Genomic DNA, 67905 nt, shown 5'->3' with positions numbered 1-67905 from the left:
AGGTCAAGGAGAAAGTGTTGCAAGCAGCCAGAAAGAAACAATTTAAATTTTGTGGAGTCATAAGCAGAATAACACAAGATTTATCTGCTTAAAGTATCAAAGGGCTTGGAATATGATATTCCAGAGGGCAAAAGAGTTAGTATTATAAGCAAGAATAATCTATCAGCAAAACTTAAGTATAATCATTCATGGGGGGAAAAGGAGATTTTCAGTGAAATAGAGGACTTTCAAGCATTTTTGATGAAAAGACCAGAGCTGAATAGGGAATTTCATTTTCAAATACAAGACTCAAGAGAAGCATAAAAAGGTAGTCAGGAAAGAGCATAAGGAACTCAATAAGGTTAAGCCATTTACATTCTTACCTGGGAAGATGATAATTGTAACTCCTAAGAGCTTTCTCATTAGAGCAGTTAGAAGTAGTATATTAAGCGGGCACAGGTGTGAGTTGAATATGATGAGATGATTATCTTTAGAAAAAAAAAGCATAAAATTAAGGGGTGAGAAACAGGAATGCACTCAGAGAAGGGGAAAGGGAGAGAGGTAGAATTGGCTAAATTATCTCACCAAAAAGAGGTGTGAAAAAGTTTTTATAGGGTAAGGGGGAACATTGTGATGTGGGAGGAATGAATGAACCTTGGTCTCATCAGAATTGGCTAAAAGAAGGAGCAGCATACACATTCAGTTTGGTATATAAATCTTTGTTATCCTACAGGAGAGTAAGAGGGGAAGGAGATAGTATGTGAGGGGGAGCTGACAGAAGGGTGGGGAGTCAGTCAGAAGCAGTCAGGAGGAACAGTTTGAAAGGAAAGAGAGTAGGATAAATGGGGGAAATATTATGGAGGGAAACAGCAATCATCAGTGAAATAATAAGTTTCTCTGCTAATGGCCTCGTTTTTCAGTTATATGGAGAACTGAATCAAATTTATCAAAATAAGAGCCATTCCCCAATTGATCAATGTTCAAAGCATATGAACAGGCAGTTTTCAGACAAAAAAATAAAAGCTATTTATAGTTATATCAAAAATTCTCTAAATGACTATTGATCCAGAAAATGCAAATTATAATGACTCTGAGGAACCACTCTACACCTATCAGATTGCCTAATCTAACAGAAAAGGAAAATGACAAATGTTGAAGGGAATGTGGGGAAATTGAACCACTGGAGTTGTGAACTAATTCAACCATTCTGTAAAGCCATTTGGAACAATGTCCAAAGGGCAATGAAACTGAATAAGTTTTGACCCAGCAATAGCACTACTAGGTCTGTATCCCAAAGACACAAAGAACAAAAAGGAAAAGGGCCTATATTTACAAAAATGTTTACAGCAGTTCCTTTAGTGGTGGCAAAGAATTTGAAATTGAGGGGCTACCAATCTACTGGGGAATGGCTGACCAAGTTATGGTATATGATTTGATGTAATATTATTGTGTTATAAGAAATAATGAGCAGGCAGTTTTCAGAAAAGCCTGGAAAGATTCATATGAATTGATGCAAAGTGAAATGAGCAGAACTAGGAGAACAGTATACATAGTAACAGTAATATTGTATAGTGATCAGCTGCAAATGACTTAGCTATTCTCAATAATACCATTATCCAAGACAACTCTGAAAGACTTATGATGAAAAAAATGCTATCCATCTCCAGAGAAAGAACTGAGAACTGTTGAAATCTGGATACAGGTTGAAACATTTTTTTAAATTTTTCTTGGGGGTTTTTTTGGTCTGTGTTTTCTTTCACAACATGACTAATCAGAAGTAGGTTTTGCATGTCTGGACATGTATAACCCATGTAAAGTTGCTTGTCTTCTCAAGGAGGGCGGGGGGTGGAAGGGAGAGAATTTGGAACTCAAAGTTTTAAGAAATGTATATTAAAATTATTTTTACAAGCAATTGGGGAAAAACGTTAAATTTAAAACAAAACAAAAACAAATGGAAGGACCAAATCACATGTCCTCCCAAAGTGCATCAGTGCTGTCCAACCATGGCAATTTAATCTCTGTTAACAATTGTCTTTTTTTTTTTGCCATCATTGCCAATTTTTATGGTTATGAGTTGGAGTTTTAACTTTCACTATTCTTATTATAAGAGATTTGGGACTTTTTTATATAGTTTTTGGTATTTTGGAATTCTTTCTTTGAGAAGTGACTCTTCATGTCCTTCAACCTTGTCTGTTGGAGAATATCTCTCATCCTTATTATTTTAATCAGTTTTTATGTATCTTGCTTTTGCAATAATTCGGCTAGCAGCAGTTGTGGGGTGAAGGACCAGCACAAGCCCAACAAGAACACTGCCAGCACAGATTCTTTTGATCTGCTTTACTAAGGAAAGTTAACAATCGTACTTTAATCCAGCATATACCTATATCATTCACTTAGTTCAGGGGAAAAAGTCAACACCCTGAACTTCAGAGCAAATAAGCAAATTACAAAGATACATTATAAACAGACCAAATACAATTCATAGTTACCAAGAAACCAACATCTGAATTCAGAAGCCAGGGAGCTCATAATAACAGCTGGCCCAGAGTCACATGCCACTCCTCCTGTGGCTCAGAGTCCCTGCAAATATCTCTGTTCACTCTTTTGATACACTCATTAGACGTCATCAAATGTCATCTGAGAGACCAGAACTTGGGCTCCTACTATTGGCTCTGGTCTTAGCAACTCCCCTTAGGATGCTGAGGGCTTCACGTCCACAAAGGCTTAGCACCTAGTAGATAGAGGTTTGGGCCTGGAACTTTGCACCTAGTAAGGCTCATTCAAAGACACTTAATTTTAAACAGTAAAAAAAGTCCCAACTTAATTGATATTATACTTGCCTATCAGACCTTTGTCACAGAAATTTACTACAAAGATTTTTTTCTTTTGTCACATCTTCTCTTAGTATTCTTACCCTCATTTGCAAAGAGAATAATATAGTAAAAGGAAGAAAAGTAACTACCATGTTTTTATCACAGTAGCTATCTCTATTCCACTGCCCCCTCATTAATTCAATTGACTCAGACTCTGGCATTCTCAACAGAATGGGAATGGTTCCAATCAGTGATGACACAAACAGTCTGGACAAACCAAAGCCAGAATGACCATTATACTATTTACACTAGTAAAAGCTTTAGGAATTTATATCACTTCAAGGTATCCCAAGTGTGGGTAATTTTGTCACAAACTTCCAAGGCCAAAACCTACTACTGACTATGTAAGAATTTTCTTCAAATGCTTCTCATAGAAAATTTGGAACACACTAATCACTTGTGCTCCACTGTTCAGGCTAGCAATGCAATCCACATTCTCAATTTTTATGGTCACCTTTGTGCAGATTTTTAAGAGAATAGCTGGAAAAGTGCCAGTGGTAATTGTTGATAAGGTCATTATCTGTACTTGATGGGAAGGGGGTAACATCCCCTAGCCCAATTTCCTTTTCTGTAAGAAGACTATTCCTGCAGCCCTCAGCTTCTATAGTACCAATCTCCCATTCTGTCCGCAGGAGTATTAGCTGGTGTGTTAGAATCAATATCCTGGTAAGATTGTCAATTATTACTTTAATAAGCTAAGTTAGAATTTAAGTGAGATAAGTATATCTTGATATAGAAAAATATATTCACAGTATTAAGTTGGATATTTAGAGAATTTATGTTAAGAGCTAAGTTCCTCTATTTTTTAGCAGCAAGGGTAAGTTCATGTTGTTTTGTTTTGTTTTGTTTTGCACAGCTCAGTAGCTGCAAAACTAAGGTTGATATAGAGCCACCCTTGCTTCCCTACACTGAGTTATTCTCTGTGGTCAGCTAAGATAGAACTCCAGACCACATGTACTGCAGCTGTAGAACTTTCCAACTACAGCAATCACCCCCAAATAGCAGGATGATGGATATAGAGTGCTGCTCAATAGAATAATGAATCTAGTAAGTGTCCCACCCTAGATATATCCCATTAAGCCCCTGACATGTCCACACCCCAAATTTTGGCAATAATAAGTTATGCCCAGACTATTCCACAAGGTACTCAGCTTAACCACGGGTCAAGTGATTTGCCTTGTCTAATAGAATTATGTTCACAGTAATTTTTAAGATACCTGTAACTTATAATTCTCTTTTCCTGTGATAAAAATAAGCTTTGTAAATTATTCCTTTGTCTTTGACTGCTGAGGAATCAAATTACCTGATTTGTTGGTAATTGCTACTTTGCAAATGAATCATTGAGCTCAGAACTTTGAGCCTTAGACATTCTATTTCAGATAATAAATGAATAGATGTGTAGTGGTTTTCTTCACCACTATAACACAAATCAAGTCTAACTCCATGATCTTACCCAGATAATTCTGGATGCATGTCAGTTTCTCATGGCATCATTCCATCTGTTCAGGAATTTTCTTTTTTATTTAAATGTATTATTGATGTCTTTGTTATTTACATCACTATAGTTTTCCTCACTATCTTTCCTCCTCCCAGAGAGCCATCCTATGTAACATATAGTCTCTCAAGGACAAAAATGTGAGAGGTAAAAAAAAAAAAAGACAGATAAATACATTGAAAAAATCTGAAAATATCTTTATTGGGCAAGAAGTGTGGACCTCTCACCTCTGCAAAGGGGTAGAGTGGGAGAGTCTTCTCATATCTTTTGATCCATGTATGTTCTGTATAATATGCAACATTCACCTTTTAAAGATTAATTTTATTTTATTTCCATTTTGGAATTCTCTTCTTTTTATGTACCCCTCCCAAACCGATTGAAAGCAAGGGGGAAAAATGGAAAAAACAAAACAAACACCTTCACTGTAACAGTCTTGCTAGCAGCTGCTGTGGGGGTGTAAGATCCGCTAACAACCATCACCCAGAAGCTGCCAGCACAGGTTCTTTGATCTGCTTTACCAAGGAAAGTAACTTTAAGGGGTTAACAATCTCAGTTTAATCAAACATACAAATATCATTCACAGTTCAGGGGCAAAAGATCAGCCCACTGAACTTCAAGGCAAATAAAAACAGAAATTACAAGCATCAACAGACAGACCTTGTCTGATTCAAATCACAATGCATAGTGTGGAACATTTTATACCATTTTATATCATTTTTGTAATTTCAATAAGACTCAGAGTCTGAACTGATTAACCAGAAGAAAAGCCTGATCCTAACAGTCTCTTTGTTCTCTGAGTAAACTCAGAATATCTTTTCTGTGTCAACAAGGTCAGATCTGGCCGACCTAAGAACATTCCCCTGTTAGCCATTAAAGGATGAGACCCTAAACCCAAGAGAGACTACCTTGCTTAATATTAACTGACCTTCAACAACATTCTTTACAATCCTATTCCATTAAGGAAAATCCTCTTCTTGTATCATGGTTAAACATACATGGGGGTCATAAAAATGAGGTAACACAGGCTTGCTGGGTCTGCTAAAAAAATGTATATAAGTTTTCTCATTCCTTCGTTCAGGCAGCCAGAGCTTATGCTCTGACTCCTTGTATGTACAAGTAAACTGGCTTAGCTATTCTTTAAGGGAAAATAATAAACAACATGGATTTTTCTATCACCTAGCTTGTTTGCCTCCTTCAACCAAACTTTCAGGTTTGACAATAGTTACCAGTGCTGACATCTGGGTTGCAAAGGTGGGGGGCAGTTTGCAGCTTGCCCAGAGTCTCAACACTCCTTGCATGAGTGTGCCCCAAAAATCAAATGCCAAGCTCTCTTTAATTATATCCAGTTTGGAGCCCTGAGGGCTCTGACCTCACCCAGGCTGGGTCTGGGAAAGTTCTCCATCCCCAGTCACATCATATACAAATCAATGACTCCCAATTGTCTCAGTGCTGAGAAATACTCCAAGACAAAAAGATCCCACTTTATCTGCCCCATTCAAACAAAGGCCAGAATCACTAAAGTCACTTAAGAGAAGAAAAGCAAAAAGTCCTCCACCCTTACAAATATACATAGTCAAACAAAACAAATTCCTGGATTAGCCATGTCCACAAAAATACAATGTGCTTCACCCCTCACTCTTGAGTATCTGGATTTGGATAGCATGTGACCTCTTCATGAGACTTCTACAATTGTTATTGGTCACTGTGTTGATCAGAATTCTTAAGTCTTCCAAAATTGTCTTTGCAATATCGTTTTTATTATAGAACCTGTGACTTTTCACATGATTGTATTCCTGATGAAGGAGCACTAAGGGCAAGAAATCATGGTTAAAAAAAAAGTTTTCCAAAGAGTCAAAAGGAAATGAATAATGAAAAGAAATGAGGACCTCAATCAAAGGACAGATTGTGGCCTGCGACTGGATCTTATTCTATTTCTGAATCCAACTTGAATATGCCTGAATTGCAAGATGCCAAGGGCTGACTGGAAGCCATGGAAATCACCATGTAAATAGATTGTGTATAAAGGAGGGGAGATTATGTTCCCTTTAAATGTGTTTCAATGCAAGACAAGTATAAAGATCATCTTGCATTTTTGAAGCCATTATTACCTTAGAAGAGGAAGAATGTCAGGTAAAGACAATATTTTGAAAGCCTAATTAATGGTGTTTAGTGACTGATGGGTCTAAAGGTACCAAAAAAAAAAAGGAAGCCCAAGTTCTCAAACTGCTGCATATTCGAAAAGGAAATGTATTTTTGTCTTCCAATCTACATTCGTGACTTAAGTCAAGTAAACTCACAACCTGTGAGTAGCCTCCCCTCCCCTCCCCTCCCCTCTCTTCTTTTCTCCTCTATGGCCAAAGGCTACCTCCTCAACTTTGGGTTTACTGGCTAGATTCCTCTTTCAAAAACCAAGCCTTAAACCCAACTCACTCTGGAGCTTATAGATTGGACAATATATCCCTGCCCTCCCAGCACAGAGTGAATGTAAATAACTGTTGTACCAGAAGCGAGCGAGACACACCACAGAGTATAAGTTTTAAGTGGAGAATTTATTAGCCGGCGGCCATCGGGGTACGGCACCACAAATCAATGGCAAATGTGTTGGGGTGATGGCTTGGTTTATATAGGATATGGGGGTACAGAGTAAGGGGGAAGAGGAACAAAGGTCCTGGCTGATCAAAAGATTCAGTCAGGTTATCGTACTAGTGGGATAATCTCATTTACATTCCTTGGTGGAGTCACAGAGTCCCAGGGATATCTCCCAGGAAGGGTCTGTCAAGTTATCTCTCAGTGGGATGGTCCTATCTATTGACATTCCAGGAAGGAACCAAGGAGTCTCAGGGATATCTGCTAGACAGGATCTGCCAGGTTATCTCTCAGTGGGATGGTCCTATCTATTGACATTCCAGGAAGGAGTCACCGGATCCTAGGGGGCTTGTTAAATGCCAAAGATATCTAAGTCCATTCTTTCTGGGGGGGTACTTGTCAATAGCTAGGGGTTTCTCAGGGGTTCCTAATTTCTCCTGTATTACATTTCCCACCTTTTCTATGGAGGAGCTTTCAAACCTTTGAAAGAGGCCCTAGTCTGAGGCGTCTAAAGTCTGGGCCACCAAGATAGGAACAGTGTTTATATGAGAACGAATAAGTTTTGAGATATAGGAAAGTAAACATGGACCTACGGCTACGGCCAGTATCAATATAACGAGGGGGCCAGCCAAAGCACCAAGCAGGGTGTTGAGCCAGGGAGAGGCACTGAAAAAAGATTGGTACCAATTCTCTCCATTCTCCCTCTCCTGCTGCCTCCTCCGCAGTCCTTCCCTGACCAAAGAGAGACTTTCTCGAATGACTCCCGAATTGTTAGCATAGAAACAACAAGCTTCTCCCAGGGCGGCACATAAGCCTCCCTGCTTCATAAGGAGAAGGTCCAGACCCCTCCTGTTCTGGAGGACCATTTCAGCCAGAGAATCGACCTGCCGTTCCAACTGGGCAATGGATTTTTCGATGTGAGTGATATCCAGATCGACTTGAGCACTCAATTCACGATAACTGCTGTCACTTCGAATGAGGGCTGCAGCGCCTACCGCTGTTGAGCCAGCCAACCCCAATCCCACTAGTAAGGGGATGAGGATGGGCACAGCTCGCCGAGACCTCCCTGTATGTACTAGCTCGGAGTGCGAGGAGAAGAACTCTCTACCTTCCAAGCCGGTCATGAGAGAGAATCTTGGTAGAATTGCAACCAAAACACAGAGGGGGTCCTCCTGTGTTAGCAGTATCGAGGCACGGGCACACCGGGTCAGGCCATCCTTGCAGGCCAACCAGGAACCGGGTGGGGCCATGAACCAGTATGAGTCAGATTCGGGATTAGTCATCTCTATGGTTCTGGAGCAGAATCTACGGAGGGGATTTGAGAGAGATGTGGAAGGAGTGGTTAAGCAGGTGCCTGTCCCCTGCAAATCACCCAGCGTAAGCCTAGGCTGATCCCAGGTGCATTGGTCAGCAGTAGAGGTTTTCCCAATGGCCTCTTGCAGAGCATAACCCATAAAGAATGGGGGTTGGGGGTCTATGCAGACCCAGCAATCTTGAGCAAGGTTATGATTTGTTATGTTCACAAGCCGATGGGTTGATTCTAGGAGACGGAAAAGATGTAAGTTCTGATTGGGGGAATGGATGGGCGGCGGGTACAGGACAGAGACTGGTGCTCCTGAGCCTACTGGCATCTCGGGAGGCTTTGGGACATTTGGGACATCTGGGTCACCTGGGACATCTGGGGGTACCGGGATATTTGGGACACCTGGGAGCTGTGGACTTAGACCTTTGAGGACTGATTCTAGAGGTCCTATAGGGGATGATGGTACAGGAGGGGCCTTATCTCCACTGCTCACAGTGAGAGTCATCCTATCTCCTAGTTCAAATCTCCCATTCTTACCCTTTCCCCAATTGAACTGAAAGAGGGCTAAGGTCCGGGAAACTTGTGTTCCCCAGATAGGGTCTGAGGGATTTTGAATAATGATATTAAGGTCAATTCCATTTGTTTGGATGCGAAACAATGGATCTGGACCCCCCTTACTTCCCGCCCGTTCACATAGGGATCCCTTAGGGTCAGTTGAGACACAGTCACAAGTACAGAGAGCCGGGCACCCTGAATCAGTGCAGAGTAAAAAACCCACCACTGCCGGGGATCCTTTAGATCTGGGAAACAAAGTGTTGAGGGGGAGAAAGATGCGGCTGGAATTGCTAAAAGTCCAAGATTGTCCTTTTTGTATGGTGACCACCCAGTCCAGGTCGATTTTTGGGGCGTGGAGGTTTCAGGGAGAAACATAAGGGTAGAGCAGGAAAATCAGGATGAGGAGCGAGACAGTCTTATCTTTAGTGGATCTCCAAGGGACTCCGCTTTCCATTTCTCAGGCGGGGCTGCTTTGACTCGACTGTGATGAAGCCAGGCAGAGATGTTATCAACCTTGACGGCGGTGGGTGTGGTGAGAATTACAGTATGTGGCCCTTTCCACTTGGGGCAAGATCTGTAGCGGTATGCTTCTTGACAAAAACAGTATCGCCTGGTTGAAATTTATGCACAGGGTTGGAGGTCGGGATGGGCAGCGCGTCTCGCACCTGCTTGTGGAGTGAGTTCTGGGTTTCTTGGAGACCCTGAAGGAACTTAATAATAGAGGAGTTAGTTGCTTCTGCTATCAAGTCTTCTCTTACAGCAGGTAAAATGGGAGGCGGCCTCCCGTAAAGAATTTCAAAGGGGGACAAACCCAGTTTGTTTGGGGTGCATCTCACCCGGAGGAGAGCAAGAGGAAGCAATGTTACCCAATTTTCACCCGTTTCCAAACAAAGTTTTGTAAGGCACTCTTTTAATGTACGATTCATTCTTTCTACCTGGCCTGAACTCTGAGGCCTATATGCACAATGTAGTTTCCAGTCTATTCCCAATGCCTTAGATATACCTTGGGAAATTTTAGCAGTAAATGAGGGGCCATTATCAGAACCAATCCTAAAAGGCAATCCGAATCGGGGTAAGATTTCATTCAGGATCTTCTTCACTACGGTTTGGGCAGTCTCATTTCTAGTGGGGAAGGCTTCCGCCCAACCTGTGAAAGTGTCTATAAAGACTAAGAGGTATTTATATCCTGCTGCAGGTGGCTTAACTTCCGTATAATCTACCTCCCAGGCCTCCCCTGGTGCACAGCCCTTAACTCGTACCCCCAACGGGGCCTTTTTGCCTTGTTTTGCATTTACTTGGACACATACTGTGCACCGATCTACTGCATCTTGTATCAAATTTGTTATATTATGGATGTAATACCTCTCAAGTAGCTGGTGCATTTTCTTAGATCCCAGGTGAGTTGAGTCATGGACTTCTCTAATCAATTCCCTTGCTAAAGCTTTTGGAATAAAAATTTTGTCCTCTATGACCCACCATGATCCTTCCTTCACCCCTCCCTGTTGGATAGCGAAGGAATCATCCGAGGAGGAATAGACAGGACTGGGAGGGAGCGGGGTGGGCATCAAGGGGGCAATGAGGGAAGAAGTGGCCGAGAGCCGAGCAGCAGAATCAGCAGCTCGATTGCCCAGGGCTTCAGGGGAGTCACCAGTCTGGTGACCAGGACAGTGGATAATAGCAAGCCGTGAAGGGAGTTGGAGAGCGTCAAGAAGGTCTAGAATTTCAGATTTGTTGCGGATTTCCCTACCAGCAGAAGTGAGCAAGCCCCGTTCTCGATACAAAGAAGCGTGGACATGGGCTGTAGCAAAAGCGTAGCGACTATCAGTGTAGATGTTAACAGATTTTCCCTCCGAAAGACGGAGGGCTTGGGTAAGAGCAATGAGTTCAGCCCTCTGGGCGGAGGATCCGGAGGGGAGGGGGCTTGACCAAAGAACATTGAGAGATGGAGAGGAAATGACAGCGGCTCCAGCATAGCGGACACCGTCTTTAACAAAACTACTTCCATCGGTAAAGAGTATCAAGTCTGGGTTCGAGAGAGGAACATCTGTCAAATCAGGACGAGCAGATTGGACTTGGTCAAGAAGTTGATGACAATCATGGATAGGGACAGACAGATCAGAGTCAGGTAGCAGGGTAGCCGGGTTAAGGGCTCCTGTATGAATAAAAGTCAAGCGAGGGTGGTCTAATAAGAGTGCTTGGTAGTGAGTGAGGCGAGAGTGGGAGAGCCAGCGATCTGGCGAGGAGCGGAGGAGGGTCTCAACCGAGTGTGGGGCTGAAATAGAGAGGTTTTGACCAAAGGACAACTTATCAGCCTCCTTGACTAAAAGAGCAGTAGCTGCTATAGCCCGGAGGCAGGGCGGCCATCCTGAGGCTACGGGATCAAGGCGTTTAGAAAGATATGCCACAGGCCGCTTCCATGGTCCCAATGGCTGTGTTAAGACACCCTTGGCTATTCCCATTTTTTCCGTCACAAAGAGGTGGAAAGGCTTGTGGATATCAGGGAGTGCCAAGGCTGGTGCAGAGAGAAGGGCATGACGGAGGTTATCAAAAGCAGCTTGTTCAGCTTCCCCCCAAACAAGGGGCCCCTGCCCGGAGGAAGCAGAGTAAAGGGGTTTGGCCAGATCAGCAAACCCAAGAATCCACATCCTGCAGTATCCAACCACACCTAGAAATTCCCTCACCTGTTTCTTAGTAGATGGAATAGGGATAGCCAGTACTGCCCTTACCCGCTCAGGAGAGAGAGATCGCTGCCCCTCCCGTAGAATGTAGCCTAGATAAGAAACAGACTGGAGGCACAATTGTGCTTTCTTTGCAGACACACGATATCCCAAAGACTGCAGAAGGGACAGAAGGGCACGGGTAGAGGTCAGGCACTCATCATAAGAGCTAGAAGCCAACAGTATATCATCTACATATTGCAGGAGGGTACAAGAAGGATGTTCCAGACGGAAGGGTGCCAAATCATTATGAAGGGCTTCACTAAAAAGAGTAGGAGAATTCTTAAACCCTTGAGGCAACCGAGTCCAAGTAAGTTGTCCAGAATACGCCCCATCTGGGTCATGCCATTGAAATGCAAAGAGAGGCTGGCTAACGGGGGCTAAAGGAATAGAGAAAAAAGCGTCCTTCAGATCAAGGACAGTATACCAAACCTTATTTGGAGGAAGAAGGCTAAGTAAGGTGTATGGGTTGGAGACATCAGAGGGTAAGGTTTCTACCCGCTTGTTGACTTCCCTTAGGTCCTGGACAGGGCGGAAATCCTTGGAACGGGGCTTCCGTACAGGCAGCAGAGGAGTATTCCAAGAGGAAGAGCAGGGCACTAGGATCCCGTGGTCTTGGAGACGTCGGATGTGTGTAGAAATGCCTCGGTGTACCTCCTGGGACATAGGGTACTGCCTAACAGCAATGGGAGCAGCTGAGGCAAGGAGCTGAACCACCACTGGGGGATGATGCGCAGCCAGGCCTGGGGGATTGGATTCAGACCAGACCTTGGGAAAGTCCTGTTGTAACAGAGAAAGCACGGGAGAGGGAGAGGAAAGGTGGGGAAGTGCCGCAGGGGTCACAGCAAGAAGGTACTCAGCCGAAAGCGGCAGAGTGATTTCAGTATTTAGAGACCCTTTGGGAACGTTTCCCTCAGGCAGGGCAAAGGTGAAAGTGGGGGATGGCGTGGAAAAAGAGATAGTAGCCCTGAGTTTATGGAGAAGGTCTCGTCCAAGAAGTGGGTATGGGCATTCAGGCATGACAAGGAAAGAATGGGTTACCGTTCCTGTGCCAAGGTCAACCACTCTATCAGTGGTCCAAGGGAAAAAGGCAGCTTGTCCTGTAGCGCCCTGGACAGACGTAGATCGGGTTGACAAGGGGCCTAATGGGGTCTTGAGCACAGAATGTGCGGCCCCTGAATCGACCAAAAAGTTAACTGGATGTCCCCCAACTAAAAGCTGAACCCGGGGTTCCTTAGAACCAGTGGGGGTGGAACCCGGGCACCCCTAGGCTTGACCGGTCGTGACCAGCACTGAGGGTGAGTGAGCCCTCCCTCCTTTTCCTTGGGGACACTCGTTTTTCCAATGACCAAACTCCCTACAGTAAGCACACTGGTTCTTATTAAGGCGGCTGCGAGGAAGGGACTGACGCCCCCTTTTCCCGTTCCCGTTCAGCGACTGGAGGGCTGCTACCACAACTTTAGCACACTGCTTACTAGTCACATCTGTAGGGGTGTCTCTATTGTAAAAAGCCTTCTGAGCTATCTCCACTAACTGAGATATGACCATTCCCTCAAAACCCTCCTGTTTCTGGAGCTTTTTTCGGATGTCCGGGGCCGATTGGGTGGCAAATGCCACGTTAATAGCCCTTCTGTTTTCTGGGGCCTCTGGGTCAATGGGACTGTAGGTCCGGTAGGCCTCATATAACCTCTCCAAGAAGGCTCCAGGAGCCTCGTCGGGTCCTTGCCTGATTTCAGAGATTTTAGTAAGGTTTGTTGGTTTCCTTGCAGCTGATTTCATGCCCTGAAGCAGATACTTGTGGTAATTACTAAGGGAGTTAAGGTCTCGCCGACTGGCCGGGTCCCAGTTAGGGCGGATAGAGGGAAAAGCTTCCTCGACCTCATCCTGGTGGTCCTCAGGGCGACCCCCGGTGGCTCCCAGTACAGCCTTCTTTGCCTCCCTTTTTATCCTATCCCTCTCTTCTGTCGTAAACAAGGCAGTAAGGAGTTGCTGACAATCGTCCCAGGTGGGGCGATGGGTCTGAAAAACAGACTCGAGCAGGCTAATAAGGGCCTGGGGTTTTTCAGAGAAAGGAGGGTTCTGAGTTTTCCAATTGTAAATGTCACTTGATGAAAAAGGGACATATACCAAGGAAGAAGTCCCTTCTGGCCCGAGAGTCTGTCTGAGAGGGAGAATGGGGGTTGGGTCTGGGAGTTTGGTAGAGGGATTAGTAAAAGAGGCAGCCAAGGCATAGGGAACCCCTCCCCGGGTGCAAGATGGAGACAGAGTGGGGACCGGATCCAAGGCTGAGGTGTCGGAGAACTTGGAGGACTCCACATTATCGGGAAGGGGAGGGTAGAGTCCCTTTCTCGGGGACCTGTCAGGAACTGTGGGAGACGAAGGGGAAGGGCGATAGGGTGGCGGTCTGGAGGGGGAATCTTTCGCCAGGATTTGGGAAACTGCAGGGAGCTCAGAGGTACAGGCTAAGGGAGGCTCCATATCTTCCGGCGGCGCCTGGAAAACAGGAGCCTCAGGGCGTTTCTGGACCCCCTTAGGAGTTAGGGGTCGAGCAACCAATACTCTAATACCATTTTGAAAGGTACAGGTTTTCAACCAGGGAGGGGGACACGTGACTAGTTACAACCATATATCAATATAAGGATACTGATCCGGGTGTCCTGGATCCCCAGTTATTACTTGGTATACCGCCCCCACAACCCCTCTATCTAATGTTCCCTCTGGGGGCCATCCTACACCGAAGGTTGGCCACTCAAGCCTACATAAAGTTGACAGTTTTCTCTTGGTGACTTTAACACCATATCCTGAATGTACAAATGCATCAAAATGGGATAGCATGCAATCTAATGGAGTCTGGGGTTTAGAGGCTGATTTTCCCATTCTTATTCACTAACACGAACAACAGGAAGACTGGCAGCAGACAGGACAGGGAGGATAAACGCCAGATTCCGTATTTACAGGTAAACAGAGGTTATCAGCCTGACTGAGAGGAGGTGTTTAGCAAGAGGGAGCTCTTGCAGTGATTCTACAATTTCAGGAGTTCTTTCTCTCACTCTTTCTTCTCTCACCCTCCTTCCCAAAATCAAACTAACCAGTTTCCAAACTTTCAATGATTTAATCCTAGAATTTGCCAGAATTTTAATCCTATTCTCTCTGTAATTTCCACGTTGGCCAGACGGGAATCACGAGGAGGGAGTCTTTGTTTTCCTAGTTGCAGCCTGAAATCCCTAGCTGCCTATGTTTCAGATTTTTTTCTTTTTTTCTTTTTTTTTCAACAAAACATAGACATTTCACAATTAACACAGACACGCGAACAGAGACGAACTCAAAACACAACAAAGTTCACGGTGTGGATCGAATTGAAGGCTAAGCAGGTCCCCTCAGAGGAAAGATTTCCTCCTCAAAGATAAGACCCCCAATCTCTCTCACACCTCCAACGGCAAAACAGAGACCAACAGCATGGGCTAATTGGAGGCTAAACAGGTCCCCTCAGAGGAAAGAAGATAAACCAGGTTTCCTCTTCAAGGAAAACACCCCCAATCTTCCCACACCCAAACAGACCAGGTAGCATGGGTTAACTGAGGCTAAGCAGGTCCCCTCAGAGGGAAGAAAATAAACCAGGTTCCCTCTTCAAGGAAAACACCCCAATCTTCCCACACCCCAACACAAAACAGACAACCAATGGCATGAGTTAATTGGGGCTAAGCAGGTCCCCTCAGAGGAAAGAAAATAAACCAGGTTTCCTCTTCAAGGAAAACACCCCAATCTTCCCACACCCAACACAAAACACATAACCAATGGCATGAGTTAACTGGGGCTAAGCAGGTCCCCTCAGAGGAAAGAAAATAAACCAGGTTTCCTCTTCAAGGAAAACACCCCAATCTTCCCACACCCCAATAGGAAGGGTGGCGTCCCAGCTTCCTAGCTCTGTACCACAGCCTCGTCAGGGTTTAGCATGGTATCAGAGACCCAAATGGCTAGCCCCAAACCAGAAACCAAACCAGAAAAACCTTACCTCTAGAGATCTGAAAACCTGAATTCTCCGTAGGCCGAAAAGGGACAGGTCAGCAGGAAGCCTGTTCTCCGAGACCCACGCTCAACATCAGAGTCCTAGGAAAAGAGACCCCAGGTGCCGGCTCTCCGAAGTGAGAGAAGGTGAAACGGAGCAGAGGCTCCCTGTTGAGGTCCGAAATTCTGTGTGTGTCTCTGGGGCGATAACACGTAATACCGCCTGATCTCGCTGGGGCCTCCAAAATGTTGTACCAGAAGCGAGCGAGACACACCACAGAGTATAAGTTTTAAGTGGAGAATTTATTAGCCGGCGGCCATCGGGGTACGGCACCACAAATCAATGGCAAATGTGTTGGGGTGATGGCTTGGTTTATATAGGATATGGGGGTACAGAGTAAGGGGGAAGAGGAACAAAGGTCCTGGCTGATCAAAAGATTCAGTCAGGTTATCGTACTAGTGGGATAATCTCATTTACATTCCTTGGTGGAGTCACAGAGTCCCAGGGATATCTCCCAGGAAGGGTCTGTCAAGTTATCTCTCAGTGGGATGGTCCTATCTATTGACATTCCAGGAAGGAACCAAGGAGTCTCAGGGATATCTGCTAGACAGGATCTGCCAGGTTATCTCTCAGTGGGATGGTCCTATCTATTGACATTCCAGGAAGGAGTCACCGGATCCTAGGGGGCTTGTTAAATGCCAAAGATATCTAAGTCCATTCTTTCTGGGGGGGTACTTGTCAATAGCTAGGGGTTTCTCAGGGGTTCCTAATTTCTCCTGTATTACATAACCAAACAGTAACTGCTTCTCTTTTGGCCAGGAATCCTGACAATCTTTCCCTCCCAGTTTTTTTTTTTTGAGTTTTTGATTAAAGGGCCATCCCTTGCTTAACTTCTTAAAGAGGCCTATTCACTCCCTCAAAGTAAAAACCTGAAAAAGACCTTAGCCTAAAAGGGCCAAGTCTCCCAATGCATCCTGGGCCATCACCAGTGGCTGTGGTGAATATCAGGCCACTGGACCCCCATGGCTCTGGAGGAGAAAGTGAGGCTGGTGACCTTGCACAGCCCTCCCTCACTCAAATCAAAGTCAACTACAAGTCATGTCATCATTTCCCTGGTGTCATCATTCCCTTCGAGAACGAAGGACAAACACAACCAGGTAAATAAACTTGGTTTATTTCTTTAAAAATTTATGCAGCCTATAATGTACTGTGGTTTCAATGTCCAGTAATTTGTACAATGGTTTATCTCCGAATGTGCCTTAAATAGAACAAATTTTTTTTCTATAGTTCTTTACCAGATAAACATGTAATATAGATTTAAGCATACTTCTATTTTATATATTTGTTACTACAAAGCAAAATGAATCTTTTTGTTGGAGTTTGTATTTACACACACAAGTTGGAGATTTACATTTTAAATAGACCTATAATATTTTAAATAAAGAAAGAAGATCCGACAAGTGGCAGGTGTAGTAGGTTTCTTTGTAGGGCATGTGACATTAATATTGAGAACTGGATCCCAAAGCCACAGGGGAAAGGGAAAGTCCAAGGGTATGTAGAGAGGGAAGAAAGCATTGGTCACTTTTTTCAGAGAGCAAAGTGCGCGGGGGTGGGAGCTCTGACCAAAACGAGAAGGAAAGGGCAAGAGAGCTTTGGGAGGGAAAACCTTCTATTTACTGAGGTTCTTCCACTGCTGCCCACCCCCTACCAACACCATCGTATTTGGAAGGTATAGGTAGGCTTCTGTTGCAACATTGAGCTGGGCCAGGTTGGTTCTAAAGCCCTGAACAACTCAGTCCTAGTATGATTCTGAACATGGTACCAGTGACAGGAATGATGGGTAAAAACCCTCATTTTGAAAGCTATTGGTAGAACTAAGATGACTATGTGACTAAGGCAGGGAACAAGTATCCAAGATATTGAGAGAATTTACATCCATGTGTACCTGGAACCATTGCTAATAGATGAGTGATGAAAGGATAGGAAGTTTTCCAAAGTCCTGACAACAATAAGTGCCACATGAAAACAAGATCTAAAGCATTGAAAATAAAAGAAAGTAGTATGAAAATAATTTTGGCATTTCTTGTCATGCCTTCACAATTTGGTGAAAATGACAAAAAGAAAGCAATCAGTATTTGATTTTTTTAAATTTTGAAATTCACAAGTGTGAATTTTTATATACCATAAAACAGAAAAAGATTATACATGAAACAAGTTCTAATATGCGTAGCTTGACTTTTTTTTAGTAATAAAAATTCAACATGGCCCTTTCAAATTTCTTCTCATTCCTCCTGGCCTTCTTTCTGTTCTATTGCATATTACTATTATTATTACTATATTGTATATTATTACAATCCATCAATTAACTTCTTTATTATTTTGGGATTTGAAGGGAGAAGGGAGGTAGATACTATTCATAGTCCACTTCCCACTGTTGTCCTTTCCTATCCCAAGTTGAAAAAAGTCAACATACAAAATATTTGTAGTGAAAACACATAGTCAAGGAAAAGAAATTGCTACACTGTCCATTTCCCAAAATGTACTTTTTATTCCATATACTGTATCCATCACCTCTCAGTTAGAAGGCAGCTTGCAGAGATCCTGATAAGTTCCTGATATAGTGGTTATTACAATAAGAGGTGTGACACCTTGCCAAGTTACTGGCCTTCACAATGTTGTTACTGTTATTAGTTACTCCCTGTAGTCTGCATTAGTCCTATTATACTATTCCTATATACATACTAGTCCTATATACATATTAGTCCTATATACATACGAATCTTCCTGGTTTTCACTGAAATTGCCTGTTTTATGGAGTGTTATTGCTCTGTAACATTCATAAACCAAAATTTGTTCACCTGTTGCCATGTTGCAGGACATCACATCTTAACTTTCCAGTTCTTTGACATAACAAAAGGAGATGGTATCAATATTTTTGTACACTTGGTTCATTTTACTTTCTTTAAGGGAATATGCCCTCTAGTGTTATCGCTGGGTCAAAGAATATACCTAATTTCTGACTTGGTGGGGATCTCACAGCTTCAGCAACAGTAAATTAATTAATGTCTGTTTTTCCATTGCTCTTCCTACAGATTTTTTTCTTATCTTCGTCAAATGCTTGGGGGTGAAGTAGAGCCTGAGAGTTGATTTAATTTACATTTATCTAATTGTTGATTTGAAGCATTTTTACTTAAACTTTTTTTGATGACATTTTTCTCCCCTGCTTGATCTGCCCTCTCCCAGATGAAAAAGAAAAAAAAAAACTTGTGACAAATACACAATTGAGGAAAACAAATTCTCTACAATATTTGTGATGCCGTTTTCTTATCACCTATACCAATCTGAAAATCTTTCTAATTATTAGTGATTTGGATTAGCAATTACAGATGTAAAGTATATTTCTCCATCATAAAAGTGCTTTGGATTATTACTGTCAACATAAAATTGAATTTCATCTGCCTTCTTACTGAGCCAAGAATCCTGCATCTTTCCAGGCTTTGCTTGTACTTTACTTTTGATGGAATTAAATGCTGCCTTTTTAGAGATGGATGAACTATTTTGCTGGTAAACCCTGTGGAGTTCCCATTTTTCATTTAGCAGCTTCTGAATTTCCCCATCTTCCATCAAACCAGTCTTGGTGTTTGCAAGTGTTCTGACCCAGATGAACAAATGCAGTGCTATACACCATCTCTGAAAGCTGCCCACTCCTTTTCTGCTCCAGTGTTGTGACTGTGTGTTGGCTCAATTTTCCCTCCAAGTTGTATTGGTAATTAAGGTGGGACTTTTTTTTTTCTTACTGTTTTAGAATGCTAAATTAAGTGTCTTTGATTAAGTCTTACTAGGTGCAAAGCTCCAGGCACACACCCTTTTGCTAACTAAGTGTAAAGCCCCAGGCTCACACTCTTTTGCTGATTAGGTGTGAATCCTTTGAGCCCTGAATGGAGTATAAAAGCTCAGAGGTTAGCATTTTGTCTGGGGTTCTCACTCATTGGGGGAATGTTGATGCAGAGACTCTGGGCAGCCATTGTTAAAAGCCCCCTGGCTTTGAAGAAACCCAGGTGTTTTGTTTGGGGGCTGTCAGTCACTGGAAGAGTGGTGTGGGACTCTGGGCAAGCCATTGTAACTGCCCCCTGTCTTTGCTAACCCAGACCCATTGGTTCTCTGGTAACTATGAATTGTGATTTGGTCTGTTTATATTGTTTCTGTTTGTAATTTGTTTGTATTTGCTCTGAAGTTCAGGTTGCTGGCTTTTCCTCCTGAACTAAGTGAGTTATATTTGTGTGTTTGATTAAAGTAAGATTGTTAACCCCTTAACATTGCTTTCCTTAGTAAAGCAGATCAAAAGAACCTGTGCTGGCAGCATTCTTGTTCTTTGGTTTGTGTTGGTCTTTCACCCCCACAACAGCTGCTAGCCAAATTGTTGCTACACAAGTTAGGGACAAACTGTACCTGCTCAGAGAAGACCTTTAATTTGTTGACATTAATTCTTCTAGTAGTAGTTGTGTCTTGGGGTGATGCTTTTGCTCAGTGTGAATATTTAGCTTAGAAATGATGCCTATGATTAGTCTAGGACTCTGCACCACACATTGCCTTCATCATTCTCACATCCTGTCTGTCTCTTCTCCTTACAATCACATAGTCTATTAAATGCCAATGTTTGCTGAGAGGGTGCATCCATGACGTTTTATTGCATTTAGGTAAGTGGAAGACAGTATTGGTGATGAGGTCATGAGATGCACAAGTCTTCAGTAGTAAGTGACCACTGCTGTTGATGTTTCCAACTCCATTCCTCCCTAGGACTCTCTGCCAAGTCTGGTAGTCTGAGCCTACTCTAGCATTAAAGTCACCCAGAATTATAAGTTTGTCCTCTTTTGGCACATTGATGATAAGGGTCTCCAGAGCTCCATAAAATTTTTCTTTGACCTCATCAGGGTTTGTCATGGTGGAAGCATAGGCACTGATGATGGTTGTATGACGTTTTCCTGCAAGTGGCGATTGCATGGGCATGAGCCTGTCATTCACTCCTTTTCACAGGCATACAAGCTTATTGACTAGATTAGTTTTGCCTGCAAAACCTACACCAGCTTCATGGCACTCCCCCAGGAGTTCAAGGATGCCTACATTGTCCATCTCTATAAAGGTAAAGGAAATAGATTGTCCTGTGACAATCACAGAGGGTTGGTCTCTCTGTTAGTTATTGCTGGCAAGATTCTTGCCAGAGTCCTCCTTAATAGGCTGATCCTTCACCTGAAATATGGTCATCTACCTGAGAGCCAGTGTGTCTTCAGAAAGGGCCTAGGAACAGTTGATATGGTGTTTACTGCTCGACAACTCCAGGAGAAATGCCAGGAGCAGAACAAAGGTCTGTATATGTTTGTAGATCTGACCAAGGCCTTTGATACTGTTAGTCATAAGGGCTTATGGAAAATTATGTCAAAATTTGGTTGTCAGGAGAAGTTCATCAGCATTGTATGTCACTTTCATGATGGCATGATTGCCCGGGTTCTAGATAATGGACAATGCTCCCATCCTTTTTAGCATGATGTTTTCAGCCATGTTGTCAAATGCTTTCAATGAGGATGAACACTGCATCAAGGTTCACTACCATATTGATGGTAAATTCTTCAATTTGAAAAGGCTACAAGCCAAGACCAAAGTGGAGGGAGTGTTGGTGCATGCTTTTCTGTTTGCAGATGGTTGTGCACTCAATGCAGCCTCTGAAGCTGAGATGCAGCAAAGTATGGATCAATTCTCTGCTACTTGTGCTAATTTTGGCCTAACAATTAACACCAACAAAACACAGGTGCTACATCAGCCACCACCACACCATCCATATGTGGAACCATCAGTTACAGCAAATGAAGAAGTTCTGAATGCTGTGGATAAGTTCACTTACCTTGGTAGTGTACTTTCCAGGGATGTACACATTGATAATGAGGTTGACACATGCATTGCCAGAGCTAGCTCAGTGTTTGGGAGGCTCCAAAGGAAAGTATGGGAGAGAAGAGGTATTAGACTGATTACCAAACTGAAGGTCTACAGATCTGTTGTGTTGACCTCATTGTTGTATGTCTGTGAAACTTGGACAGTCTACCAAGGCCATGCCAGGAAACTGAATCACTTCCATTTGAATTGTTTTAGGAAGATTCTGAAGGCAGAATCCTGGCAAGTTATGGTACCAGACACTGAGGTCCTTACTCAAACTAAACTGCCAAGCTCTGCTTTTAGCTCTGCTAAACTCTGCTTCAGAGAGTGCAACTCTGATGGGCTAGCCATGTTGTTTGAATGCAAAATATATGCTTGTCTAAAAGATTATTTTATGGAGAACTCACACAGGGCAAGCATTCGTATGGTGGTCAGAAGAAGCAATACAAGGACACTCTCAAGGTGTCCCTCAAGAACTTTGGAATTGTGTGACATGGGAAACATTGGCACAGAACTGTTCAGCATGGCTTTCCCACATCAGAGAAGGTGCTGTGCTCTATGAGCAAAGTAGAATTGAAACAGCTCAAAGGAAATGCAGGATGTGGAAGTTTGGAGTATCCACCCCAAATGTTCACACGGACTATTTTTGCCCGACCTGTGGTAGAGCATTCTGAGCTTGTATAGGCCTGATCAACCACAGTCAGATGCACTGAATCTTGACTGAAGCATAGTGATGTCATTTTGGTCCTCTTCAAGAATGAAGGACAACCAGCCAACCATATTTCTCCATATAGTGGTAGATAATTTGCATTTCTTTCCTTTAAAATTGCTTGTTCATAGTTTTTGACCATGTCTGTTGTGTCCATTCTTTATGTATTCACATTTTTTTTTTTTGGTGAAGCCAGCCAGATTTAGTCAGATCTTAAACCCCAGGGTTGACAGCCTTCCAGAAGAACTCCCCTTTCACCAAGGGTTTTTTCATGGAAGGCCAGCCTCCTGTTCTCAATTCCTATTTCTTCTGAGCCAGAGTAAGGTTTAGTTTTGGTTTGTTTGCCCCAGAGATTGGGATGATTTAGTTTGAGATTAAGTTTGCCCCAGAGATTGGGTGGTTTAGGATTAAGATTAAGTTTGTTTTCTTTTTTTCTCTCAGAGATTGTGAAGGAATATTGGTTCCAGTAGTGGTAAGATACCCATGGGTTTCTCCTTGAATAGGTTTTTGGTACTGTGGGGCCAGGGGTTGAAAATTAAGAGAATGTTTAAACAGCACTCTATTGGGTTATGTGACATCTGACATAAATCTGCAAGAGATTCAACCAGTAATTTGTTTTGGCTAATCTGGCTCTTATTATTGCAAATTGAAAAAAAAATAAGGCTAGCAAGTTATGTGTTTGTTTTTTCTGTTTTTGTTCCTTGTAAAATGTCAGAAAATCTTTGTCTTGTGCTATGTTTAGTGTTTGTAGATTCTGTTACCTTGAAAGATTTCTAAAGGGAAAATGCAGGCAGTCAGAAAAAAACTGCTGAAAAGCTGCATCCAAAGAGTTTAGTATGCTGAGAAAGATTAATGAAGTTTCATACTTGAAGCAGTTGTCCCAGTAAGCAGGCCTCAGTCCCACTTCAGGCTTTTAATGGGAGATTAAGTTAAAAAAAAAGTTAGAGCTAAGAAACACCTTAATAGATTTTGGAGGTTTGGAGATTAATCATTTAAGATGGCAAAAGAGAACTTCTGGGACTTTGGGTAATTCCAGGAACTCATCCCCTTCTGAAATATCTTAGTGAGTTTTGGGGTACCACTCTATAGAATTTAAGGAAAAATAAGAATGATATTCTGTGAAAGTTTCAGAGGTTAAAACACAACATAGATAACATTTTCCTCCTGAAGATTGATAGCCCTATTTTCTTAGTGTAGTGAAGGAAGGCTGCTAGTTTGAAAGTAGTACCAGAGTGAAAAGGAAAAGTTTGTGGTTTGCATTTTATAGCTGCCTCATGGTAACCCTTCTTTAACCATGAAAAAAGAAAAAAAATGTTTAGAGATACCCCTTCTGACCTCTATCCCAGATCAGTAACCTCCTGAGCCCCTCATCCCAACTCACAGATTCCTCTCTGACTCTCACCTCTGCTCAGAGACCCTCTCATCTCAGGTCAGGTTCCCCAAAAAGGGGGGTGGAAAAAATGCTGGAAAAATGCAGGGAAACTTGAGTTACATACTGGTTTCCAAAATTCATTAACTTTGTGATCTTTAGCAAGTTATCTTATGTGTTTGCCTCAGTTTTCTGATCTGTAAAGAGAAAAATAATAATGGTGCCCACCTCCCACGATTGGTGTAAGAATCAAATAATATGATTGTGAACTTTTTCACACAGTGACTGGCATATGGTAAGCACTATATAAATGATTACTATTGTCATTTCTTTAATTGGATGTAATTGTTTCAATATTTTGTTTTAAAATAATAATAGTTTAATATAATACAGAATGAATAACTATTAAGGAAACAGGAAGAAATTAATAGTATTCAAGCCCTAAGTGGTAATTAGTGAAATTTTGCTATTTAAGGTAAAAACTCTTAGGATTATAATTTACTGTTGTTTTGAGGTTTGATTACAGGGATGGTTGTCTGGATTGTCATGAAACCAAAAGCAGAAAATGGCATATGCTGCCATCTGATAACATGGTGGATGTCTATCCCTGAAAAAAGTTGAGAGGATGACCTTAGCATAGCCTATAGAAGGATCCTCTTGACTCAGTTTCCACATTGTGCTATTTCCTTTCTGAATAAAGTTTCCCACCTGGTTAATCCTAAGCCTGGCTTTTGATACTCGTAACTACATGATTGGCAATCAGATAATTCATGCCTAGAATCAAACAGCTAAGGAAGTTTTCCCCCTGTTGTGATATGCATTAGGTCAGTCTGTGCCCTTGAGGGGACAAGTCTTGACATTACTATAAACATGTCACTCCTTTACCATTCATAGCAAATTTCTACAATCACGACAGACGAGCAACAGAGGTTTTCCAAGTATGCAAGTATGAAAAATCTTACAATTTTAACCTAAATTTGTGGTCAAGTTATAATATAGGAGTGATATCCTCCCAAAGGAGAGAATTAAACAAAGTAATAACGCAATGTAAACATTTTCTAATTAAATGGTATAGTATATTTTGGAGGATTATAGTTTTCTCTAAAAATTATATACATATATATGTATACGATTTACTTCAACGTGCATCTAGCATTGAAATTTAGGTTTTATGTATATTTTAGTAATAAATTATCAAAATTGAATTAAGGATTTTACATATAAAATTGTATTGATATTTGTAAAGAATGTGAAATTGTTTCCCCATTTTGAAGTATCTGTGATATAATTTTAAGACAAAAGAATTCATTTTATAGTTGGACCCTCATGAATGTTTTTTAGAATCCTTTATCAGGTACAGGATTTAGGTAAAGGTAGAAACAGTAATTAGTATATTAAAAAAAACCCTGAAATTCTCTGAAGTTTAAAGATTGGGGAACCAAATTTAATAGATTGTATTAAATTGTATTGAGTCTTGATATGGGCAGATTTTAGCAGAATTATCTAGGGATCTCTATAAGTGATTTGGAATCAGTAAAGCAGAGCTCACTTCAGTTGCCCAGAGAAAGAGGCCTGAGAATGTCCAAAAGAAGAAATCCTGTGAACAGATGACTCCATGAACTATCTGGGACTCAAAATCTGCTGATTAAATGAACATTGGGAGTAGGTTACTAAGATATAAGAAGACTTTGTTAGTTAATATTGATGATAATTGGGGCAGCAAGGTGGTGCAGTGAGTAGAACACTGGCCCTGGAGTCAGGAGGACCTGAGTTCAAATCTGCCCTTAGACACTTGACACACTGTGTGACCTTGGGCAAGTCACTTAACCTCAATTGCTCTGCCTTCCCCCCTCCAAAAAAAATATTGATGATAATTATTGTATTGCTTTGGTCTTTTATTTCATAGTGTTTAAGTTGTCTGGTTACCTTGGTGATATGTGAATCTCCTCAGATATGTTAACTGTGAGCCCTCTAAGCAGTTTGATTTGTAACTTATATACTTCTAATTATCAACATATGAAAAACCGTATAGAGTTGGCTTACAAATAAGTGATTCACAAATTAAATTTTAAGAGGGAACTGAGGAAATTGAGGAGATTGGGAGAGCAAGTGGTGGTGAGAATTGAGTGAAACACACCTCTCTATCTTGTGACTCAATTCTGGAGCTAGCTCAGTTCCCCTTCTGTTCAATTGAGGGTTTAGTTCAACTCTGTCCTATGAGAAAACTTTATTGTATTGTTTGAACCTAGCCCTGCATGGCTGGAAAGCTAGAACACCTTTACCTATTGATTAGAAACCCTTAACTAAAGACCTAGATTCTGCTGACTAGAAACCTGGCCAGATACAAAGACTGATGCAAGGAGTCTTCTCACAGTTATACATCTCAAGCAATTCATATGTCTCATCTGAAAATTGGCCTTGTACCTATCAAACATTTATTGTTTCCATGTTCCTTTAATTGTTCACAGACAATTGAGGGTGGAGGGAATGGAACACTTCTTTTCTGATTTCAGGGAATTGCACCTGTTCATTTTCCCCCTTCCAAATTGGAAAAGTCCCTAATCTCTCATCCAGTTAGCCATCAGACCACCTAATACTGTTTTGTTTCCTTTTAATTAATTGGCTGTATTAGATTGTTTTTAATGTATAAAAGTCTATTTACCACAGTATTTGGGGTCCAGGGCTATAAGTGAAGAGATCTGGTCCTGATTTGTTAGGCAATTGGCATGCATTGTTTAATAAGTCAAAATGCTCAGAAGTTCAAACCTTCGCTTCCTCAGTAATTACATCTTTCCCACATCACACTACACTGTTTACATTCAAAAGGTTTCTCTCCAGCACACATTGTTTGATGTCTAGCAAGACTGGAGCTCTTTGTTAAACCCTTCCGACGTTGATCATATTAACACAGTTTCTCCCAAGTGTGGATTCTCTGATGTTTAGCAAGACCAGATCTAATTCTGAAAGTCTTCCCATACTAATTACATTCAAAAGGTTTCTTTCCAGTGTGGATTCTCTGACGGACATGAAGATTGCCTTTCCATGTGACAACCTTTCCACACTGATTACATTCATAATTTTCTCTTCATTGTGGATACTCCCATGTACATCAAGATTGCGGATGATTCTGAAAGCCTTTCCACACTGATTACATACATAAAATTTTTCTCCAATGTGGATTCTCTGATGGGCACCAAGATGGGAGCTTCTTATGAAAGCCTTTCCACACCAATTACATTCATAAGATTTCATGCTGTTGTGGACACTCTTCTGTTAAATAAACTAAGAGTAGTAACTACAAGTTCTGCCACATTCATGACACTCATGAAGTTTCTCTCCAGTGTGGATTCTCTGATGTGCAGCAAGCCTAGAGCTTTTTTTTGAAAGCCTTTCCACATCAATTACATTCATGAGGTTTTTCTCCAGTGTGGATCCTTTGATGTTTAGCAAGACTAGAGCGGATTCTGAAAGTCTTTCCACATTGCATACATTCAAAAGGTTTCTCTCCAGTGTGAATTTTCTGATGTGCAGCAAGATTGCCCCGTCGTGTAAAAGCTTTTCCACACTGGTTACACTGATAAGGTTTCTCTCCAGTGTGGATTGTCTGATGTACAGCAAGACTGGAGCTCTGTGTAAAAGCCTTTCCGCACTGATTACATTCAAAAAGTTTCTCCTCACTGTGAATTCTCTGATGTGCAGCAAGACGGGATTTCCGTGTGAAAGCCTTTCCACATTGATTACATTCAAAAGGTTTTTTCCCGGTGTGCATTCTCTGATGTACAGTAAGACTAGAGCTCTTTGTGAAAGCCTTTCCACACTGATTACATTCATAGGGTTTTGCTCCAGTGTGGATTCTCTGATGGGCACTAAGATGAGAGCTCTCTGTGAAAGCCTTTCCACACTGATTACATTCATAAGGTTTCTCTCCAGTATGGATTCTCTGATGGGCACCAAGATGGGAGCTCTCTCTGAAAGCCTTTCCACACTGATTACATTCAAAAGGTTTCTCTCCAGTGTGTATTCTCCGGTGGACTGTAAGACTGGAGCTCTGTGTAAAAGCCTTTCCACACTGATTACATTCAAAAAGTTTCTCCCCAGTGTGGATTCTCTGATGTAAAACAAGACGGGAGTTCCGTGTGAAAGCCTTTCCACACTGATTGCATTCATAAGGTTTCTCTCCAGTGTGGATTTTCTCATGCTCAGTAAGACTGGAGCTATATCTGAAAGCTTTCCCACACTGATTACATTCATATGGTTTCTCTCCAGTGTGCATTCTCTGATGTACACCAAGATTTGAACTCTTTGTGAAAGCTTTTCCACATTGATTACATTCATAAGGTTTCTCTCCAGTGTGGATTCTCTGATGTAATACAAGATTAGCTCTCTGTGTGAAAGCCTTTCCACACTGATTACATTCATAGGTTTTCTCCCCAGTGTGGATTCTCTGATGTAAAACTTTATCTGAAGCTGCATCTGAAGGCTTTCCACATTGATTACACTCAAAAGGTTTCTTTCCAGCGTGGATTCTCTGATGGGCAGAAGGACGGGAGTTCTTTCGGAAAGTCTCTCCACACTGATCACATTCATGAGGTTTCTTTCCATTGTGGAATCTCTGGTGTTTAGCAAGACTGGAGCTGTATCTGAAAGCCTTTCCACACTGATCACATTCATAAGATTTCTCCCGTGTGTGGATTCTCTGATGTAAAGCTCTATCTGAAGCCTTTTCACACACTTTACATTCATAAGGTTTCTCTCCAGTGTGGATACTCTGATGGCAAATGAGGAGTGATCTATAGCAGAAAGCCTTCCCACATTCATTACATTTATAAAACTTCTCTTCAATTTCTCTCCAATTGAAATCACAGGAATCATCATTCATGAATCTTTGTTGACCACATTCTTCCACAGAAGTGCTCAGTTGTGTAGACATCTCATCCACTTCAAACCTGGTCTCTGCACCTGAGGAAAACAACCACATATACACAAACACACACACATAAATATGTTCTTTCTTCTGATGGCAGGAAGTAAACTGATTTATGTTTTACTTCCTCAGTCAAAAAAGTTAAGTTTTCAAACTTAAACAGGCAGAATCAGTCTTTGGAAACAGCATGTGGTCACATCAACTAGATGGTTTGTTTTAGAAAGAGCTTTAGTACAACATTGGATCCTCACAACAAATCTGATTCACATGCAGGCCCAGTATTCTCATTACCCTCCACAACTCAGGCTGTAAGCTCATAATGGCTGAGTGATGGGACCAACCACCTTGCAGAAGAGACTAGAACTCAAACCCTGTGACTGAGTGTGCTGGTGACAGTATTAGATGGCCTTTCTCCACTTCCATCTGCACTTTCTATCTTTTCTCCTTGATTGTACTTACAATTTTGTCAGTCTCAGGTCATCTTCCTACTATTCTGTACTGATCATTCTTGGTAAATTCCATATTCTAACCTGAGAAGGATTGCTCTTCTTAACTGTTATGTAATAATTTTCAGTGTTACATCAAATTTTTCTTCTTTTCAGATCCAAAGAGATTATGCTTATTGCTGCATATATACTAAATATTCGTATTTCATTATCTATCATATCTTGAAGCATAATATAATGTCCCTGGTCATCCTTTTCAATCTTATTTTCTCTGTTACCGTGTCTGAGACCATTTATGACTGCCAACCCTGATTTATTTATTCCCTTGAGGCATAATAGATTCTGTTCTGGCTCATCACTTTTTTGGGATGCCATTATCCATTTATTTAAAAAATATATTGTTTCATACTGTATCTTGAGTCCATCATCATGCCAGCAAGAGTCACTATTGGTCCTCTAACACCATGTCCCACTTAGTGGTTCCTGAAACCTTTGGAGGTTCATGATGATGTCTAGAGCATTTTAGCTAAAAACTCTAATGGCTATGTATGCAGTAAAGAATTGCCCAGTTTTGTGATCAATATATTTTTCCCCTGGGACAACAAGCATATGCATGTTTGAGGCTTAGAAGGTGTCTCTAAGTGCCACATATTGTTTTGGTTTCTCAACCTGTCCTCAAATTGTTCCCACATTGCCAGAAAAGTATGACATCCAAGCACAGATCTATGGTCACAGCTGTGCACATGCCCTCATTTGCTTTCTGTATACTGTACCAGAGCAGCTGCCTTGTAATCTCATTTCATCAGCACTGCAATTACTACATCAAGAGATCACAAATATTTGTGTTCTTCCAGTGCAGAAGGCAGGTTCTTGGAAAAACATGATCACTAGGCATACATATTACATGCCATTTTGAACCATCGTGACCATCCCACACTTTCTACAGAAACATTCCTTCCATTGCCTCTCATCACAGTGTGAAGGCTACTTTGTGATTTGAACTTATCTTCTGCTCATGGTGCTGCTCTTCTATCTAGCAAATGTTCAAAGGAACTAGTTGGCAACCCAGGTCAGTCTTTCCAGAGTTTCTGTGAGAGTGTGGCCAGTGTGCCAGTGGTAAAAAGAAGAAAGTTAGGTCTGAAGAATTCTTTCCTTACAAAGGTTATCTCATGTATATATATATATGTATAGACATACATATATACATGTACATGTATATATGTGTGTACATATATATGTGTGTGTGTGTGTGTGTATATGTATATGAAATGGTTTAAAAACAAAAAAAAACCTCCCAAACAACATATGCAATTCAACTACATTTATACTTAATACACTACCTGTCATCAGCCAATAGAAAAATAAAATTTTTATATAACTAGCCACTCATTTTGTTGACTCATTTGGGGGCTTAAAAATGAATATCCATCTCTCAGCATGGGAACTTGTAAAATTCTGCAAGCATTTTCCACTTCATCCACGTGTGAGGGAACATTTTCACTATATTTTGGTTATCAATCCAATTCTGCCAGTTCCTGTGTAATGGAAGTGGACTGGTCCACAGACTTTTCCCTCACCATCTGCCCCCTCCATGACTCTGTGATTCCTGCAAACAGAGAGGCATGGGACCTAACAGCCAGAGCAACTCCAGTTCCTGCAGCACAGGACCCCTGGGGCTGTCCCCAGGGAGTCAAATTGACATAATGTGAACTGATGGAAGGGAAGGCCTTTCTGCACATCTGGTAACACAGTGGATGCTGAGGTGGGCTTGGTGATCTGGAAGAGCCAGGTTCAAATCATTTAACCTCTAACTGCTTCTGTTTCCTCAACTGTAAAATGGAGGTAACAACAGTATCCACCTTCCAGCATTGTTGTGAGGATCAAAAGAAGTGATCTCTGTGAATCATTTGGCGCAGTAACTGGCACACAGCAAGTACTACAGACATGCCAGCTAGTTATAATTATCCTTTTTGTTATTATTATTATTATTACATCAATGATGCAGAACCAAATTGAAGACTGGCTTTGTCAGGTGTTTTACCAAATAGTGCAAACTTTTGTTAAGAGAAAAAAGTCCAACTTTGGAATTAGTTTCATATACTATGTTATGTTCAACATTTTCCAAGTTATAAGTTATTTGATTAAAAATGCTATTTCTATTTTAGAAATCCATAAAATAAACCAAAATTGAAATCTTGCAGATAATAGTAAGCATGAGGTCTTATGGGATTTAATAAAAATTCTTACAGAAAGCCCCACAGTAAATATCCATAATTTAAAACAGAATAAAATTTTATATTTTATAATTACACAGGGGACTGAAAGCATTAACTTGGATCTTTGTGGGGTAGAACTCATCCAAGTCATTATAATAAATACTTGATGTATAAATTTAAAATATTATGAGTAGAATAAATGACTGCAGTGGAGGGGGGGGAGCTTCATAACACACTTTGTGTTCTTGAAACAAGTTCTAAGAACAAAAGATTTGGGGAACTAGTGCTCTGGAGTCACGGCTGTTCACTACATGACCCATGTCACTTTAGTCTAAATGCTTCTCCTGATTCTGCTGCTCACTTCTCCCTACATCAGTTCAGACAACTCTTCCCAGACTTCTCTGACACTGTCTTTCATCATTTCTTATGGCTCGATAATCTTCCATCATATCCTTAGACCATCATTTGCTCAGTCATTTGCCAATATACAGGCACCATCTGTTTTCAGATCTTTGCAACAGCAAAAAGCAGCAGCTCTCACTTTGTATTGTGTAAATGAGTCTTTTTTCTCTTGCTGTGATCTCTTTAGTTTATAGGTCTGGTGGTTATTGGGGGGTCAAAGGGCAGACAGGGGAGTGAGTGTAGGGCCATAGTTCCAAAAGGAATACAGAATGCCATCCTTTCATTTCAGTGCTTTGTGAAGCCTTGTGTCAAGGTTCTTTCTTATACACAAAATTTTGTCTCGTTCTACTTTCTAATGCATTCTCCTATCCTCTGTTTTTATGGCTGGATTCATCCCAAGCACATTTTGTTATGACAATTAATTATGTTTTCTACCTGATATCCTCTAATTATCTTTCTTCTTTACTTCTATCTCAGTCCTTTAAAAAAAAGTAAGTAGGGGAAGGGAAAGGGATCAACACTAGTCATCGATCATTGAAATGGCCTGATCCCCACTCCTCACCCCACCTTGTCCTCCCCCATTCCCGTCCCAGATGGCTAGCTGGAACACTATCTTAAAAGTATGTTATCTTTTTATCTCCCCATTTGAAGCTTCCTCTATGGTGCAGCTAGTTTCTACCATGAAGCAGCCAGGTGGTACAATGTACTGTGCACCATACCTGAAGTCAAGAAGACTTGCATTCAAATCCAGACTCAGACACTTTCTACCTGTGGGGCACTGGGTAAGTCATAGCACCACTTTTTGTCTTAGTTTCCTTATGTGTAAAAGAGAGATAGTATGTATAAAAGAGAGATAATAACAGCACCTACCTCCAGGGTTACTGTGAAGATCAAATAACACTTGTAAATTGCTTGATGCTTATGTGACAATTGTTTTGATACCCCCTACTCAAATTAATCAGTATTTATTCAGTTTATTGTGATTTGATGAGTATCCATGATTGTATTAGTGAATTAAGCAGAACAGGATTAAGTTTAAGTTTGTTCTGTATGGTAATGCTGTTAGGATAAGAGATATAAATGATTAACCCACCATGATGATTATATTTCTTATATTTATCAGCTAGGTTCATATTGTTAATTAAAAGGCAGTAATACTGGAATTGCTGTACAAGCTCCCTATCCTTCACCCCAACTCTATAACATGCTCTAATAAGGTTCATTTGTTAGTACAGTACCCCGTTACCACTCTGAATCAATGCTTTCCACTCCCTAGTAACCTTTGCTTCAAAACCACAACTTCCTTGGATCCTAGGATACTGTTGGTCAAACACGAGGGTCTTAGAACTTGTGGAAGGCCCTGAGATGTTGTGGAAAGGTTCTTATGACCTCTGGAAAGCCCCTGCTGAGATGACATGGAGTTGATGACCTCTGGAAGGTCTTATGACCTATGATGGACATGCTCTTCAACCAATCAGAGTTCTCCCTGCTTCTTGGGTTAACCAATCTTTCTGTTCTTAGTGTGCTCTCAATTTGTATAAATACTGGTCACCCTCAAGTAATAAGAGTCCCTGATCATGAGGAAGATCTTGGACCAATTAATTATGGACTCTGAGACTTCTTAATGAATGGATTAATCTTGCTTGGAATTCTAAGTGACTTCCTTTTCACATTGGAATTTTCTGGCCCACACTTACCAGGCCCTATGTAAGTGTTAGTTCTCATTATCATGATTATTGTGAGTTTGACTCTTTCCTCACTAACCCTACTCTCCTTCCTAAACTGCTATTCTTCTCTCTCCTTTTATTCACTTATTTCCCTCTTGAACTTGATGTATTTCCATAACAAAACACTCTCTTTTGCCTGGCTCTGCTGAGTGAGGCTCATGATCTGTAGCTTCTTCTCAAGCCATTTCCAGGGGTGTATACTAGATGGTGAGCTCCTGGATAGCAGGGACTATCTTTTACCTTCTTTTGTACCCCCAGGCTTATACAGTGCCTAGACCATAGCAGGCATTACACATTGTATATATACTGATTGACTGACTGGGCCCAGAGTTGACACCAGGCCACAAACACTACCTCATTCCTTGGATTCTAGTCTCACTCCTCACCTTCAAATGTAGGTTTTGGCCTCAACTCCATTTATGTCTCTTTCTTATCGCTTATCACCAACGAGTCACCCTTGTCTGGCTCTAAACCTGATGAATCCTGACCAGACCAAATAAAAATCACAAAGGCTTCTAAAGTCCCAGAGGGTCTCGTTCTATGCGATGCCTGGGCGTTTCTACTTCTCAACTCCCTAACCTTAGAGTGGTCACCTCCATATCTTGCTACTTATTTTCTGAGAATAGAGACAAAGATGGAGCCACAGAGATCAGGAAAGGAAAGGAACCTTGGGTCGATGAACTGTGCAAGCCTCAGCTTTTTATTACTGCTTCTAGTAAGGCAGTGGTTTCCATTGCTGCCCACAAGGTGCCGCATAGAGACAGAGAAAATCAGAAACTGGCTGTCCACATCCACTCCAAATTCAGGTTCCATGACCTCAGCTGGGCCCTCACTGTGCCAAGGCAGTGCTTTAACATCTCCCTGTTTCCCTTTCCTACTATCAGCAGTAGCTTTTCCAAATCTTTCTCTTCTTCTCCAATTCTCTCATTTGGTTTACTTCCCCCAATATTCTCGGCTGAACACTTGGCCTCATATTTTACTAAAAAAAAATTGGACACTTACCAAGACCTTTCTTATCTCCTCCTCATTTCAAATAAATCAGATGTTTTCTTTTTCCTCCACTGCCCTGGTCTCCCATGGAGAGGTGGCCATTGTGGTTGCCAAGGTAAACCCCAATACAATCATAAATGATCCCAGCCAGTATATTCCCTCCTGTACCATCCCAATTTTGTTACAAATGTTCAATCTCTCCTTCTACTGGTTCTTGCCTGCCCTCCCGGCAGAAAAAAAATGATGTGTCCCCAACCTTGAAAAAAGACTCACATGGTGCATTCATCCCCATTAAATATTGGCCTTTCTTCCTTTCATGGCTAAATACCTAGAGAGGGCCATCTACAATTACTGTTCCACACTCCTTTCATCTTCCTGTCTTCAAAACTCTCTGCACTCCAGGTTTCAACATCAGCTTAACTGAAACTGCTCTCAGAAAAGTTACCAATAATCTCCTAATTGCTAAATCCAATGAGTTTTTCCCAGTCCCCATCCTTCTTGACCTCTCTGTAGCCTTTGAAATATTCAATCGTGGATGTTCCTTGATATTCATTTCTCTTTAGGTTTTGGTGGCAATACTTAGTCCTGGTTCCCCTCCTACAAGGTTCAAAACTAAACTCATTATCTTTCCCCAAATCGTCTGTCTTCTTACTTTCTTATGGCTATCCAAGACACCACCTTCCAATCATCCAGGCTTATAACCTAGGTGTCATCCACTCATCATTGTCTCTCACACTCACATCCATGGATATTCAACATGATGGAAAGTCATGTTGATTCTGCCTTTGTAACATCTCACCCACATATCCCCCTGTCTCCCAACATTGCCACTTTTTTGGTTTGGTCACCAATCACCTCATACCTGAGGTATTACTGCAAGTCTTTTGATTGGCTTCACTGCAACAATTCTCTCCCCCATGCACTCAATCTTCCACCCAGCTGTTAAATTCATCTTCCCAAAATGCTCTTCTCTTCATGTCACTTCCTACTCAATCAACTCCCTTGGTTCCCTATTCCCAGGATCAAATACAGAATCCTCTGCTTGGCTGTTAAAGCCTTTCATCATCAGCCTCTCTCCCACCTGCCCAGTCTTCTTTCACCTTACTCCCCCTCCACACATGCAATAATCAGTGCTTCAGGCCTCCTCTTTGTTCCTTGACCAGGACACTCAATCTCCTGACTCCATGTTTCCTCTGGCTGCCCCTCCTGCTCACTCTGGCTTCTCTGACATCCCACCTAAATCCCTCATTCTACAATAAGTCTTTTCTAGTCCTTCTTAGTCTTAGTGTCTTCCCTCTCTTGATTAGCTCCAGTTTATTCTCGATGTAGTGGGTCTGTACAGAGTTGTTTGCACTTCGTCTTACCACTAGACTGGGAAGTCCTTGAGAGCAGGCCTTCTTTCCTGCCTTCATTTGTATCCCTGGTACTCAGCACAGGGCCTGGAACACAGTAGGTACTTGATAAATCCTTATTGACTTGAATAAAGCCTAGGAAAGAGTTCAGCCTCAGCCCCTTAGATGCTTTCAGGAAAGTACCATGCCCCAAAGCTCTAAACAATGACTTCTTAGAAGATCACACACTTATCACTGGAAGGAACTGAAAGGCCGAGGAGTCTGACCCCCTCTCCTCTATTGTAGAGGAAACTGGGGCTCACAGGTTCAGTTACTTGCCTAGGATCCCACTGCTGAAATGTGTCTAAAAACAAATTCCAAGTCAGGTCTGCCTGCTCCCAAGCCTAGCACGTCCTTCATTACTACACAATGATGTGTCTTGTGATAACAGCTCTCATACACCTGCCTCATTTCACTCACCTGGCCAGGACTTCCTCGGGCCTTTTTGCTCTGGCATCCCTGGTGCTTCCCCTTGGTGCAAAGGGGAGATCAGATCTTCTTTTGAAACTGGAAGCCCTGAGAATATAGAATAAAAAAGAGATAAGAATAGAGAGAAATATACGATTTAGTCCTCTTGATGGAAAGGGGATGTACAAGCAGGGATTCCCTGGTATGGATCATTGAGATCCTGGGAGGGGGCACAGATCATGCAGCTTATTTGGAATCAGAAAATTCCACCTCTATTCACCTATTTCATAGAAGGATGGGCACATTCTATAGCTTCCATTATCTAGAAATTAGAGGCTGCTCTCACTGCAGTGGTAAGAGGTCTTAGTGGTGCTTGGGCAGGGACCTACTGTTGTCCAATCAGTGAGATCCAGAGTGAATTGGGCTAAAGGCTTGGTCTATGAGAAAGAAATCAAGCCAGTAAACCCCAAGATAACTAGATAGGCTTCAGCCACCAAAATGTACCTTCCTCTGAGCACAACACCCTCAAGTAAGGGGATGACAGCCCATTTTGGGAGAGGAGAAGAAAGGAGAGGAGAGGACAGGACAGGATGAGCCGAGTCGCCTAACTAGAACTGGCCAGCTGGGTTCCCCATTCAGACAGCCCGGAGTACTCACAGGTTGTGGTTTGTCCTCCATTCTTTTTTTTGGGGGGGGGGGGATGGGTTTGGAGGGAGGTAGGCAGGGCAATTGGGGTTAAGTGACTTGCCCAAAGTCACACAGCTAGTAAGTATGTAAAGTGTCTGAGGCCGGATTTGAACTCAGGTCCTCCTGATTCTAGGGCCTGTGCTCTATTCACTGCACCACCTAGCTACCCCTTTGTCCTTCATTCTTGAAGAGGACCATGACATCAAGAAGATGATGACATGACTTGCACTGAACTGGATTTGAGTGAGGGAGGGCTGTGCAAAGTCACAAGCCTCACTTTCTCCTCCAGAGCCACCTGGGTCCAGTGGCCAGATCTCTATCAAGATGACTAGAGATGGCCCAGGATGCAGTGGGAGACCTTGGCCTTTTCAAGCTAAGGTCTTTCCAGAGTTCTAACTTTGGCAACATCCATTCAGTTCATTAAAAAAAAGAAAAAGAAAAGAAAAATCAGTCTGGGAAGAGAAGACCCTCAGGCTTGCTAGCCAAAGAGAAACAATTTACTATTTACATTCACTCTTTTTTTTTTCATTAAATGGGCCATCCCTTAACTCACTTCTTCGACCGTCCTAATCATTGAATGGGCATTGCCTCATTCAAAGTAAGAACTCGGAAAGACCTTGGCTTACAAGGGCCAAGGTCTCCCACTGCATCCTGGGCCATCTCCAGTCATCCTGATCTCTATCTGGCCACTGGACCCAGATGACTCTGGAGGAGACAGTGAGGCTGGTGACTCTGCACAGCCTTCCTTGACTCAAATCCAGTTCAAAACAAGTCATGTCATCATCTCCTTGATGTCATGGTCCTCTTTGTGAATGAAGGACAAACCACAACCACAAGAGGTCTAAACCTGCAGTCAAAAAGAAGAGTCCAAGCCAGTCTCAGCCACATGGCAGCTGTGTGCCCTGGAAGGTTATGTAACCTGTTTGCCTCAGTTCCATCAACTAAGAAATGGGCTAATAATAGGATCAAACTCACAAAGCTGTTGTGAAGACCAAATGATAATAATTATAAAGCACTTTGCCCAGTTTGGGACATAGAGGAGGTGTTTATAAATGCTGATTCCCTTCCCTTCCTTTCTCCCGATCTGGCCTGGAATTTGAGAGAACAATGAAGGAAGAATAAGGAGACACTTGCTGTACCAGGCAGGATTGGGAGCAAAGAGCTGGATTGATGTCTGTTAACAAGAAAACTGTTCTAAAGTCTAGGCAGAGGATTCCCTTCACTGCCCATCATTAAGGAAAACCTGCGTGAGAGGACAAAAATGGTGTCCAGCAGAGGGCAGACTAGATATAACCTCTGAGATTAGCTCCAAGTCTGAGATTCTGTGATGCTGGTTTGAGTTTTGACCTGAAGCTTTGTAAAACAAGAAAGAGACAATTTCAGGAGTGACAAAGTCAAGTCCCAGCTCCCAGGATCCCCTCCCAAGGCCACCCTTCCTTTCATTCCTCTATTTTTACTATTAGGAGACACCTCGTTTTCCAGAGCTAAGGCCCAGCAAGCAAGCTGTGCCCTGAGCTTAGCATAACAACAATCCTTTGTGCTCACCCTCTAGATGAACTCTGCTGCAGCTAAATCACAGGACTGATGGTCCCTGAGCTCGGGCAAGCACCAGCAGGCCCAGACAAGAAGCCCTGCTATGAATGGACTTTGTGTCACTGGGCAGCCTTGCCTCACCTTTGCTGCTGGGCTTCACTATTTGATTCTTTGTCTAGCTACATATATATCAAGGTTTAGCCTCACTGCCTTTGTCTTGTTTCCCTCTTCCAACAGAATAAAGAAGGCTTTTTGCCTATAACCTCTGTGACTCTGGTCATTTATTTTCAGAATTTGACAAAGACCTTTCACAGGGAAAGCAAGGAGTAGGAGGACCTAGTGGAGAGACTGGCACTTTTGCCTCTCGAATAATCGATAAATGCTCCAACCCCTCACACTAGGGAGGAAATGAAGACATTCCTTCGATGGCAGACTCAGAGTTACCAGAGGACGTGGTGCTTACCCAGGGACAGCAGGTTCTGAGCATTCTCCAGCATGACCTCCTTGTACAGCTCTTTCTGAGAATGGTCCAACAGGCCCCACTCCTCCAGGGTGAAGTTCACAACCACATCCTGGAATGTCACCAACTCCTAAATCATCAAAAGTCACATGATTTAGAGCTGAAACAAACTGCAGAATTCATCTAGTCCAACCCTCCTCAACTTGGAGGAGGAAAGTGAAGCACAGAAGAAATCTGTCTGAAACTCCTATCACCTTTAAAAGTGTCAGAGCCAACCCTTCCACCCATAATCATTTAGAGCCCAATGGCATGTTGAGAAAAACATTGTATATTTGAAGTCTGAATCGTGCTGGAATAAGAAAAGCTGGAGAAATGTCTTACTATGAAATGCTTCTCCCTATGGCATCAGGGAGAAGGTGTATGCTCTCTCAGTGTGGTATGAGAGTCTGTGGAGAAGGAGAAAGGTGATGTGAAATTCTTCCTCATCAGAAGTGATATGTTAAGAAAATTCTGTTAAGGATTTGTGAGAAGCTGGCAAGTATTGTGTATTCTAGGGGGTGGGAGAAATCATTCATCACTGAGGCAAGAACAGAAAAAAAGAAATCATCTAGCCAGATTCCTAGAAGGCTGAAATAGTCTTATCTAGAAGAAAGCATGAAGAGGATTCTTAACAAATAATAATCACAGTCTGGACTGAATTGAGTGGCCACATTGGCTGATGCTGGTCAGGCCTGTGGATGGACTGCACTTACCTGGGGTGGAGGTCTCCGGATCCCAGGGGCCATTCTCTCTGTCTCCAGGCTCCCTGCTTGGGTGAAGCCTTGATCCTTTGTGGGCTGAGTTGGGAAGGAAGAAGGATCACTGAGGAATACAAGTCTTTCCCTTCTCTTCCTATTCAGGAGAATGGCCCATAGGGATTTAGAGAGGGTGAGATTCAAAAGGAGTTGCTAAGCCCTTGGCACTGCCCTCAGGGAACAGACTACAACCAAAAGAGGTCAGCAGGTAATGTCAGGCTAGAAAAAGATGGTTTGAAGATGCAGACTATTTTCCTTCCTCACTAATTCCTTCCCTTCTGTTAGCCCTTTCTTCCCCCATCCTTCTAGAGACACCCAAAAGGCAGAAGGGGCTTGGGATCCCAGATGGGATGAGACCAGTCAGAGCCTCAGTGACTCCTGAATTAGAGCTCTCCTTTCACCTGATGCTCTGGGTAAAGGTCAGGCAACTGTGACCCAGTGGTAAAGCTGAGGGTGGCACCCTTTGGACTTTGGGATGTCATGGAGAGTCTTGACAAAAAACGTAGTCAGGGAGCAGCCCCAGGGACCAAGTCTTATTGGGAGGCTGGCTCCTGGCATGACTGGAGGACATTCACCAAGAGGTCAAATGGGAAAGACGAGGCCCGATGGAAAGGGCGGCCAGCAGAAGTTGTGGGCAGTGAGGAGTCTTTGCTCAAACCTACCTGGGAATTGCACATTCAGAACTAGCTTCCAAAAGGGAGATGGACCTTGGCTCTGAGGGAAGGCAAAGAAATCTCTGCTCCAAAGGAAGAAGGTAGAAAGATCTCAGCTCCAAGGGCTCCTGTTTTGAGTCAGCCTACTCCGGGTGAGTCATTCAAGTCTTGACTAAAATCCCACATTTGCAAAAAGGCTTTCTTGGTCCACCTTCTCTGATTTCCTGCAATTTACCTTATGTATATTTTGTGTGTAAGAAACAAGGAAACAAACATGTATTAAGTGCCTACTATGTGCCAGGCACAACTGCTTTATAAATATTATTTCATCTGGTCCTAACAACAACTCAGTCACATAGGTCCTACTACCATCATTTCACATCAGAAAACAGACCAACTCTCCAGGAAGTGTCTGAGGTCAGACGTGAACTCAGCTTTTCCTGAATCTAGCCCCAGAACTCTATTCACTGTGCCTCCTAGCTTCTGATTATGTATGTGTGTGTGTATGTATGTATGTATGTAGTTACTTGCAAATTGAGTCCTGTTTTCTTTTTCCACTCTTGGAATCCCAAAAACCAATGAGTTGCTTGGTCCATACCAGATGCCTGTTGACTTCTTTACTTGACTAAATTGATTGGAAAGTGAGCTCCTTGAGGGCAGGGGCTGTTTCGCCTTGCTTTGTGCCCCAGCACTTAACACAGTGCCTGGAACATAATCAGTACTTAATAAGTATTTGTTGAATTAGCATGAATCGCCAGATCATGGAGAGTTGAGCTTTTCTCTTTTTTTCTACATTCCAAGATCTGACAATATCAACTGTATTTGAGCAATGAATCTCATTTTGAAGCACGGATGGGATCTGTTGAGAACGGGCTGGCTCAGACGTGTCACTGCAAGGCATGATATTCTAAGTGGAATTTTATCATTTTCATAAACCATTTCATTACTTTTTTCCAGTAACTTCTTTTCCAGGATGACAAGATTTTATGACCTTGCCTGAGGAAAAGGTCTAAAGGCAGCTGCTAAGTCCTTCCAAAGACCTTCCCATATAAGGAGAATTTACAAGGTTTTCTACACTTTTATCAAACAGACCTAACTGTATACATAACAGTCTTTGAACATTGCTACCACATTTTCTAACAACTTAATTCATAATTTCAAAACATTTAGGTCAAAAGAAGAGTTAATTTCTTAGGAAACAACTGGACCAGTCTCTAGAAATTATTTTGCAAATGAACAGCATTTCTTATACAATGGTTTCTCAAAAATCACAATGAAAGAAAAATTAGAAGCATAATAGTAATATAAACAACGCTACAGATTTAAAACAAATCTTGATGATTTGATGAAACAGATCTGAAACAAAACTTACGCATTTCTGAATTATCTTACATGGAAAGTCACTTTATCCATTTATCTATTTGACATTCTAGACTGGTTGCATTCTGATACCAGGGTACAGTCATTTTGCTCCAATGATGTTTTTAATTCTTATCTTTATTATTTCTAAACATATTGCCTTAATGCCAAGTTTTAAGTGTATTTTGCATAAAGGTATGATCCACCTATGTAGGGTCACCCATCACAATTATCCTAAGAAGAGAATATACCTGACTTTAAATGAGACCACATTATAATTTAGTTCAGAACAAACTCAGTCTCATCAGAACTGGATTTACATTTACAAATGACATCATACAGAATCTCAATTTTCCCAAGGGCCATTTGCTGGCGGGAGCTCAAATTCTAGGGCCCACTCCTTCGGGTTAGTCTAATGACAAAATGTTACTGTGGCAGTCTTTCTGCTCAGGAGGAAGGCCTGAAGCCAAGGGCAGGAAGAAGGAGGGAGAGTGGGAGGCAATGGACAGGTGAGGCAGAAGGAGCTCTAAGGGATGAGCAGCCTGGTGGGTGGTGGCTCATGTGAAATTCAAGCCCTGTGGTGGAAGTTGGTGGGTTAGGACAAGGACAAGGCAGAAGAGGGGCCACTCCCATGGCCACGGCATTGCGGCTGATGGGGGCCAGGAACAGAGGCAGAGAAAAAAGACATAGGCCTGAGTTCCTGGCCCTGAGTGTGAACAGAGGAAAAGCAAGATCCTGGGCCCTCAGGTCACAGGCAGAGAGGGCAATGGACCCTTCCAGGAATGGCTTGGCCCACTGAGGCTCCTACAGCCTCTTCTGCTTTGTACATGGTCCACCTTTCTACACAAACTCTGCCTTGGACTCCTCCTCCTGGCAGACCCCCTGGCTAGAAGCAGTAGCCCTTTTAGTTAAGAGAAGTATCTCCTAGAAATAGTGTGCTTGCAGATCTCAGGCAGGTCTGAGCCAGGAAGTCAGAGGTTAGATGGCCTCCCTGTACTCTAATTGATTAGCCTTCTCAGAACAAGAAGTGGTTTTTGGAGCCACCTTCATGCCATGCTTCCTGCCTTATTCAGCTCTCTAGCTCTCACCCAGAAGCCCTGGTCTCCTGATTGGAGACAGTTCTCCTTAACCAGCCCAACCTTTATCCCCTGCCTGCCGCTTTCTGGTTATCTTTATGCCACTGCTTCCTAATCTTTTTCCTCCTCTGGGAAGCACAATGACAACTTTTGCATCCACATTCCTAAGTTACCACTGAGGCTCTCATAAAGTAAGTGGATAATGGTTGTCAAAAGTGAATTTTTGAGAAAATAACTGACTCCATTTGATGCTATACTGGCTGTTCTTATATCAATGTACTAAATGTCCCCTTCAGAACCTCCCCCCACCCTGCCACCCAATCATTTTAAGAAAACTCAAAGGACTCACTGTCCTGTTGCTCTGCCTAATAAGGCACAAAGGGTGTAGCAGGTGTTGGTTAACTCCCTTTATAACACCTTTGTAACACCTTGCTAACCCTAACCCTAAATTCACATCTTTTTTTTTTTTTGCTATCTATGTGCCCTAATCTGACCTTACCCCAAACTTCTTTGTAAGCCTGCCTACAAGACCTCAACTTTCCCATCCAAACTCTGTGTCATAGCTCAGAAAAGAGATTGTCTCTTTGTCATCTGTGGAGTTGGGAGACACACATGTCCATCACCTACTGAGGAAGTGTGTCACACTGTTGTGTGATGGGAACCTATCCGTTACTTGTGTGAGGAAAATTCGTTTTAATGTTCTGTCATTTGATTATTAATTTGTAATATTCCCTTCTCTGTTCAAAAGGCCTCCCAGTACATTTGAGCTAAGGAATCTGCTTCCAGCCCCCAACACATCTACCTCGGCTAATTAGTGCTGTGGCTACTAAGAAAATTCGTGTAATGTAGATATGTAGTATCAGACGGTATTGTCTTGTCACTTAATGTTTTAGTAGCCCTTAAAGGTTTTGTGAAAAGAGAGGTCACTGGCAACATCGGTGGGAGGAATTTCAGCCCATCAGGGGGTCAAGAAGTCACACGGGAAGGTGCTGCAAAAGGAGTTTAGAGTCAGCCAACAGGGGTAGAAAGTAAAGCCCTGTCTATGCCCTTGGCTCCCTGAGATTCTGCAGTCCTCCTAGTGTTAGCTTCTCATGGACCATTTGCTCAGGAAAGCCTCAGGCCCCCCAAGCATCATTTCAACTTCCACTTTCAGGAGATTTCTTCCACCAAATGTGACCTGACCATTCATTGTTTTGGCTTCATTTGTCACCTCCAACCTTTCCATTCCTTCTCTAATTCAGCTTACAACAATCAAGAGCAAATTAAGAGCAAACAACTCTGCTCCCACTCCTGGATGACTTGTGTCAGTCTATGCCCTGGGGCTCTACTCCCCAGCCCAGTATTTTTTCCAATAAAGGATCCTCCCATGGCTGCTGAAAAGATCAAAATTAATATTCCCTTAAGTTCCTACCGTGTTGAAACTATAATTTATTTTAGGCTGTATTGATTTTTATAATTGAGTCTGCATCTGACTAAACAACTTTTCTATGTCCTTGAGTTGAGCTCAGGAATTTAGCCTTCTCTCTGAGTTAGTTTAAAGTTATAATTAAAGAGAAAAACTACTACCTATCGTAGCGTTTGCTCCCAGGGAAAAATCAAGGACATTGGTTTGCTATTTTTGAAGACCTATAAGTTGACCTGGTATATTTCCATCAGATATATGGTTCATCCTTGCCTGCCTTTGTACAGTTAAGTAGGGTCTCATCTCCCTCCTAGGTTCCAGGGAGTCTGCTATCAATAACCTCAGGATGCAGATGGGTCCCACAACACAAAGGAAACTCACCTGCATGCCAACCCACATTTCTCAGTAAACCAGCTGTAATGTTCCAGGACTGCCAAGATCCTTTCTATCTTGCTGTCAGTAAAGGGGATCCTCTCCTCATTGGGGTTTTGGCTTTCCTGAGGTGGCCAGTCTGACTTCCGTTGTTAACAATTATACAAAACACTATTAGTAAACTGACTTTGCTTTGATTATGTACCTAAGTTGACCTCAGTTTCAAACATGAATCCAACATTCTCCTTCGGCAGGTAAGCTCCAGGAGCACAGGGAATATCTTTCATTTGGCTTTGTACTCCCTGGGTATTTGTATGTTTCTTAGGACCAGACCAGAAACAAGGAAGCACTTCATATATTTAAAAAAGAAGAGATTCAAACCCCATTCCATACTCCCTATCACCTCATTCCTCATTCCCCTTCCTCTCATACCTCCTCCCCCAGAGTTCCAACCTAATTCCACCCAGCCCTTCCACTGTGTGTCCTGGAATGCCAGCTCTATAGGCAACAAGCTTCTCTTCATCTCAATTCTATTGCCTTCCCACTCCCTCTATCAAGAAGCTCTCACTGGAACCCGGCTTTCCCCTGCTGACACAGCCTCCCTAGCCACTGTCTGCAGGGCTGTGTACCTTCACTCATTCTTCTTGGCTCACTGGTCAAGGCAGGGGAGCTCAACAACTCCTCGCTTCCCATGGATAGTTCTAGGTTTCTCTTTTCCTCCATCATTCAATGATAACATGAATCTTTAATATATGTGCAGGAAATGGCATAATAGCTTTGGATCTGGATAGAAAAGAAGAAAAGTTGGGCATAACATTGAAAATGACACTGAAAGGAGCAAAACTGTTTCTTAGCTTAGCAAATGACATTTATGGAGAATGACCACGAGATAGTGCATGTAAAGTGGCCAGTACGGAACGGCAGAAAGTTGGCTTGCAATCAGCAAAATAAAAAGGAGAAAATCACAGAAGAATCTGAAGAAAAGGGCTAAGAGTGCAATGTAGAAAGACCATCTGGTGCTGTGGACGGAGCATGCTCAGCACAGGGTTGAAGTTCCAGGCTCAGCCACTTATCTCTCTCCTCCTCCAAACCCCCTCACTTGATCCAAGCATTGGGACTTAGGCTCATCAGTCTCTCATGCCTTTTGTGGTGAACCCCCTTGAGAAGATACAGATAAGGGCCTCCGCTTGCTCTTCCCACACCTGCTTCTCTAGTCCCCATAATCTGACTTCTGACCTCACCATTCAACCAAAACTGCTCTCTCCAAAGAGACCAGTGATCTATTATCTGCGAAATCCAATGGCCTTTTTTCAGTCATCTTCCTTCCTGAACTTTCTGCAAGCTTTGATGCTGTCAATCATCCTCTTCTCCTTGACACTATCTCTGGGGCACTATTCCCTCTTGGCTCTCCTTCTTTACATCTGACAGACACTTCTCAGTTTCCTCTGCTGGATTTTCATCCAGGTCACTGCCACTAACTATGCAGACCTTACGGGGCTCTTCATGATTTCAGAAGAGAGCCCAAGACAGAGCCTTGGCTAAGCCATGGTGAACAGGCTGATCCACGTGAAGATCCAGGAAAGGACACTAGGATAGTGTGGTCAGATGGGAAGGAGGAAGACCTGAAGAGGGCAGTGCCACAAAATACTGGAGAGAAGAGGATACGGACAGGTGAGTGACATCATCGGAGGCTACGGAGCAGGCATGAAAGATGAGGACTGAGCAAACACCATTACAAGATCCCTGGCCTGTTTGCAGAAAGCAGTTGAATGATGAGGGCTCAAGCCAACTGCCAGTTAAGAAGAGAGAATTGGAGTAACAGGATTATTATTGATGTCCTTCCTAAAGACTTTAGCTACAAAAGGTAGGAGAGATAAAAAGGTGATCCTTAGCAAGGACACAAAGAGATCGAACAAGGAATTCTGGAGGACGCAAAATGGCTGCATACAATACATAGTTATCTACTGGGAAGTAGCCAGTAGACAGGGAGACTGAAGATTAATGACAAAAGGGGATGAAAGATGGGGCCTTCAGCTGGAGAAGAGGGGACAGAATGGGATTGTTTGGGCATCTAGAGAGTTTGTCTTAGCAAGGGGGAAAGCTACTTCTTCCTGGGGGAGAGGGCTAATGGAAGAGAGATTCGCAGAAGGCTTCTGAGCAATGTGAGACAAGGATGGAGAGAGAAGAGGGAGGCCTTGGTGACCATTTCATATTTTTTTTAGGATGAAAGAAGTCATCCAATTAAGAAGTTGTGGGGAGTACTGCTATGCAGTTCTAATGGGAAATGAAAATTCTGGAGTAGATACTGTGGAACGTGGGACAGTGGAAGAATAATTACTTGCCTTTTTCTTTTTTTTCAGTAACAGCCCAGTAGAGACAGGGCAACCTAAATTTACAGGTGACCCAGTCATTACATTTTTGGGACATTCTCTAGGACCATTCTGTTACATGTGAATAGGAGTCAAGATGGTTGATGGTGAGAGTAATCCAAGGTTGGGCATGGCAAGGCATGATGGGTGACAGACAACTGTGCAAGGGACTAGATGCTCATATAAACTGGAAATGATTGGTCAAGAGGTCAAGAAAGGGAAGGGTGGCTGGGGAATGTAGTGAAAGGTCCAGGGTTTGGAGGTCACACTTAGGACAAAGAAGATGGTTAACAATCAGAAGGCAGAGGGAAAGAAGAAATGATAAAAGATTCTAGTTACATGGAAAAATGTAGGAGTCCATGAAGATTTAAGTGGACCACTTGTGGGTGGTAGCAAGATTAAAGGCATGAACATGTTTGGTGAAGTGGAGGAGCAGGTGACAGGAAGTGAGGAGAATGTGGACCTGGAAAGTTAGCGTGCTGGAGGGAGAGTCTCTATGTATGCTGGGGTGCAGAGAAAGACTCTGGGCCTGGCACTGATATAATTGAGAAAGAACGGAGAATACCACCGAGGTTAGCACATCACAGCTGCCAGAAATGGGACTGGGCAAAAATGTGGACTGAGTGAAACTCCCAGGAGGAGTGCACTGGTAATGGTGGTAAGAGAATCTGGAGGTGGAGATGGGCATCAAGCTGGCACTGGGGAAATGTGATGCTGTTTCTTTTGTACCCAAGACCTGAGCTAGTGACAAGGTATGTGTTCACACGCATCCCATAGCTGCCTCCTCACTGCTCATGGTGGCTGCTTCTGCCATTAGTGGCTTCTGATCTGAGCATCCACTCTGGGGAAGGGCCAGGCCCAGCCATCTCCCCCCCCCCCCCCAGACAAAGCTACCAGGCCTTACAAGGGCTCTTCCTTGTCTTCCCCTTTTCACCTGTCCTTCCAGGTGTGCTCTTCCCCTCCCTTCCCTTCCCTTTCCCACACTTTAGAAGGTATGTTCCTTGAGGACAGAGGGGGCAGTTAGGTGACACAGTGGGTAAAGTGCCAGGCCTGGAGTGAGGAAGACCCATATTCCTGAGTTCAAGTCTGGATTCAGACCCTACTAGCTGTGTGACCCTGGGCAAGTCACTTGACTTGTTTGCCTCAGTTTCCTCATCTGTAAGATGAGCTGGAGACAGAAATCACTCCAGTATCTTTGCCAAGAAAAACCCAAATGAGGGTCAGAAAGAGTTAGGACTGAAAAACAACTGAAAAATAAACAAAAGTGAGGAGAGTACATTTCTTTTTCCTGGCATGTGCTTAGCACAGTGACTGGCACACAGCATTAATAAATGCTCAGACTGAGGCCAAAGCCACTCCCTTTGGGCCTCTGAAGGTCAGCAGCAATGCAAAAGTGACTGTATTTCTCTGCCAGTACAAAAGCCTCTCCCTAGGGTCCCTCAGAAAAGGAATCCTAATGACGTCATCCTGAGCCCTCCCCGCCCTAGACTGGGGGGGCTGCTCCCCCTCCTCTTACAAAAAGAAAGCTGGGGGCTGGGTAGGTTTGGTATGGTTTCTTTGGCTGGGGAGGGTGTTGGGGGAGAGAGGCCCAGAAGGAACTCCCTAAGAAGTAGTCACCCTAAAGGCCAGCCCTGCCCCTCCCTCTGCCCCCCTGGGGTCCCCCAGAGAAACAGCTTCTCCAAGGAAGGGGCCCCACGGAATCCTCGGCCCTCCATCCAAGGGCAGGGGGCAGCCTGGGGACCAAGTGAGAAGATGATGCCAAACGGGGGACGCCCCTAGCAGCTCCCCTGTCCAACATGTATGCACAAACACCAGCCCCTCCCCCATCACGGCACACACATGTGTAATCAATCACGCACAATTCAAACACAACTGCAAGCATACACACACTAGCCCTGGCCCCTCCCCTCTGTCACATACACTTGACTGTGCAATCACACTCTTGGACAAACCTAAGCACACACACTCAGACGCCCTCCCACCCCCTCCATGCACATGCACACGCGCGCGCGCACACACACACACACACACACACCTGCAAAGTGACTTAGGGACACAGCAGCCACTCCCCGGCACACACACACATAAGAACACTCAGCAGCCCCAGCCCCTCCCCTCTGTCACACACTTGCCTGTGCATTCACACTCAGGCACCCCTCCCCCAGCCCTTACCCCGTCCTGCATTTGTACATTTGCACACTCACCAGCCCCCAGTCCCTCCACCTGCACACTCTCTGACAACCATATGCACACACAGACACCCCCAGTCTCTCCCCCGTCGCACACACTTGCACACGTGCACACACCAGCCCCCAATTCCTCCAGTCACAAACACCTGAACGAGCAATCGCACTTTTGGACAAACATGTACACGAACTCAGACACCCACCCAGCCCCTCCCCCATCACACACCTCTGCACCCATGCACACTCGCACTGGTCCCACCCCCTCCCTCTGACACTCGCGCAAACGTTTGCACAGACACTCTCACGCTCACTAACCCAAGCGGGGTCGGTATGTCCTCCGGCGCCCCCGGGGGGTAAGGAGGAGGAGGGGCTCCCCCGCCCCTCTGGGAGCTTGGACCGCGCCTGCGCACTGATTGCCTCCACACTACTCCCCCGCCAGCACTCACGGGGACGGGGGAGGGGACCAGGAACAAAGGACTGAACAAACCGTCCAGTCCCCAGGGAAGTTGCGCCTGCGCACTTCTAGATTCCCAGCATGCCCTGGGGCTCCGCAGCGGCCCCAGGAGGAGGTGCTGAGGCATGGGTGGTGTCATTGTGCAGGCATTCTGGGAAATGGAGTCCGCACGTGGGGTGCTGCTACCGGGACCTGGCGGTCACGTGCTGAGCCGCGAGGTCCGGGAGGGCTGCGGGTTCTTTCAGCTGGTCCCTTTAAAAGAGCACCAAGCGCTGCAAGGGGGGCCTGGGGAGCCGGGTCCAAGGCCCCTTCTGCCGCATAAATGCCAGCTGTCTTTGTGGCCCTCGTTCTCGTATACTACGATTGGAACTGATGAGGCCCCTTGTCCAGCCCCGGTTTGCAGCCCTGGCCCCTCTCCTCTCCCCCCATACAACCTGGCACACTGCTCTCCCTCCTCTCCTCACCAGTCACGGGCACTGTGGCAGCAGCCTCCTTTGGGGTCTCCCTGCCTCCAGTCTCTTCCCTGTGCACCCAGGGTGCCGCATCTCAGCTGGACTCCCAGAGTCCTCTGCTCTCCACAGCCTGACTCCCGATTGCAGGGGTGTTCTCTCTTGAGTCCGCTGTTGGCTCCTTCTTTGCTGCCTTCTTGAAGCTGCTTCAATGCCCGTCGGGGTCTTGGTCTGATTCTGCATGGAGCTTTCTCCTGACCGGGGGGATTCCTGCTGTGTTTGAAATGCCTGACTTTATGTGGCCCAGGCAGGACGGAAGAGAGAATCCCATCTTCCCCGGCAAGAACTGCTTGTAGGGATCTACATCCTTCTGCATTTCGGGTCCCAGCAGCTGGATTTCTGTGCATTCTCTCCAGTTGTCTGCAACTTTGACCACTTCGAAGCCTCCAGGGTCCCGTCCAATTTTTAGCCCAGGCAACGGTCAGCCTCATTTTAATTCCAGTAAAGTGTTCCTGCTTTATAATGGGTAACACATTAACACCTTGTCATACCCGATTACATCCTGTGACTATATCAGCCTAGGGGGAGGGAAGGGGGAGTTCAATTTTCTACGCCTTACTCAACTAAATACAAGATGTATTAGATCAGTAAGTACGGTCCTGAGGGTGACACTAACAGTTGGGACTTCGATGGACCTTGGGGTTCTAAGCAAGGTAGGTGAGGAAGGAATGCATTTAGTCAGGACTGATGGCTCATGCAAAGCCAGGGCACACAAGGGGATGGCAGGTGGTATGTAGGGGGAATAGACCAGTTTGGCTAGAATATAGAGTGCAGGAGGGGAGGTGATGTGTGACCACTTCCGGAAGGCTGGTCTGGAGACCAACAGTGAGGGATTTTACATATAAAACAAAGGAAAGGGCTTGGACTTTAGGTGAGGGGGGAGGATGGAGTGGACAGTGTGGTGGAGAAAGCAGCCCAGAGAGTGGGGAAGGAGAGTGAATGTGGCTGACTGGAGCCCTTTCCTTAAAATGGAAGTTCTGGGAGAAACTGACCGATCAGAACACCACCACAGGGGGAGAGAGACCCTCCAGGCTGAGAAGGCTGATGGGGATGGTGGATCAAGAAGTCTGGCGTATGGTGGAAAGAGAAGTCTAGGGAGTTAGGAGGAGAGCCTGGAGAGGGAAGAGCTGAGGATGACTTCTGGCTTGGGAAGCCATGACTGGAACGATGCAATTCTGAAAGAAAGCCAGGCAGGGCCCGATGCCACTGCTTTCCTTCCTGGGACACCTGTCAGGCCAAGCTCAACTTGTGGCTGCTGAAGGGACTTCAAAGAGAAACACTATTAGAGAGAGTGAAATATCCCGAGGGAGGATCACATCCATCCCAGGCTGGCTATGCTCTTTCCAAGCTGAAGCAGGCGTGAGGAAATGGTGCTTCAAGAGTCTGTGCCTTTGCGCCTGGTGGCGCTCTGCCAGGCTCCTGAGTCCCATTACTTGGGTCTCTTAGATGAGTATTTAGTAAACAATTGTGCTTGATAAACCCCGGCACTGTCCAGCCCTGTAAGCAGGAACCTCTGGGAATGTAGCCCAGGAGGTGCTCAGGCCACGGTTGGAAGGGGGCATCTAGGACAATGAATTCCGTATTCATTGACTCATTCAGGATGCTCTAGAACACTGGCACCCATGCTGGGTATTAGGAAAACAGAGACAGAAACCATAAAGTTCGTTTCCTGATAGTTTTTGGATTTTAGCGTTAATGGTCCTGTCCCAGGGGGTTCAGTGCAAAGGAGGCTCTTGAGAGGCACAGGACAAAAGTCATGTTAAGCTGACGTGTCAGCCTCTCCTCTATGGCTGTGCCAAGGATCTAACCCATCAGTGATCTACTGCATGGAGTTATAGAATTATTAAGAACTGATGAGGACCTGCCCTTTAATCAGAGAAGATCTCTTCTACTGCTCTTTCCTTGCACAGAAAGTGTCTGTGTTGGATTTATTCCCATCTATCATTCCATATTCCAGGCTTTCTTTAGGCCTCAGTCTCCAGAACAGTCCAGGGGAAGAGTACCAGGGAGTCAGAGGCCTGGGTTTGCATCCTCTGCCACAGGCTATCCTAGGTCTTGGGCAACTTGCTTAGCCTCTCTGTGTCTCAGTTCCCTCCTCTGTCAAAAGAGAGGGTTAAACCAGCAAATGTGCCTGGCATGCTGTGGAGGAACAGCTTGGTGGTGCAGTAGTTAAAGCACTGGCCCTGGCATCTGGAGGACCTGAGTTCAAATCTGGCCTCAGACACCTACCAGCTGCTTGACCCTTGGCAAGTCACTTCAGCCTGTTTGCCTCAGTTTCCTCATCTGTAAAGTGAGCTGGAGAAGGAAATGGCAAACCGCTCTAGCATCTTGGCCAGGAAAACCCCGAAATGGGGTCGTTAAGAGTTGTACATGACTAAACGACAATGTAATAACTGCCACAATATGAATGGAAAGGAAAGAAAAACCCATAAAATTGAATGCTGTGTGTCTATAATGACCCAATCTTGCTCTGGAGAATAGTTGAGAAAACACATGGAGGGTTCTGGCTGTGCAATAGGGAGTACCCTGCCAGACACCATTGGCATGTTCTTTGTTTGGAATTTTTTCCTCTTTTTTTTCCAAACCTGTGTTGTAAGGTGAGCATCAGCCTAGATATTTACTCTACCCTACCTAAAATAAATCACCAAATCTGACGCCTTTACCCTCTCTGTGCCCATTTCCATGAGCACTGTTCAGGTCTTTGTTAAGGAAAAGGGCCATCTTTATTGGGTGTCTTCTGGTGCAGTAGGAGCTGGGGTGGAGGTAGGGATAGGGAGGAAAGGGTAGGAGACACATTCCTAGGCACTCCACCCACACCCCCATCAACCTGCCACCAAGGCCACCCTCTCACCCTGGAAATTTTCCCAACCCAGCAAGCACTCTGGGAACTGAGACACAAGCCGAGCAGCAGGAACACCACTACCATTATTGTAGAATTTAGGTAGTTCTTAAATCACTTAACATGTATTAAACCATCTTTATTAGGGTCCTATCCTTAAAAAAAAAAATTGTCCCTGACAAAGCTTTTGTGTGTTGTGCCCCAAACCCATTTTTTCCCATCAGCCCTGGCCTTTTGTTGTTTGATTTTGCATAGCACGGTGACTTTTAGGAATTTATGTATCTTGTTATAGAAGACCTGACTGTAAGCACACATACAGCTTAGCATTTCTGCTGGTCAATCAGGGTTTAAAGAAGGCAAACAAAATTTCATTGGAAAGCAATAGAGAAGGAACAAACAAGCTTGCAGACTGGGCTAACCCAAAAAGGACTAAGTGGAAGAAGTCTCTGGATCTGTCTGGTTCTGGCTCACTTTGAGCTGAAGGTCCCTGGCCCTGCCACTCTCATCGGGTTGTGACAACCACAATGGCTCAGGCATAACCCTCTGATTTCTTAGCAGGCCATCAGGGCCTTAGCTCTCCAGTTCTTCTATAGCATGGAGTGGGTACAACTACCAGGAAGAGGGAAATGATATTCTTTCCATCCTTGGACCATTAGAATGCATCTGGTGTGTCATGTTCAATTCCTAGGTGCTGTGGTTTAAAAAGGACATTAGAGAGGAAACTCACCCAAATAACTGGGATAAATGGGAAGATGGAATGTCTTGAGTCCTTGTCTCCAGGGGATCAGTTGAAGGAGCTCCGTAAGAGGAGACTCTGGAAGATATGAAAGCATGTAAGTGAACTGGATTGAAGTGAGGGAGGGCTGTGCAGAGTCACCAGCCTCACTTTCTCCTCCAGAGCCATCTGGGTCCAGTGGCAAGAGAAACATCAGGACAACTGGAGATGGCCCCACTTGTTTTGCTTGGCTGTAGACAATGGAACCAGCAGCAGTGAATGAATGTCACAAAGGGACAAATTCAGGGTGGATGTCGGGGGAAAATTGCCTTCTAACAGAAGCTGCGCACAAGCAAGAGACATTCCTTGGGGAGCTGTTGGGTTTTCTGTCGCTGGGGTCTTGGGGCAAGGACTGGAGAGCCACTGGTTTGATACAGTGTAGAGAAGGCCAGGGTGTCCCACTGCATTGAGGCCATCACCAGTTGTCTTGACCTATGTCTTGTCGCTGGACTCCTATGACTCTGGAGGAGAGAGTGAGGCTTTGCACAGCTCTGCCTCACTTCAGTCCAATATACTTGCAAGTCAAGACATCACCGGGGGCCCCCCCCACCCCACCCCATGTCATTGATCCTCTTCTGAGAATGAAGGACAAGCAACAACAATGTAGAGAGGACTCCCTTTTGTATCACTGAACTAGATGGCTGTCTGTGTCTCTTCTAATCCTCTCAAATCCTGTGGTTCAGTGAAGGTGTCTCCCATTCATGCATCAAAATTATTTAAGCTTCCTTGAGATATATAGCATCAGATATAAGCCTGTTCAGACACCCATTGATCACAGATATCAGGCGAAACATGAATAAGGGGTGGAGTGAGAGACAAAATAGAGGCTGACTCCTAGGTTGAGAGTCTGAGGGACTGGGCTGATGGTGTTGCCCCTACAGTGATAGGGATGGTAGGAGCAGGGGTGGGGTGGGCTTAAGCACAAAGATAATGAGTTCTGTTTTCCATGTACTTAGTTATGACACTGGATATCCAGTTTGAGATGTCTGAAAGGCAGTTGGAAATGTGAGCCTGGAAGTTAGCAGAGAGCTTGGGACAAGGTAAGTAGAGCTGAGAATCATCAGCAGAAATGGACATTAAATCCATGGGAGCTGATGAGATCACCAAGTGGGACAGAGTAGAGAGAGAAAAGAAGAGCTGGGGACAGAAACCTGAGGGACCCCTATGGCTAGAGCAGGGCCTCTTAGGACCCCTCAGCAGGGTCTAGACCCACAGTTTAAGAAGCACTGGGCTAGAGAATCTGGAGGAAGATCCAGCAAAGGAGACAGAGAAGGACCAGTTAGAGAAGTGGGAGGAGATCTAGGAGCCACCATGTCCCAAAACCCTAAACAGAGGGTATAGTGGAGAAGTCATTTGGGACAGCCAGGTGAGAACTGAGCAGGAGATTCATACACTGAGGAAGCTTTCGAGGCAGAAATCCCTAGGTCCTGACTCCAAGCTCAGTTCTCTCTTGACTATGTCATCAACCCTTTGGAAAGCAACGTGGAAAGATGGACGGCTATTTGAAGCAAGGTTGAGACTCTTACTGGAAAACCGAAATCCTTAGAGGGGCTCAGCATTGGGAAACATGGCAATCCATAGGGGTCAGTCTCAAAGCTGTTGCAATTAGCAAGTGGTAACTTGTTTGACTTGAGGATCACAGGCAAGGGGGTGCAAACCTTATCCAGGAGGTGTTGAAGGGGTGGGGCTACTTTCTATAAAAGGGGAGGATCATTCTGATCAGAAACATTTCTGAGAGTGTAACTGAAGCCTCTTTATCTCAGTTGTTGAAGGAGAGATGCTCCAGAGAGAGGTTCCTGTACTCCTAAGGCAATTGACTTTAATTTGGTTCAGAGCCATTTTTTATAGGTTTTTGGAGGGACTTGGTGGGGAGCTCTCGCTAGTCCCTGCTGCTTTCCAGCTGCCATCTTGGCTTCACCCCCAATTGACTTTAATTTGGAGAATTGGATCCCACAATGCCAGAGGGATAGGATATGTCCAAGGGTGTGAAGAGGCAGAAGGAAGCATTGCTCACCTTTTCAGAGAAGTAAGTGGGTGATTAAGAACCCTGAGGGTCTTCCCCTCCCAGTTTAATTTTTTTTTTTCTGGACTAGGTTAAAGAGGCCATTCTTTGCCTCATTTTTTTAAATCAAGCCTTAACCATTGAATGGGAGTTGCTTCAGTCAAACTGAGACCTGCTAAAGACCTTAGCTTTAAAATGCCACTGCATTCTGGGTCATCTCCAGTTCTAGTGTATATGTGGCTACTGGACCCAGATGGCTGTGGAGGAGAAAGTGAGGCTGGTGACTCTGCACAGCCTTCCCTCAGTTAAATCCAATTCATTTGCATGACATGGCATCACCTCCCTGATGTCATGGTCCTCTCTGATAACAAAGGACAAACAAGAACCCTGTGATTAAGTGGGTGCATGGGGGTGAGAGCTCTGAGAAAAAGAGAAGGAAAGGGTAGGAGAGCTTTGGGACTGCAAATCCTCCATTTAATGAGGTTCTTCCAGTGCTGCCCCATCTACCACCAACTTTAGTAATTAGAAGATGGAGGCAAGCATGCCATCCAGCCCTGGGATCCAGTTGGTTCTAAAACCTTGGACAGCAACAACCCAGGATGGACTTTTCTTTTTTTTTGAATGGAAATCAGTGATGAAGATCATCTTTGTTTCTAGCTACAAATACCCAGGGGGCACAAATACATGAGTTAAAATATTCCCTGTGCTCCTGGAACTTACTAGACAGATTCAGAAGGGAGATCCAGTGTTTTATAAAGTAGAAAGCATAAATTTTCTAGTGAAAAGCTCTTGATTTGATAAAAATCGCTGGGAAAACTGGAAAGCAATGTGTTTGAAATAAGGCTTGGATTATCACCATTCACCACACTCCACAGTACATTTAAAATGGGTATATTAAAGATCATAGTATAAAAAAATGAGAAGAGAAATGGATCCTAAACCTCTCCCAGCAATGGGAAGGAGATGTGGCTTTACCCAAATGAAAGAGAGAGTCAAATGTAAAAGATAAAAGGGATCATTTTGGTTACTTGAAACTGAAAAACTTCTGAACAGAGGACATTAAGGGATCTAAGAGAAAAAGGGAGATGTTCAAACAGGAAAAAATCTTTGTGTCAAATTTTTTCTTGGGTTGGGTATCTGAATATAAATATGTATGTATACACACATATAAAAACACACACATAGGTATATATGCGTGTATATGTATGTATATGTGTATGTATAATGTATGTGTATATATATGTTTATGTATGTGGGTGTGTATATATATGTATGCACTCACTATTTTGCTTCATTTTCATGCCCAAACTTCTCAACTCCCACTTCCCTCCAGTACTCCAATGATAAGTGTCAATCAGTGCCCTAAGGCCCCACTCCCCAGCCCAGTAACTTTTTCAACCAAAGTGCCCCTGTCTGCCTACCACTCCCCATTGCAAGATAAGGTCCAGGAGGGCAGGGGAATTTCTTTAAGAAGATATGGGGAAAGGTCCCCTCAGTGTTAGGGGTGGGATATGGCAAGTCAAAAATATAGATGGGACAAGATAGTAAATGTTTCAGGCTGGAGGACAGTTAGGTTGGGGTGGGTAAGTCTGGAGTCCAGGCTTCAGGGAGGACAGAGATACCCCTGAGGGTGTGAGGGCAGCAAGGGAGGGGATTGGCTGGGAGAACCAGGTGGGATGTAGAGTGGGCATGTCCTTGTGAAGAAGAAGATGAGTGTAGCAGGGGCAGAGCTGGGAGTCCAGGTGACTGCTGAGGATGAGGGACTGAGTCCCAGAACAGGGAGGTTGTTGTTGTTGTGTTTGTCCTTCATTGTTGACCGTGACATCGGGGAAGTGATGCCATGACTTGCAGTTGACTTTGATTTGAGGGAGAGAGGGCTACTCAGGGTCACCAGATTCTCTTTCTCCTCCATAGCCAACTGGGTCTGGTGGCCTGATATTCATCAGGACGAGATGGCCCAGGATGCATTGGGAAACCTGGCCCTTTCAGGCTAAAGTCTTTTCAGGTTCTCATTTCGAGTGAAGTAAGGCCCATTCAGTGAGTAGGCCTCTTTAAGAAGTTAATTAAGGGATGGCCCCTTTAAACAAAACTAAAAAAACAAAAATCAAACTGGGAGGGGAAGAGAGAGAGAGAGGGAAAAAGGTGTTAGAGGGATGGGGGAGGAGATCTCAGAAATGATCAGCCTGAAGGGTGGAATCTCAGGTGGAATTCTATCCCTGGAATGGAGTTTGGGTGCCTGGGAAGAGGCCCGAGGGGAAGAATGGGGCCATTCCAGTGGCCAAGGCATTCTTGTGTTGGAGCACAGGGCTTGGGGAGAAGAAGCAGAGTCCTGAGGTCTTGGCCCTAGGTGTGATTGGGAGGGTTTGGCTTTTGGGACTAGGAGGACACTCCCAGAGTGTGGGGACTGGAAGCAGGAATTTTTGGACCTGAGGTCACTCTGCCTTCTTCCCTTGGAGCTGAGAGCCCCCTGCCTTCTCTTCTGGAAGCTAGCTTTGCCTGTGCAAGTCCTGGGTAGGTGTGAGGGAGGACCCCTCAACATCCTTCCCCTTTGCCCCCTCCCCACTCCCTTGTGCTGACTGCCCATTTCATTGAGCATCATCTTTCCTGGCTAACCTCTTGGTGAGTGTCCTCAGGTATACCAGGAGCAGACCTCCCTCCCAGGTCTGGCTTCCTGCTCAAACCCAGCTCATTTCCAAGCCTGACCTTCCCTGCTGCCCTCCTCCTGAGGTGGAGTCTCTCCCCTGAGGGCAGGGCCAGGGATTTTGTGACTCCCCTGAGAGCTCATCCGGCCTAGGAAGGGAAGGCAAAGACAATATTTCCCCTTCTCTGGGATCCTTTTTCCTCTTCAGCTCAGTCTGCAGAAAGCCAAAGCCTGGAGCCAGAGGGAATGGCCCCTGAGACCCAGAGACCCTCATCCCAGGTGAGTGCAGTCGATCTACAGACCTGACTAGCATCAGCAAACCTGGAATCCAAGAGAGCCAAGGAAGCTTTACCTGGTTAGATGTAGGCTGTCCTTTGCAGTGCTGTCAGCAGAGCAGAAATTGTCCTCCTGGTTCTTTGCATTTCCTCCTGCCTCGGGCCACATGAGCCTTCCCAGTTCTCTCTGAGTCCCTCCCATTTGCCATTTCTTGCATCAAGGTCATAAGCCAGGCCTGCACAACCTGCGGCCTGCCAAAGGATTTCCTCCACATACAAAGGATGTTTTCTTATACATTTTCCGAAGCCCACCAGAAATCCTTTGCCGTACCACACATGGCCAACTGGCAGTACAGCCGGATGCAGGTTGTACAGACCTGAAATGAGCGTTTAGAAAGTGACTGCTTGTGTCGTCCTGTTCTTCTGTGGATGCAAAGTGTCCACCTTTCACAAAAGGAAAGAAAAAACAGTTCCTGCCCTCAAGGATCTTGGTCTAATGGGGAGACAATGCCACCAGCTGAGTCCAGACAAGCCCTGCACAGTATATGGATGGGGGTATCTGTAGCCAGAATGGACTTTGTTTTCTTTGAATGACTCAGCTCGCCTCGTTGAGCTTCCCTGGACGCTGGGGCTTGCTCTTCCGGGGCAGGACCAGAGCTTCCTGTGTGATGAGTCGTGGCGCTGGCTGAGGGGAAGTGTGTTAACGTGGTCTACGCTGGGGGAGGGGCCAAGTCAAGAACCAATCGGCCCTGGTTGTTCAGGCGGCCCTTGATGATGTCAAAAACTCTGTAAGGGGGAGAGGACAGCTTGAAGATCCTCCTTTCCTTTTCCGGTTGGAGCCAGAGACGCCTACAGCCGAAGCTGAGCTGCCGGTAGCAGAGCTGACTGGAGGCTAGTGGGTAATCTTCTTACCGTAGAGGGGAAGCATGTATACGATTTTGCCTTATACCATCTCGCTTCTCTGTGGCCTCCTGGTAACCCTTGTGAGGCGGACTTATTGGGCCTGGAAGCTTTTGATGAAAATATCAAAATGGGGACGCTGGTTTGTGGGATTGTTACTGTGGAGTGTAAATACATGCTTTAGTTCTCCTGCCTTCTGCCTAGAGAATTCCTTATATCCTGCGGTTCCGGACCTTTTAGGCACATATGAGATTCTCTTTGAAATCATAAATTCTGCCTTCCTAATATATTTGGCGACGAGGTGGATGGGATCGCTAGATATAAGATCTCTGTTCAGAAGCAGAAGAACTTCAGAGGAAGAGATGAATATCCCAGGGTGTGAGGATCCTTTTTATTCCTCCTTAGCAAAGGAATTGCCTAAAAAAGCCGGACCCTGTGAAAACTGGGAACCAAGGCTACAGAGAGGAGATCCTAAGGATTTGGAAAGGTGTTTACAAGAGTTTGGGATTCAGTCAGGGGCATCACTATCTAGGCAAAGCTGGATAGTGTTATCAGCCTACCGGCTAGTATATGAAAGATTGAGATTAAGTGAAAGAGATGGGGGCACTCCTACCCCACAGCAAGAACGGGAATCTCAGATAGCAGGAGAACAAATTGCTGCTCAAGAACCCACTGACTCAGATGAGAACTTTTCTATTAATGTGGCTAGGAGCAACAGGAGGCCAAATAAGCCAAGAGTGCATCCCAACTCAGCCCAGACCAAGCCTGACTGCCTGCTTTGTCCTTGCCATGGTGGCAGGGGAAGCGAGTGGGGGGAAAATGGGACAATGTTAGGGGCTGAGACAGAAAATGCTACTAGGGTTCAGGACATCCCTCGCACAGAGAATGGGAGATGGTTAAATACTCAGACAAGCATTCGTCCCGTAGAGAGGAGGAGGACAGAAACCCAAGGTGGCAATTTAGTTACGAGGGAATTTCAGGAAGATTTCTCACCACAAGAGGTCACAGATATTTTGAGTAGATTCAGCCAAAGAGTAGGAGAACCATTAATATCTTGGATGGTAAGGCTCAGTGATCAAGGGGCCAGTGGAATATTAGTAGATAAGAGGGACTGTATGAGATTCATAGGTATCAGCCACGATCCTCTAGTTCAGCAAGCTTTTAGGGAACATCATCAGCGAGGAGATGATGCTAGCAGGACTACTCTGTTGGCATTAGCTGCTGCGGGATGCAATAAGAGATATACTAATGATTCTATGTGGCCCACTGAGCACAGACCCTGGTATTCACTTAAAGATTGTATCATGAGACTAAAGGAGGAGGTAATGAAGACTGCTATTATGACAGGAACTGCAGACAAATATTACAATGATCCCATAGGAATCCCTCATAGGAATTTAATAATTAGGACAGCTCCCCCTGCTTATAAACAACTAATTTTGAATCTGTTACTTGGGGAAGTAGGGAGCCATCTTACAGAGGTGATAAATAAGATTTTACAGTTACATGACTTAGGAGACTGGGGAAGGGATAGATCTCCTCGAGAGAGAAGGGTGAACAGCCAGCAAACTTGGCGCCAAAATGGAGTGACAAGAAAAGAAATGTTCACTGCTCTATTGAGAGCAGGGGTAGGTTTTGAAATGATAGATGGCATTCCAACCAATGAATTGTACAGGATGTACCGAGATAAAGGACTCGATAACAGGAGAGACAGGGAAATTTGCTCCTGCAAATGCTACAGATGTTGAACCTTCATATTCAAGTGAATCACATGCTAGGGAATACTAGGAAACAGGCCAGGCCCCAGCCCAAATTAAGGAAATACGTAAGCTGGATTGCAGACCTCACATTAACTTGACCATATATTGGAAAAATGGGTCAAGTACAGTAACTAGGGCGTTAATAGACACTGGGGCTGAGGCCACCCTTATCTATGGGAATCCAGACAAATTCAGCCATGGAACGCCTATTACCATCACAGGACTAGGAGGGACTGAAATATCAGCCAGACAAGTTAAATTGATGATGAAAATTGGACAGTTGCCCAAGAAAGAATATAGTGTGGTTATTGTGCCTATTCCTGAATACATCATTGGAATAGACATTTTGAAGGGTATGACCTTAAATTTACCTGAAGGGAAATACCAATTTGCTGTGAGGAAAATAGGCATTAATGCAGTCTTAGTGGGGAAAATCAAGATGGATCCAATCACTTTGCCCGAACCTTCTGAAGTAATTACTTTGAGGCAATATCATGTGCCAGGTGGGCAAGATGAAATTGCCAACACTATAAGAGAATGTGTTGAGGCAGGAGTGTTAGTCCCTACAACTACTCAATGGAACAACCCTGTCTGGCCAGTCCGAAAGTCAGATGGGACATGGAGGATGACAGTAGATTATAGACAGCTGAACAAAGTGACTCCTCCCTTGTATGCTGCTGTTCCAGACATGGTTACTTTAATAGAGAGAATACAAAAACATGAAGGGACTTGGTATGCAGTTATTGATTTGGCCAATGCCTTCTTTACGATCCCAATAGACCCCAAGCAATGGAACCAGTTTGCTTTTACTTGGCAAGGCCGACAGTATACATTTACACGCCTGCCACAAGGATATATTCATAGCCCAACTATTTGCCACAGGATTGTAGCTGAGCATTTGGATGAATTAAAGCTACCGGGTGTACAGCTTACACATTACATAGATGACATCATGATACAGGGAAAGAATATAAAAGAAGTGGAGGAGAGTTTAGCATTATTAATTGACCATATGAAAAGCAAAGGATGGGAAATCAACCCCGCAAAGGTTCAAGGGCCAGCTCAAACTGTAAAATTCTTGGGGATACAGTGGAATAGAGGACTGCGAGAAATTCTCCCACAAGCTCGACAAAAAATTCAGGATTTTCCCACCCCTACTAATAAGAAAGAGGCCCAAAAGTTCATAGGGCTATTTGGTTATTGGAGACACCACATCCCACATTTGGGACAGATTTTAAAACCCTTGTATAAAGTCACCAGAAAGAAATATGAATTCGATTGGGGCCTTGAACAAAGTAGAGCTTTTGAGGAAGCAAAGGCTGCTATCCAATTAGCCCTGGACTTATGGCCTATGCAAAATGGGCCAGTGGAGTTACAAGTGACTGTACAAGATGACTATGCAAATTGGAGTCTGTGGCAAAACAACAGAGCCGAAGTGTACCTTTAGGCTTGTGGTCAAGGAAACTGCCCTCATCTGGAGTGCAGTATACACCTTTTGAGAAGCAGCTGTTAGCTGCATATTGGGCTTTAGTAGAAACTGAGCAACTAACCCTGGGTCATGAAGTGATATTAAGGCCTGGAATTCCAATTATGACTTGGGTAATGAGTACCCCAGCTTCTCACAGAATTGGACATGCACAAGAGGCAAGCATAATCAAATGGAAGTGGTATATTCAGAATAGGTCCAGAGCAGGCAAAAGTGGAGTTTCTGCTTTACATGAATCGGTGGCGAACATTGGCACTGAGAGAAATGAAAAACCCCTTGAATCTAAGCAACAGATGGTGCCATCCTTAGTGAAATGGAATAATGGGTATGATGAACTAAATGTAGAACAGAAGAAACACGCTTGGTTTACTGACGGGACAGCAAAATACTTAGGACAGAAGAGACATTGGAAAGCAGTAGCCTATAACCCCTGTACTAGGCGAACTCTGGAAAGTTCTGGGATAGGTGGAAGTAGCCAATATGCTGAACTGATGGCAGTACATCAGGCCATCAGAATGGAGAAGGGAGGACAGTGTCATATATTTACTGATTCATGGGCGGTAGCTAATAGATTAGCTACTTGGATGCCTATATGGAGGAATCAGAATTGGGAGATTCATGGCAAACAAGTTTGGGGTAAAGAGTTATGGGAAAATATATGGGACATGTCTTTGGTTACGGATTTGTCAGTTTTTCATGTTGATGCTCACACGACCCTGACCACACCAGAGAATGAGTACAATGCACACGCGGATCGACTAGCAAAGATTGCCACTGAATGTATTGTCCCTACTCCAACTCCAACTGATGACTTAGCCTTAGCGAGATGGGTCCACCAGACCGCCAGCCATTTAGGGGTCCAGGCCACCCACCGATGGGCACAAGATCGAGGTATCAGTATCTCTCATGCGTTGTTAAAACAAATAACAGAGGGGTGTTGTATATGCCAATTAGAAAAAGAACGAACTCTTCCTAGGATAGTAACTGGAGAAATAGCAAGGGGAAAAGTTCCAGCCCAAATTTGGCAGATAGATTATATTGGCCCACTACCCCAGGATAAAGGATGTAAATATGTATGTACGTGTGTTGACACCTATTCAGGTGTCCTAGTGGCTTGTCCTTATAAGGATGCAACTCAGAAAAACACCTGTAAAACCCTAGATATTGTAAGTTTATACTATGGAACCCCAATGCAGATTCAAAGTGACAATGGGTCACATTTCAAGGGCAAAGAAGTGAAAAGATATTGTGTGTTGAATAATATAGAATGGATATATCATATTCCATATTACCCACAAGCATCTGGGCTGATTGAAAGAATGAATGGATTGTTGAAAGAACAGCTGAGAAAATTAACCTCTAATAATTCATATCTACATTGGAAGGATAATTTGTCTATTGCCTTATGTAATTTGAATAATAGGCCCTTAGGGGGGAGTACACCTCTAGCCAGAATGATGACCCCAAATTTGCAGATTAGAGAACAGCAAACACATGAGATCCAAAATATTGAATTTTGGACTGTGAGGGAAGATGTCCCCCTACCATGTCCAGGAACACCTGGTTCGGCAGGATATGATTTACATTGTATAGAGAATTTTAGGTTGAATAGGAAAGAGATAAGAAAAACCCCTACTGGAGTATGTATGAGAATCCCCAAGAATCATTTTGGACGGATATTACCTAAACCAGGATTAGCCGCTCAAGGAGTACATGTATTGGCTGGAGTGATAGATTCGAATTATCAAAAAGAAATTGTTGTGACACTCCAGAATTTGGGTGAAAAACCTGTACAATTTGGTAGGAATGATAGGATAGTTCAAGTGATTATTATCCCCTGTGAAAAAATACCCTTTGTGAAAACTGACCCTCCTCCCAGAATAACTACTAGAGGGGCAAAAGGGGCTTGCTCCATTGATAGAATAAAGTTGGGAGCTAAGGTATGGGTAAAACGGAAGCCAGATGATATTCCAAAAGCTGCAGAAGTCATAGCCCATGGGAAGAACAACACTGTAACAGTTGTCTTTTCAGGGGAAGATAATTACCAAATCGTACCCCTGAACCATATATTTTACCGTGAATAGGGCTATAATATTAGATTCACGGACCCCACAGGTATGGCTGATGCTGGTAATTGACACAAGCCACTCAGAGGGAAGGTGACTTTGTGTGATTAACGGATGAAAGCTTGTACATCTGGGGAAAGGCTGGGAGGACAATCCTAGTCTATCTAGGATGGGATCCTCCTGGTTTCCCTTGTACATCTGGGGAAAGGCTGGGAGGACAATCCTAGTCTATCTAGGATGGGATCCTCCTGGTTTCCCTTGTACATCTGGGGAAAGGCTGGGAGGACAATCCTGGTCTCCATCTAGGGTGGGATCTTCTTGGCTTAGTTTCCTCATTGTGTTCCGTTTAAAAAGAAACATTTCCCATCTGAGTTTGGCTCTGATATTAGATCTCTGCATAACTGAAATTTCAACTAAACTGGAGATGATTTTATTTGAAGGATAATAGCCCATACTTGCCTACTCTTTTTGTTCTCTGTTTTAGTTAACCTTGTCGCTAGTTCTGTCTCCTGCAGGTTTAAGCACCCTGCAGTTTCCGGTGACTGCCTAAGCACGTAGCATTCTTGGAATTCCTGCCAGCTCGCTAAAGAACTGAACTCTGGAATTGGACTCTTTGGGGCAGGGACACCTCTACATCCAATTTCAGCAAGAAGAAGCTATGGAAAATGAGACCTTCACCCCTTACCCCAAGATTTTGAGCCCCAATTGTTTGAGGGGGGGATGATGATAGTGTTCTGTGTACTTATTTTGTGTTATCCTTGCTATATTGTTTTATTGTTATGAGATTATTGATCCTATGTAATGGATACGAAGATCTAGGGGTGGACCTTTGAATTATTAATAATTATTTTGGGATGATTGATTGAAGAGATTATCTGTCTGGGATCTAGGGGTGGATCACATTTGAATCGTAAACCAATATTTGGGAATGTCACTGAATGATATGTTTTGCTTTGTTGTGAATGATATGTTTTAGTTTCCTGCATAATTGGATCACAGTGTTTTAGGATATATAATTTAATTTGAATTATGATTGGATTGTGCATCCTAGAACATTGTGAGGGGTGGAGTGTAGCCAGAATGGACTTTGTTTTCTTTGAATGACTCAGCTCGCCTCGTTGAGCTTCCCTGGATGCTGGGGCTTGCTCTTCCGGGGCAGGACCAGAGCTTCCTGTGTGATGAGTCGTGGCGCTGGCTGAGGGGAAGTGTGTTAACGTGGTCTACGCTGGGGGAGGGGCCAAGTCAAGAACCAATCGGCCCTGGTTGTTCAGGCGGCCCTTGATGATGTCAAAAACTCTATAAGAGGGGAGAGGACAGCTTGAAGATCCTCCTTTCCTTTTCCGGTTGGAGCCAGAGACGCCTACAGCCGAAGCTGAGCTGCCGGTAGCAGAGCTGACTGGAGGCTAGTGGGTAATCTTCTTACCGTAGAGGGGAAGCATGTATACGATTTTGCCTTATACCATCTCGCTTCTCTGTGGCCTCCTGGTAACCCTTGTGAGGCGGACTTATTGGGCCTGGAAGCTTTTCATGAAAATATCAAAATGGGGATGCTGGTTTGTGGCATTGTTACTGTGGAGTGTAAATACATGCTTTAGTTCTCCTGCCTTCTGCCTAGAGAATTCCTTATATCCTGCGGTTCCGGACCTTTTAGGCACATATGAGATTCTCTTTGAAATCATAAATTCTGCCTTCCTAATATAGTATCCTGGGAGGGAAGGCTTGGGCAGTTTTGGGGACCAGAAAAAGCTTGTTTTCAGAAGGTGGTATTTTAGCTGAGATGCGAAGAAAGCCAGAGACCCAGGGGAGGAGGAGGAGGACGTCCACAGGGTCAGGGGATTGAGGGTCTTGGTCAAGGCTCAGCCAGGAGGCCTGTGTTCCTGGGTCAGAGAGGAGGAGGAGCATGTTAAACCTGAAAATTTGGTTGAAGGAAACAACAGAGTTAGGTGATAGAAAAATCCATGTTGTTTATTATTTTCCCTTAAAGCATAGCTCGGCTAGCTTACTTGTACGTACAAGGAGTCAGAGCTTAAGCTCTGGCTCTCTGAACAAAGGAATGAGAAAACTTATATATAGCAGACCTAGCAAGCCTGTATTACCTAACGTTTATGACCCCCATGTATGTTTAACCATGATACAAGAAGAGGATTTTCCTTCTTTACGTTTTGTTTTATTACTTCTTGATGCCTCACAGATTCATTAGCTTCCACTTGCTCAAGTCTAATTTTGAATGAGTTAGTGTTTACATTTTGCTTTTGAGTCTCCATTTCCAATTGGTTGATTTTGCCTCTCAGGGTGTCCTTTTCTCTCTCTAGATTCTCAATCTCTGTATCCTTTTCACCAATCTTATTCTTTAGGGACTTGATTTCATCAGTGAATTTTTTTTCCATTTTTTCCATATTTTCTTTTAGCTCCCTAATTTGGTTTTTAAAATCCTCCTTTAGCTCTTCCAGCAGTGCTTTTTGGGCTGGAGACCAGTTCATATTAGCTTTTGAGGTATCTGATGTATCTACCGTGTCATTGCTATCCTCTTCTATGTTGATATTTTGATCCTGCCTGTCTCCATAAAAAGACTCTATTGTCCTCGGTTTTTTTGTGTTCTTCTTCATGTTGGTTTGCCTTTTGCTGGCTCTACAACGAATTTCTATCTGTGGGCCTCAGGGCTTTCTGTCCCAGCTTTCTTATTCTGGGGGTTGTGAGTCTAGAATTATAACCTTCAGTTTCCTGAGGTGTGGGGGAGGGGTCTGGCTCCCTGGCATCTCACTCCCTGTGGGTGCTCTCCAGCACTTGCTTTTCAGCAATGGTCTCAGCTGTTTGTTGTTTGAGCTGATGTCTGGCACTTCCCCTGGGGGAGCAAGGTTCCGTCTGGGCTGTTGGCGTTGACCCCTGCCAACTCTGCCCCTCTGGGACTAATGAACTTCTGCTATTTAACCACTGAAGCCTCACTACTTTCTGCTCAGTTCCATCGTTCTTTTTTTTTTCCCTGAAGGATTCTCTGGGTGGGGAGGGGAGGGATTAGAGCTGTTTACCCGGACATTAAGAACTCCTGGAAGTTCAAGAAGCGGCATTTAATACGTTTGGGCTGCAAACTTCTGGAGACGGTGTTTCATGGGTGGCGTTGCGCTGCCTCTCGTCGCTTCCACAGACTGCCGTCCTGTGTTGGGAAGCCTGGGGATCTCCGCCGGTTTCGGGCGCCCAGCTTTCTCCCAGCCCGTCTCCCACGTGGATTTCCTGGCCGGCCGCTTCCGCCTTGGTCTGGAGCAGCTCCGCACCGAGCACTCTCCGAGTC

At 44.0% G+C, this 67905-nt stretch overlaps 2 protein-coding genes across 2 annotated transcripts; both read right to left on the bottom strand.

Annotated features, from left to right (window-relative positions):
- Positions 1 to 9169: 9169 nt before the first annotated feature.
- LOC118836164 lies at positions 9170 to 26769 on the bottom strand. Its single transcript, XM_036743527.1, is given in 4 exon segments — positions 9170 to 9360; positions 9363 to 14001; positions 15521 to 15581; positions 26570 to 26769. Coding segments are annotated over 4 exon segments (5076 nt in total). The 3' UTR covers positions 9170 to 9184.
- Positions 24533 to 49428, bottom strand: LOC118839833 (zinc finger protein 665-like). Its single transcript, XM_036747345.1, has 7 exons — positions 49228 to 49428; positions 44987 to 45140; positions 40158 to 40383; positions 39454 to 39537; positions 38705 to 38831; positions 36034 to 36129; positions 24533 to 28476 (listed from the first exon to the last, which is right to left on the bottom strand). The coding sequence occupies exons 3-7, from the start codon at positions 40170 to 40172 to the stop codon at positions 26915 to 26917; spliced, it is 1884 nt and encodes a 627-aa protein (XP_036603240.1). The 5' UTR covers positions 40173 to 40383; positions 44987 to 45140; positions 49228 to 49428; the 3' UTR covers positions 24533 to 26914.
- Between the last annotated feature and the right edge of the window lie 18477 nt (positions 49429 to 67905).

Source organism: Trichosurus vulpecula, chromosome 2 (genome assembly GCF_011100635.1).
Source record: "Trichosurus vulpecula isolate mTriVul1 chromosome 2, mTriVul1.pri, whole genome shotgun sequence".
In the NCBI taxonomy this organism is placed as follows: Eukaryota; Metazoa; Chordata; class Mammalia; order Diprotodontia; family Phalangeridae; genus Trichosurus; species Trichosurus vulpecula.
The sequence above is the reverse complement of the archived record's forward strand: the minus strand, read 5'-3'. Positions and strand labels throughout refer to the sequence as shown.

Bases quoted from the DNA above. Each gene is read 5' to 3' on its own strand.
- LOC118839833 (XM_036747345.1), bottom strand. The intron at 38,832-39,453 runs GTAAGTGCAGTC...TTGATGATTTAG, and splicing joins TCCGGAGACCTCCACCCCAG to GAGTTGGTGACATTCCAGGA. The intron at 28,477-36,033 runs GTGAGTGAAATG...TGTTTTCCTCAG, and splicing joins CCCGAGGAAGTCCTGGCCAG to GTGCAGAGACCAGGTTTGAA.